Source organism: Henckelia pumila, chromosome 2 (genome assembly GCF_033568475.1).
Source record: "Henckelia pumila isolate YLH828 chromosome 2, ASM3356847v2, whole genome shotgun sequence".
NCBI lineage: Eukaryota > Viridiplantae > Streptophyta > Magnoliopsida > Lamiales > Gesneriaceae > Henckelia > Henckelia pumila.
The window spans coordinates 184,107,650-184,179,738 of NC_133121.1; the positions used below are offsets into that span (position 1 = coordinate 184,107,650).

A 72,089-nucleotide genomic window follows, 5' to 3' on the forward strand; every position below is an offset into this window, starting at 1 on the left:
ACAAACCTCACAGAAGCCACAGTTTTCCAAATATTTCCAATCTCTATATATGGATAGGCCAACGAGGTTTCCGCCATCGGCGATGAGCTGAAGGGGATGCTCATCAAATTTATGCCTGACTTCTCGAGGCAGTAGGGCGCAACGTAGGTGTATATTGAAAGCAGGACAAGTGGTGCATTTGTAATAGCGAATATATGTATCTTCAACATGACAACAGTTGTATGAAAGAGATTCTCCGCTCACATATGATGTCAGATGAAAATAGTGGTTCTTGTGTGACGCGTGTTGCATGATTCTTGGCGCCAAAGCACACTCAACATCAATATGCGGACTGCTCAAGCTTTCTCTGTATCAGAATCCGTTACATTCATATTTGCAAAACAAGCAGCAGAATACAGAAACGAATTCCTCGCATTTCGTAAATAGAAACCATGGGGAAGGGTTATGAAATTTGCCCTTGATTCTAGAGGGTAGCTTAGCACATAAGTCATGCAAAAGGAAATGGCATTGAGCTACACTACAAGGGTAATAGGGAGTGGTTGAGTTAATGGGATTAATGCATCCATTGCACAGTGTTTTCGATCCATCCTCCATATCATCGACGACGCTAGTAGAAGTACCACGAAGGATCAATTGATGCTCGTGGCATTTCTCTGGTCTTGATGCTGAGATGCTCGTGCTCGTACCATCAACTTCTTCTTCTTGCTCAATAATATTGGCAATACTACTAAAAAAAACCGTCCCCTTTTTAGGTGCTGGAAAATGTACTATCAATTTTCTCCACTCTGGAAAGGTGTATACATGCAAAAATATTTTCAGTTAAATGAAGAACATCATGTACTACACGTGTATATGGGGGGTGTATTCAATTCGGAGAATTAACGACTTTTATGGATTTTAAAAGTCTAGTGGTATTCAATCATGACTTTTATAAACTCTATAGAAGTTTTGTGGTATTCAAAATAAACTTTTTTAGAGTTTTAAAAGTCAAGTGGTATTCAACCTTAACTTTTAAAAACTCTATAAAAGTCTAGTGTTATTCAAAATGTCAATGAACTTTTAATAACTCCATGAAAATCATGGACATACAAACATTAATGCTTAAGGTACAACTATATTTTGTAAAAAAATGTCTTTGGTCTAACCCAAAGATTTGGATGGATTTCTAAACTTATAAAACCCATAATTTATATTTTTTTCTCACATTTTCTCACTCTTCACTATCTCACCCCTCTCTATCTCACTCTCTCCTATATATGTATTTTTTCGTTCTTCTCCAAAAATCAAAAGAAAAAAATATTATTTAAAAATTTGAAATTTTCCAAATATTTTGTGCTTTTTAATATATGATTTATATCAATAGTTATAATATTTAATGATAATAATATATGATTCAATAAATTATAATATGATTTAATTCAAATATTTGAATAGCGGATAACAGACATTATAAAAAAACAAATAAATTTTTATGATATAATTGATAAAATAATTTATAAGTTATCAGATGTTTTTTTAAAAAAATAATTTTACACAATCACAAAGTTTTTAGTTTATAATTTTGGTACAATAATATATATATATATACATTTAAAATAAATAAAATCCATTTTTATCAATAAATTAAAAAAATATTTCAAATAAATTTAGGAAAAATTATTTTTTTTGTCCTGTATGTTTATCATTTTGCGATTTCAGTCCTTTATATTTTCATATTTTAATTTTAGTCCGTTATCTTTATTTTTTTTTGACAATTTTAGTATTTTTTTACGTGGCATCAATTCAATGCTGATGTGAGCTGACGTGTACAGTGTCACATAAGCATTTTTGAATAAAAGGACCGAAATTGTCAAAAATAAAACATGCAGGACTAACTGAAATGTGAAAACATAGAGGACCAAAATCGCAAACCGCTATCTTAGTTTTTTCGGCAATTTTAATCCTTTTTCGACGTGGCGCTGACGTGACACAAATTCAGTGCTGATGTGGAGCTGACATGTACAGTGCCACGTAAGCATTTTTGAATAAAAAGGACCGAAATTGCCAAAAATAGAACATGAATGACTAAAACTGAAACGTGAAAATATAGAGAACTAAAATCGCAAAGTGTCAAACATACATGATTAAATTTGCAATTTTCCCATAAAGTTATTATATATGTCAAACAATTATTACTTCAAAGAAAAAAAATATATATTTAAGATACAAATTCATGTAATTGTATGAAAAGTTTACAAATCTCTATAAAAGTCCTGCAAAAGTCTACAAAGAATCCATGAAAATCTGTTTGTAAATCCGTGAGATTCTATAAAAGTCAATAAAAATCCATCAACTCCACAAAAGTCTATCATTTTAAAAAGTCACTAAAAGTCATTAAAACTCTGGATTGAATACACCCACATATATAGTACTTACCTTCTCCGGGTGTCATATTCCTTATTGACGATTTAATACATTTGAGATGAACACTGTATTGGCAGATTCCGCAACTATAAAAGCTTTTAACGCCTATACACTCTCGACATATTCTGCAAAAATCGAAATTAAAAAATAGTCGAGGATCTATATCCAAATTATTATAAAATAGAACTAGGGGATGAGAATGGGAGGCATGCATCGCGACTGGTTGAATTAGAGCGCAATCCTGAGAAATCCAGTAATCACATGTTTGGCACGACCAGAAGAATCCTCTTTCTTCTTCCCCACAAGCATTACAGAAAGCACAAATTTCCTTTCGCATGGCCGACAAGGGATGGTCGTGGCTTCTATGTTTGGTTACTATTTCCAAATGCAAAAGGCACAAAGGGTGGAAGTAATGGTTTGTTGGGATTGAGTAGGTGTAATTCTTGCATATTTGGCCACATTTTATGCATTTCTTATTCGCTATATCATTGTCATTAGGGCCACAGAGATACAAACTATATCTTTCATAATCAGAATATGGGCTATAATCATCTGGCCGGCGAGAATTAAACGCCGGCGTCACGCGTAACTGCTGGGGTAGTCGATGGGCACATATCTCGTGGACGAGAAAATGGCAACCCTGCTGGACGTGGCTGCAACTGTAGTATGAGTTGATAAAAATTATCAGCCCACATATGCTACAGAATTTTGGTTTCCCGTCGTCGTCGGCATCAAGACTCTCGTCGTCGTTAAAAGTCAACGGATGTTCGTGGCTGAAATGTTTTGTAATGTGTTTTTCTGTACTGTTCATCGTGTTTATATATACCACACTTGTGTGTGTGTGTGTGTATGATCAGAGTAATAAGACGAAATGAATTGATCAGTACGTAGGTTGTGAAAGACATATATAAATATATATATATATATATATATATATATATATATATATATATATATAGTGTGTTAAAAGACTTCTTGGTTAATTTGTGGGGAAATTGCATATATCATATGCACCCTAAATCCAAATTTTGTTGATTATCTCTTATAAAATTTGTTTGAGCTAATAATTCCCTCTTATTCTTCCAGAATTTTTTGCAGAGCCACTCTACTCAAACTCATAATTTAGTCAAATAGAAAACCAAATGACAAAATTGGGCATACTTCAAAAAATAATTAAATTAATTTTGTTTAATAATTCTATATTTAATTGAATAAAATTATCAACTTTTAATTAAATAACTATGAAAATTAAATATAATTATATTATTTTATATTCATATTACACAAAATATATTTTAATAATAAATTTTATTATTAAATTAAGTGATAAGATTAATTATTTTTTAAATAAAATTTAATATTTAAATTAATTGTATAAATAAACTTAATTAGAAATATAAGTTAACGCATTGATGTTTTAATTAAAATTTTCAACAAGGAGTGATAGAAGAATTCATAAAATATAGTCATTTAAGGATAATTTAGACATTTTTAACGAAAAAAAATTGGTTATTCACTATTAAAAGCGCGTGCAATACGAAATATAGCTGGAGTAATGTGTGCGCTACATATTTGGAAATAGGGTTATTGTCTCAAAAAACTTTTATAATTAGATGTTTCGCTAATCCAGGATTTCACAACAGTAATATATATAATTTTTCCTAAATTTGTCAATTCTTGTATATCATAAGTATTCTTCAATGGATTTTGTTTTTATTTATTTATTTATCTTTTGTCTTTATTCGTTTTGTCTTTATTTCGTTTGACAAGATCATTCAATTTAATAACATATTATAAGTTAGTTTTGATATGAAGGAAGATAGTATTCTTTTGAGAAGTAAATTTATTTTCAAAAGGGGTAATTAGTCAGACAAAACTTTTGTACAATTCACGCACCATACATGCATATGACATGTACGATGATATGCTTTATTTAATATTGAATCGATAATATTACTATTAAATTATCTTATTTAATTTCTTGAAAAAATAAAAATAATTATCCTTTTCTTATTATGCAATAAAGGAATTGATAACTTACTTGAATCTTTTTAAAATTTTATTATTTATAATTATTATTATCTTTTTTTTCTTTTTTTTTTTTACATTTAATCTACACTCCAACTTATTATTCTCTTTAGCAAAGAATGCTTTTGCATAAAATAGGTGCCATGAATGCATGTATTACGTACCTTACTCTTTTTATTTTGCTCTTTGTAAAATTATTAGAGCATCTGTGTCACCATTGGTTCTAACAAAATTTAAATATTGTAATTGTGATCAATTGAATTTATTCTAGGTTATTTTTAGGAAATATTAGTCTAGAGTTTTATTTCAGCTCGAGAGGGAATGATCCAGTGGAAATAATGAATTCAGTTGAGAACGTAATCCCCTGTAACATTTCTTGTGATATTTTCCGTAACATTACCACATGTATTGTTGCATGATTTTTGCTCGCAGACGCACGATGTCAAGTATTAATATACACACGATGTCAAGTTTTAATATATATATATATATATATATATATATGATGAGTAGAGTATCGTTTTCATAAGGATTTAAAATATATATTCACACAAAATATTGTAATTAATATAATATCAATTTATTTAGAGAATCAAGGTTTAAAACTAAACTAAAATAAATTAAACAAACAAAGATTTCAAGGACATCTTTGAATACACGATTTGAGACAGGTTCTAGATACAAGATTTCAATCAATTTTCATTCATGTAAATCATATCGATTGATAATATCATCTATTCCAATTTATAGGCTATAACCCTTAAGTGAATGTTGAGTAAACTTTATTATTCTAATGCAAATTTCAATACAGCTATTAGAAATCAAACGTCAAAATAATTTAATCAAGTTATGGTTCTCTTTCAATAACCTCAAAGGAAATAGTAGGCCTCCCGAACTCTACAAAAATTCTAGGTTGTGTTTTTCTACGATCATGTTCAAAATCACTTCTCACGATTGTCAAATTTCAAATAAATTTCACATTCAATCATTGAACAGTAAATTCAAATACAATTAAAACAGGAATACACAAATAAATTTTAAGTACAAATAATTCATAATTGTAGACAAAATAATTCAAAACATGAAACTCAAACCAAGATCCATCAATCACTAGAAATAACCAATAAGTTTATAATGAAATAAACTCAAGTCAAATAATAAAAATCATAGAGTAAGTAGATATTCCATTTCAGATACATTTTGTGATTCAACTGTTCCTTGTAGTTCGCTCACACGTCTCAAATTTGTGTGTCAAACCTCCTTGAATGCGTAGTGTGGTTGTGTTGTTTGGCAGTTCTAGGATAAAATAAGAATGAAAGTGTTTCATTTTCTGAAAATTCGATCGTCATATTTTGTTTATAAACTACATCATTAACGGGCCAAAAACAGCGTACAAAAGCTCAAAATAGATAGTTTTATGCGCGAAAGGCGTTGGGGCGTTGATCGCTCTTTTTATTTTTCAAAATTTTGTGTGGGCGCTGGGGCTCCCAGTGCAATTTTTTTCTCTCGGTTCTTGCTCAATTTCGGCCATCCTTTCATCTCTTCATTCTTTCTTTCTCATTTTTCATTCCTTTTCATATCTTTTTATTGACTAAAACTGGTCGTTACCTAAGATCTGTAAATGACACAAACAAGAACAAAGACGCGTTGTATCACTAGAGAAACATGAAAAAGCTGAGTTAAATCCTATAAAATAGAAGTGCGAAACGTGTCCTTATCAAATCCTCTCAAACTTAAAACTTCTACTAGTCCCGAGTAAAATAAAATGAAACAAATAACAAATAAGCAAAAACATGAAAAAATTATTCAAGTAATGAAATCGTGTAACAGTAATTGGGCTTAGAAATTCACTATGAAAATTTTTCAGTCCAAGTGTTCACAAAAAATTTCTCAAGGGTTCTCATGTGTCTGTGTGCTACGCCAATTTCATCTAACCAACCTAACACCTAGATAGAGTTATGCAACTAGTGAGCTTTAGAATTTCATGGCCTCCATCTTCTGCTCTCGGAGTAGTCAAAGGCGTGGAAACTACTTTCCATCCATTCTTAACTCATACGTCACGACCCATGCATTCATTAAGGCTACTCATCGATCGGAGGCTTGGCCAGCCCTGTAGGACTACCTAAGCCATGATGTTGTAAGAGATCAAGACGACAAAAATACAGTCCCGGGATACCTCACCACCTAGCGAATAGAGTGGGTTCGGGACTTCCCCATAAGACAAAATCTTAGAAACTTAATTCACTCCTAAGTACTCCATGTTAATCTCTACATTATTTCTCCTGGAGCAAAAAAAAAATCATAGTGACTATAAACAATTCAAAAAAGTCATGATGACTATAAAAATTCATAAAGTCATAGAGACTATAAAAAAAAATTCAGAATAAGTCTTAGTGACTATAAAATTTTTTTCAGGAAAATTCATAGAGACTATAAAATTTTTTTCAGAAGAAGTCATAGTGACTATAAATAATTCATCAAGTCATAGCGACTATAAAAAAATTTCAGAAGAAGTCATAGCGACTATAAATAATTTATCAAGTCATGATGACTATAAAAATTCATAAAGTCATAGAGACTATAAAAAAATTTTCAGAAGAAGTCATAGTGACTATAAAAAATTTTCAGGAAAATTCATAGCGACTATAAATAATTCAGAAAAAGTCATAGCGACTATAAACAATTCAAAAAATTCATAGCGACTATAAATAATCCAAAAAGTCATAGCGACTATAAATAATTTTTCAGCAGAAGTCATAGCGACTATAAAAAAATTTTCAGAATAAGTCATAATGACTATGAAAAATTTTTTCAGGAAAAGTCATAGAGACTATAAAATTTTTTTCAGAAAAAGTCATAACGACTATATATTTTTTCAGAAGAAGTCATATCGACTATAAAAAATTTATTAAGTCATAATGACTATAAAAAATTCACCAAGTCATAATATTTTTACAATATTAGAAAAAAGTTATAAAAGTGAGACAATCAAAATTCTCATGATTTTATGGTGAAGCAGACAATGCATTTTAAAAAAAATAAAATAATTATTATCAACAACAAACAACATGTGTGTATATGCATATGTGTGTATATACATGCATCTATCCATCCATCTCATGGCCCAAGGAATTCATAGCCGCTTCGTCGCCGCGCCATTGTCGTCGCACTATCATCGCCGCCGTACCACGGCTGTCGTTGCGTCCCAACCACCGCGCCCAGATCGAGCCTGGAAATGGAGCATCCACCGGCGGTGGACGTTCCATGCTGGAAGTCGACTCCGGACACTATTTTTTCTCCATCTCCTCGCGCATCCACGCTCTTCGCACAAAAACAACATAGCGATGTTGCCTCCGTCGAGCCAGATCAGGAAAGCTTGGAAGGTAATCCATGGCTGGAAATCGACATGAATCGTCACCGAGTCGCCGTTGCCGCAGAATCACAACCGCCACCGCCACGCCGCCGCCGCTCTTGGTCGTCGGCGATGATCCATGGTGATGGTGTAGAGATGAATAGATGAGGATTTACACATCATATATAGATACACCCAAATTCATGTTGGAAGAGAACACACAACAGATTGGGTGAGGAAGAGGAAAGAAGCAAAATTTTTCATATGAATATTTAAAATATATATATATATACACACACACACACTAAGAAATCACTAATAAACAATAGTCACAATAAATAAATCATAAAAATGTTAAACATGCAAAGTTGACTGTTTATATCTTTGTGAATGCGTTAATGCATATATATATGTATGTATGTATCTATCTCCATCACGGCCCAAGAATTTTGCCGCCATCATCGTCGGCCCCAACCCTTGCCGCCAACACCATGGACCCTGATGGTTGCCAACAGTCACCAACACCTCCGCGTCGCCCCCTTGCCGGCTGCTGCGTTCAGCTCAAGATCTGCTCGCCGCCCGTCCTCCTCCCTGGCTCACCATCAAGCGCCTCCCGTAGTCCTCCCTGATTCATGACAGAGCGCTGCCCGTCTCTCTGCCTGGATCACCACCACGCGCCACTCGTCGCCTTTCCAGCTTGCTGCCGCCGTAACCTCTTCTGTTCGTCGGAGAAGGGACGAAAGTTGGAGATGGTGGAAGAGATAGATACATATGGATACACAAAAAATATACATATTCTCATAGATACACACAGACAATAGTATGCTTCAATATTGGAGAAGATGGTATGAAAGGGGCCTGCACACATTACCATAAATACTTGTACATCTAAAAAGCAACGTAGAAGAGAAGGGTCCCAAGAAAGACAACACACATTGATTTTATTTCTCTTTTCTAATTTTATGGTTCGAAACATGCAAAAGGAAAAAAAAATATTACCTCAATATTGTGTCTTGCAAGTTGCAAACTGATGAGGTGAATTTATAATGGTGATTTCAGTCAAAATCCTACAACAATTCTACAATCATTATTCAGGACAGGACTGTGAATCCAACAAATTTCAATTCACTAGGACTCTTCTTACTACTATGATACTGTCTGCAATTCAATTGCAACACAATCCTATTACAGGTCGATCCCCGTAATTTTCGCAGTGGCAAACATTATTCGTCGTCGGGAAATAAATTTTTGAAAATATTAAATGAAGTTTTGACAATACTCACACATCTACTATCTGCAAATAATTACCCCGCACTCTTACTACAGTTATTCCATAACATTATATCTAGAGTTTCTCCTCTCGGTCATCTCGCAGAACGTGACCCGCCCAAGAGTAGGGGGCCTATGATGAGTTACGACCCAAGTTTATTATCTCCTGTAATCAAACTCTTACTATATGTCTACTGATAGACTACTACAAAAACTCTTACTCTCGACCATCTCTACTAAACAAGACGCTCGAGAGTGGGGGGATTATTATGGGTTATGACCCAATTTGATTTTCTCCTGGTCCAAGCCCAATGACTCAATTTATTTGGGTCTCATATTATTTATTTGGACACTTTATCAAGGTTCATAAATTTCTAAAAGACCATAAGAGGCTCAAGCCCATGACACTCTCCGACTATCTATAAATAGCTCAAGTTCTCTCATTCTTAAGGTACGCACTCTATAGTCACATGCTCTAGTTCTCTAGAACTTTTATTAATTGGACAAATACTGACTTGAGCGTCGGAGTATTTTCACCGGGCAACCTCCGGTGCCACTCACTTTGCTTTGTGATGCAGGTGAAAACCCACGAAGTTCGGTCTTTGGAACAGTTCGAGTATTAATCCGACTATCCAGATCTCCACAAGTTACCCAGATTTTCTCTAATCGGGCAATATCAATTTTTTGTTACATCAATGGTTATAACATTATGTTCCTCGAATTTCACAGTTAATGTCTGGGTAAGCAGACGGGCACACTGTTCGTGCACAATAAAATCGCAACCGTTCTCGATGCGGCTGCAATTATAGTATGAGTTGATAAAAAAATATCGACCAACATATATTGCATAATTTTGGTACTATATCGTCCGAATCAAAACCTGCCTCGTCATTGAAAATTAACAGATGTTCATGGCTGAAATGTTTTATAATGTGCTTTCTAGTACTGCTCATCGCGTATGTATATGTGGGAGTGGGACTGTGTATTGTCTTGATATGATATTGAGATCGAGTTGAGTGTTGATCGGATAGGAAGAGAAGAAATAGTGCTACTGATAAATACATTTAGAAAAACTAAATATATATGTTATAAAATGACTTGTTGGTTATTTGTAAATTGTAATTCTTACAAAGGGATAACCCCGAAGTGAACCCCATCACATATGAGTCAGAAACCCATTGACTCATTCGGGGGTTAAATCGAGGGATGTGCACGAGCGGCAGGGACCTAAGGGAAGAGCCGGCCCTGGGGGAGGGCTACCAGGGCTCTTGCCCAGGGCCCAAAAAAATTGTAAAAAATTAGGGGCCCAAAATTTCTTAACATATATATTCTAAAAAATAATAAGCAAAAAATATAAACCCATTATATTATATCTTAAGCCTTAATATCTTACCGAATCGGCGAATCCCGATCTTTCTTCTCATTCTCAACAATATGTGCGTGAAACTGAACCGTAGAGAAACCTTACGGCCTTTTCTCAACAATCTCAGTGCGTGAAGACTGAAGGGAATTGATTTAACCCTTTAACGTCTGGCGCTTATCGGCCTAAGTATGTACTAATTAATGCAGTTTTTGTCCCTTAATTTCTTTGATAAGTGATTATCTTTTTCAAAATAATACTTTGATCAAATTCTTAAAACTTACAGGCTACAGCCTTCAACTTCAAGAAGTTTGGGTTATTAGGTCTTAAAGAAGTGGATTTCAAATTCAGAATTATTCATCTAGCCATCCAGATTTTATCGTTCTTTTCTCATTGCTAAGTTGTATGTTTTTTGCTTTTACTGCTATTTTTTTCTTGATTGTCATTTTTTTATAAAGTAGATGAGCATAATTTATCACGATGAAACAATTATCTGGCTATCAAAAAAGACAAAAAAAGAAAAAATAAGAAAAGATAGCCCAAAGCCTGAGAAGTTCACTAAATAAATATTTTAGTAAGGAACAACCTGACACAACTAAAAGCTTGTTGAATATGTTAACTAATGAATCTGATGCAAATGAAGATTTTTTTGAAAAAAAGAATGATGAAAATGAAAAATTTGTGAGAAACGAAAGTGATGAGAATGAGACATTTGTAGAAAATGTGAACGACAATGCTAAAGATTTTAATGCTTTGGATGAAAGTGAAACTGAAATTGAAAAAACCAATCCTGATAGCTATTGTGATGATGAGCATGAAATTGCATATCAGTGCTCAACATTTAGATATGATTTGAACATATTTATCCAAGAATTTGGGATAATCTTAATACAAAAATGAGAGATTTCCTTGTAGAAAAAGGTCCTAAAAGAGAATATATTCTCAAGTTTTCTTTAGATAATGAATCAAGACACTTTTCTCATAGTTATACCACGTTCAAATGTTACCAAATGGTGAGACTCATGATCGAAAATGGTTAGTGTACTCGAAAGAGTTGGACTAAGTATTTTGTATATGTTGTAAGTTGTTTAAGGTAATGCACACAAAAAGTAATTTAGCAAGAGAAGGAATTAATGACTGGAAATATTTAAGTGACAAACTTAAACAACATGAAAAATAGTGTCGAACACCTCACTAATTTGAGAGCTTTTGTTGAATTACAGATGAGATTAAAAAAAACATTGACAATTCATAAGGAAATACAAGAACAAATTAAAAGGGACACTAAACATTGGAAATATGTTATGATAAGAATAGTTGTTGTTGTCAAATGTCTTGCCATACATAATTTGGCATTTCGTGGTGGGCATGAAAATTTTTTTATGAAGATGGTAATGGTAATTTTTTGGATCTATTTGAAATGATTGCATATTTTGATCCAATAATGCAAGAGCATTTTCGACTCATTCAAGATAAGAAGATTCATCATCACTATCTTAGTCATAAAATTCAGAACGAGATGATATCTATTCTAGCCTCCAAAGTCAAGAATGCAATTAAAAAAATAAAAGAGGCGAAGTATTTTTTCAGTAATTCTTGATTGTACACCAGATTCAAGTCACAAAGAACAAATGACTCTCATATTAAGATGCGTAGATGTTTCAGTCACTCCAATTAAAATAGAAGAGCACTTCTTAGAATTTTTAAATGTTGGAGATACATCTGGTTTAGGTCTTTTCAATGAATTGCAAGCTGTTTTACAATCTTTAGAACTTAATATTGATGATGTGAGAGGGCAGGGTTATGATAATGGATCTAATATGAAAGAAAAAAATCAAGGTGTGCAAAAGAGATTGCTTGACATTAATCCTAGGGCATTTTACATGCCATGCGGTTCTCATTCTATTAATTTAGTTGTTTATGACATGGCAAATTCTTGTGCTAAAGCTAAATCATTTTTTGGTGCTTGTCAATGTATATACACCGTGTTTTCTAATTCAACAAAGAGATGGAATATTTTTCTTGAATATATTAATGGATTAACTTTAAAATCATTGTCAACTACAAGATGAGAAAGCCATATTGGAACAGTCAAAGCAATACTATCTCAAGTTTCCCAAATCAGAGAAGCTTTGTTTAAATTAGCAGAAATAAGTGAAGACAACAAATTAAGTAGAGATGCTAAAACTTTAGCATCCGATGAACTTTCAAGTTTTGAATTCATATCAAGTCTTGTTATTTGGCATGATATTTTGCATAAAATTAACTTAGTTAGCAAAAAATTACAGTCAGAGGATATGCGTCTTGATGTTGCTATAAAACAATTGTCTGGTCTCGTTTCTTTTTTTGAAAAATATAGAGAAAATGGTTTTGCTTCTGCTATGGCTGATGCAAAAAAATAGCCTCTGATATGGAAATTGAGCCCGTATTTCCTACGAAACGCAGAATTTGTAGATAAAGACATTTTGATGAGATTCTTAACACTGAAAGGGAAAATCAATCACCCGAAGAATCTTTTCGAATTGATTATTTTATCTTATTAGTTGATATTGCTCTTGGGCAATTGAAGAGTAGGTTTGAACAGTTGCAGTATTTTGAATCTATATTTGGGTTCTTGTATGATGTTGCAAAATTGGTTTCATTGGATGACGATGATTTGATGAGTTATTGTGTGAATCTTGAAAATACTTTAAAAAATGGTGACTCTTCTGATATTGATGCAAAATATATGTTTCAGAACTACAAGTTTTGCAAGTAATGCTACCAAGTAAATCTTATGAAACAAATCAACAATGGTATTATATTCCATTCAAATATTAGAGTTTTTAAAAACAATGGATATGTTTCCAAATGTGATGATTGCTTATAGGATATTATTGACAATACCGGGAGTGTGATAGTGGCATCTGTCCGAAAGAAGTTTTTCATAACTAAAATTAATAAAATCTTACTTACGGACTACAATGACTCAAGATAGGCTAAATGGATTGACAATTTTATGCATTGAAAAGAATATTTTGGAATACATTGAATATGATGATATTATTGATAATTTTGCCTCAAAAAGTTCTTCAAGACAACACTTTAAATGAGTTACTTCGATGTTTTTTTTTTGTAGGTGCATGTATTATATAATGGATGGCGTAAAAATTTCTTTTTGAAGAAGTGGTGCTTGGGATAAAAGATAATATTGATCGGAAGATAAGAGCACAATTCATAGTTACGCCCAGGGCCTTTAGACAACAAGGACGGCTCTGCCTGAAGGAGGGAGCAACATAACCCATTGTAATTCTTGTATGACAAGTATTCTTCATTGGCTTTTGATTTTTTATTTATCTTCTCTCTTTATTACTTTTGTCTTTATTTCGCTCGACACGATCATTCAACACATTTAACAGCATACATACAATACGTAAGTTAGTTTTGTACAATTCACACATTATACATGCGTGACATGTATGGATAATATGCTTTATTAAATATTAAAATTGATAAATATTACTATTGACTACTCTTATTTTTCTACCAATTAAAAAAATATTCTTTTCTTGCAATGCACGAGAATAATTGATATTTTACTTGAATCTTTTTGAACTTTGATCCTTTATAATTATTATTACTAGTGTATTAATGCACGTGTTGCGTACTTGTATAATAATTTTTTAATTAATTTAATTTATATTCAAATAAGAGTAATATCAGAGTTTAAAAATTATCGAGAGACTAAACTGTAATGTGAAATGTCGAAATTTAAAAAAACAAAAGAAAACAAAAGAATAATATCTATATCAAATAAAGACAATTTCGATAATAAAAAAATGGTGTCTAAGAGGTAGATTTTTTATATATAGGAGAAGATATTATTATGATTAGAAAATAATGCTTTCTAGATGATATTTTTGGTTGAGTTTATTTTTATTATATAGTTGGTTTAAGAAAATTGAAAGATTTGATTATAAGATTTTTCGAAGAGTTTAAAAATATTTGTTGTGGTTGAGATCTTGAGGATAATTATTGATGGTTTTTTAAGATGTGGAAATATTTGAAGATGATATTTGATGGGATATTTGTTAAAGAAGATATGATGAATATTTTGAAGATACGGACATATATGAATTTGAATAGATTTATTCAATCGTGCGAGATATAGGGCAAGATTTAAAAAGATTATCTCATCATGGATAATTTCGACTACTCTATATGTTGGAGTTTTAATTAGTTATGAAGATTTTCGAGTGTGGCCATTAAGGTAAATGAGAGTCGATGAGCTTTGATGTCAAATATTTTATATTGGTTAATTTGATGGTTGTTTCTTGTTGCTTTTATGTACTGTATTCATGACACATTATTCGGGAGAAGAAGGTGAGTTCTCGGAAGAGAGCTATATTTCGTGCATAAGACATATATTATGTTGTAGATTTTTTTGGTTGGTTGTGTACATGAGACTTTGTGGAGAAAAACGTCTTCTGTTCATTTTATGTCGCGAAATCTATTGAGGAAAGGTTCTGATAGCACTACCATATTTGTTAATTTAAGTTTTGGTGTTTGACAAATCTATTTTGATATATCAATTGGACTGTTTGATCACGAGTTGAAAAAGAGAAGAAGCAGTCCAGTCGAGGCCCACTCACCTGCTGCCAACCAGTCAAGGGAAACCAACCAGCCAAAGCTGCTTCGCTTGGTCTTATTCCTGTCGAGGATCTAGTTCTAGCCCACACAACTAGTTCTGGTTTATCAGCTTAAGCTAAGTAACAAGTAGAAAAGTCTTCTCTAAACTGTCCTAAGTTTATACGGAATATGAGATAGAATTAGATAAGAAATATATCCTGTAATTAGTTGTACCAAACTATGCCTAGAAAATGACCACCATACGACGAAGACAAATATACACATATTCTTAACCCAAAAAAAAAAAACATAAGACACAAGGAGAATTTAGTAAATAAATAATAGAAAAATCACACTCTAATAATATATAGTGAATCAAAATGTCCCATTCAATTATAATACTGATGCTTCTAGGAAGAGCGGACTTCCGATTCTGATTCTGATTTTGATTCAGATTCAGATTCGAATTCAGATTTTGATTCCAATTCCGATTCCGGTTCCTATACCGACTCGGATTCCGGTTTCCATTTACCAAATTTCAATTCCAGTCCCGATTTTTCTCTTGAGAGAGTTGCCAATTTCAGTGCACAGGCATTGTGAATCCAAACATTGCAGGATTCGCAATGAAAGGCCCAATCATCCTGAAAACCTTGAATTATTTCCTCGCAATATGTGCAACTTTGATTTCCGACGGTGAGCATTCGAACACTTGTGACGGGGTGATCATGGCAGCCAACAAGATCAAGAGTCCCACCAAACTTCATCTTGGACAACTTCCCAACAGAGGGAATGCATTTCACATGAAAATAATGGTCGCATTCGGAGCAATAGTAGAACCAGATGCTTGGATCCATAGGCTTTTCGCAGAACTCACAGAAGCCACAGTTTTCCAAATATTCCATGGAGAGGCCCACGAGGTTTCCGCCGTCGGTGATGAGCCGAAGGAGATGCTTATCAAATTTATGTCCAACTTGTCGAGGCATTATGGCACAACGAAAGTGTATCTTGAAAGAAAGACAAGTGGTGCATCTGTAATAGAGATTACCGAACCTATTGTAATCATCAATACAACAGCTCAGTACATCGGAATCGTAATCTAATGCACTTGTTGTTAGATGAAGATAGTGGTTCTTGTGTGACTCGTGTTTGATGATTCTTGGCACCGAAGCGCACTCAACATCAACATGGAAGCCTTCCAAAGAATATCCAAATCCGTTACACTCATATGAGCAATGGTCACAATAGAATACAGAGAAGAATTCCTCAAACTTTGTAAATAGAAACGATGGGAAATAACTATTAATGCTTATAGAAGGTAGCTTTGCACAGTAGTCATGGACAAGGAAATGGCATTGAGCTACACTACAAGTGTAATAGGGAGAAGTACTTGAATCAATGGGATTGATGCATGCATTGCACAATAGCTTCGATTCCCATCTATGTCCCTCCTCTAGATTATCAGCAACTTCATGATTAAGGATCAATGGGTGCTCGTGGATTTCCTCCTTTCTTGACCGTATGATACTCGTGCCTGTACCGTCCTTGTACGGTTGTTCAAGATTGGGAAAAAAACGCGAAAATGCGCTCTCTTTATCTGGTGGCAATTCCGCTATCAATCTTGTCCAATCTGAGGAGGAGGTATATAATATACAGGGAAAATTGCTTTTTTGGTTCTGTATGTTTGTCACTTTGCGATTTCAGTTTTTTATATTTTAAGATTTTAGTTTTAGTGCGATATCTTTATTTTTTTGGCAATTTTAGTTCTTTTTCCGATGTGGCGCTGACGTGACACCAATTGAGTGCTGATGTGGAGCTGACGTGTACAGTGTCACGTAAGCATTTTCGAATAAAAAGGACCGAAATTGCCAAAATTCAGAACATGCAGGACTAAAACTGAAATATGAAAACATAGAGGACCAAAATCGCAAAGTGACAAACATACAGGACCAAATTTGCAGTTTTCCCTAATATATATTCCAAAACTTCAATTCATTGAGTCAGTTAAATGATAAACACTTGAACATATATAATTCATGTACATACTTACCGGCTTCGACTGTATTAATATTCTTCATCCACGATTTAATACATTTGAGATGAGCGAAGTATCCGCAGCCTTGGCAGCTATAAAAGCTTTTCAAACCTATATAACATTCACAGATTCCACAATCCAGAGTACCGAATTTCCTCTGTGGCATGCTGATGTAAAAGTCAGCATAAAATCGAACGAGCGGATGAGAATGAGAGGCGTGCTTCGCGACTGGTGGAAGTATAGCACAATCCTGAGAAATCCAGTAATCACAAGTTTGGCATGACAGGAAGAATCCTCTTTCTTCTTCCCCACAGGCATCACACACCCCGCAAATTTCCCTACGCGTGGGAACCAATGGATGCTCATGATGGCTTCTGTGCTTCGTTGCCATTTCGAACATTTTCAAACCGCACAAAGGGTGGATATGGCCAAGCCTACTCGAGTAGGTGTAATAATTCTTGAATGTTTGGCCACATTTTAAGCATTTCTCATTCATTGTAGCTGGGTCATTAGGACCACGGAGTTCAAATATGTCGGGATAAATATCCCCGCCAGTCACGATTACTGTCGGGGGTAGACGGGTACATTGTTGGTGCACGATGAATTCGCAACAGTGCTCGATGCAAATGTAGTATGAGCCCATAAAAATCATCATCCCGCATATAGTACAACATCTTGGTTTCACGTCGTCCGAATCAAGATTCTCCTCGTCGTGGAATATCAACGGATGTTCGTGGCTGAAACTTCCTAAAATATGCCCTCCCGTAGTACTGCTCATCGTTTAATTAATTGTATATACAATATGAAGTGAAAGGATAATTAAGAGAGAGCAGAAATACTTCCACTGATTCTTTTGCGAAGAAGAGAAAGGAATTATAGATGGGTGAGGTGGTATGAGTAATGGGTATTTATGAGTATATAAGATACGTTGATCTAATTTATATTTGTAATAAAAAATTATTTTTAATATAAAAAAATATATTTTTTCATAGATCGGATTGGGTAGAAATATTTTGTAAGAGTTTTTGTCTATATTTATTTATTAATCAATATGTTAATTTAATTTTTTATTTATTATTTTGCAGTTATTTCTTTTTTTAATATTATTTTGCCTTTATTTCGTTATTGACAAGAAGATTTGATATAGTAGCTAGCTAGGCAATAATTTTTTTTTTTTTACTCTCATTAAAATATTTTTATCATTCATGCATATTGTAAATTAGTTTTTTAAACTATTCACTATCAGGAATAACTTTTATTGCCAATGAGCCATTAGCCCAATAATTAAGGATGATATTCTGAAACCAATTTGTCTCAGGTTCGATTCTCGCTGAATGCAGGCAGCTCTCCTAATTTATTTAGATAGATTTAGTAGTTTTTTTGCTCGAGATAAGCAAGTTTCTAGTACATTCTCAAGTTCCGTCAGTTGTGCGGACAGTTTTATTACATTGTTGAAATTGCATGTGTACTTATAATATTGATATAATTTTGTATAATTGTATTTTTTTTTAAAAAAAATAACTTTAATAAAAAACAGTAGCACTACTATAAGACAAAACTTTTGCATATTTCACGCACCATAGTCCATACATGCCTGACATGTACGGTTAATATAATTTATTTTATGTACATATATTGAAATAAATACATATATATTGCCATACTCACTTATTTTTTGAAAAACTAAAAATAAATATTCTTTTCTTCAATGCACGTCTTTTACTTTTATTTTGATATAAACTTGTTGAACTGTTATTCTTTATGATTATTATTCACTTTGGAAAATATGCTTTTGTATAGTTTCCGTTCATAATGCATGTCTTTTACTTTTCTTTTCTTTTTTTGACCTAGACGAAATTACCTTGAGCATTTGTGTCCGTATCACTTATAATAAAAGTAGACTGTAAGTATCTAATTGAATTTATTCATGCATTAAAAAAGTATATTAGTGAATAAACTCAAATTGAATTAAATTATTTTCAATACGAAAGGAACTTGTAGAGACAATAAATTCAGTTGTGAAGGTCCAACAAAGACTCTTAACAATAATTACGATATATGTAGGAGAGTGACCTCCAATGGGATATATATAGAGCATAAATTAATACTTTTACTGAATCTTTTTTTTTTTTTTTTAGCATCACTTTTACTGACTCTTTTGATAAACAAGAAATGGAAAAGATAAGTGATGTAGTAGTGTTGAATTAAAGAATGTATTTTATATATAGCTAGTGAGTGATGACTATTTTCTGGGTCAAATTTGTAATAATTTGTGGTATCATATTTATGAGTAGTTCTTCTTTGAGATGGATTCGCACGTCTATATTCGTTGAAATGAGTCAATTCGGTAAACATTTGCAGTGAAAAGTGGTATTTTAACATGAAAAATAATATTTAATATAAGTCGAGGTAGACAGAGATCTGTCTCGCAAAATTGACTTATATTAGACCGTTGTATAGGAGTTTTTGTACATATTTATTTGTAGACTTTGACATTTTTTCATCTTTTTTATTTATTTCATTTGACAAGATGATTGATTTAGTAGGTAATAAATTTTTTCTCAGTTGTTGAATAGTTTTTATCGTGCACGCAAATATGATCAATGAGTTGTACGTAAAAACTATTCATTAACCAGAGTAATCTCATCTCATTCACTAGCTAGACAAAAAGTACAATTATTTTTTAAAAATAGTAGTTTAATTCACTACTGACACAAAACTTTTGTATAATTCACGCACCATACATGCATGCCATATACGATTAATATACCTTTATAAATATAATGAAATCAATACATATTACTATGAAATTCATGACAGCTTATTTTTTTGAAAAATTAAAATAATTATTCTTTTCTTGTTCGTGAAAGGAACTGATGATGATACTTTAATTTACTTAAATATTAATGTTGAACTTTGATCTTTAGTACATTTGAGACATTGAGTACTTAGTTGCACTTTATTTCCTCCAATATAATGTCATATTGAGAATTAATTTAGATATATTTGTTTTCTCCGAGGACTAGACGAGGTTGTTCCATTATTTTTATTCGTCATTGCGACTAAATAATTTATAAAATATATGATGGTAGAATATAAAATTCCTTGTCAAATAAATTCACTCAGCCAAATAGTTAAATTCAAACATAATTCTGTAATATTCATCAAATTATTTTTGACTAACATAAAATGATCATGGAATCTAAACAATTGTCATCGGGGGAGATATTAAATAAGAGTTATACTTTGATGGAGGTTTGAATGATATCTCATTTGCAAATCATAGTTATCCGTTGTGATCACTTCTCAAGTTTTTTAAAATATAATAATTGATTCCGTATGACGCTATTTCACAAAATAAAAAATTCATAAAACAAAATGATGAAAACTCGATAGAATAAAACCGTATTTTGTTTCAATGAATATCTATTACTACGTCCGCGAGACTATATGAAGGATATTGAAATTTATATTATCCCCATGGTTTGATGCACGTAATAACTGTTCCAAAGCTGCTACGAATTAATAAAACATTAATGAACATGGTGAGTTGTCTGAATTGCGTCAAATTAGATATGGACATAGTTCCAAAGCCATGTCATTTGAATAAATTTCCAATTATTTTTTTTCATGGTAACGGACAAATAACCATTAGAAATTTATTTAAACTTATAGAGATATGTTGACAATATTGATACAAGATATATAAAAATGATATCACAATTATGATCTATCTGTTAAAGGAAAAACTGAGAAGTGTTAATTTTTTCAATTATTGTGTATTATTCTTACAATTGATTTTTCATGTACCGAATAAAAATAATCATCCAAGATCAACATGAAACGGCCAAAGTTACAGTTTGAAGATGTTGCAGTTCATTTATTGGTTGTTCTATTGAAAAATACATCGATATGCATGCACACTTTTCTTGACATTCTTGCAATTGGCTCAAAAAATATTTATAATTAAAGGTTCAGCTAATCCAGAATTTTACAACAGTGATATATACAACTTTTCCTAAATTTGTGACATTCTTGTATCATAAGTATTCTTCAATGGCTTTTTTTTTTTCATTTATTTATCTTTTGTCTTTATTCTTTTGTCTTTATTTCGTTTTGACAAGATCATTCAATTTAATAGCATATTATAAGTTAGTTTAGATATGAAGGAAGATATAATCTTTTTAAAAGAGAAGTAAATTTATTTTCAAAAGGGGTAATTAGTCTGACACAAATTTTGTACAATTCACACAACATACATGCATGATACGTATGATTAATATGAGGGAGTGTTATTTATACTCCAAAAAGTGTTAATTACACTTCACTTCATCTATTTTTTTAGATTAACATTATTAGCCTTGCATATTCTTTTCAAATTTTGTGTTGACAATCTATCATTTTAAAATTTACATACTTTCCTATTTCGTTTCTTTTTTTTAATGATAAAAAGTTATATATATATAATATAAACTACAAATACGTACAATTTTCATATAAAATAAATTTTTTTAATGAAATTAATTTTTAAATTACAAAATATTTTATATCATCGATTATATTTAAATATCATCGTATTATTGCGAAAGATTTTATTTGAAAATATCTCAAATAATTTATGTCACTAATTTTTCTTTTTTTAAAAATATGTCACCAAAATGATTATACTCATGAATTAATATTATTATTTTTTATTATAATCACGAACTAATATTATTATTTTTGAATGATACTATATTCAAAGGTATAATAATAATAAATAATATTTTAATTAGCATGATAATATTTTTTTTTATTAAATATGTTAGATTTTGTGACATTTTTTTAAAAGATATTATATTATAACATTAATATAGCGATATATGTTAGCATGTTGCTTGATTTGATAACCAATTAAATCAAATGAGTTTATACTCCAAAAAGTGTTAATTACACTCCACTTCATCTATTTTTTTAGATTAACATTATTAGCCTTGCATATTCTTTTCAAATTTTGTGTTGACAATCTATCATTTTAAAATTTACATACTTTCCTATTTCGTTTCTTTTTTTTAATGATAAAAAGTTATATATATATAATATAAACTACAAATACGTACAATTTTCATATAAATTAAATTTTTTTAATGAAATTAATTTTTAAATTACAAAATATTTTATATCATCGATTATATTTAAATATCATCGTATTATTGCGAAAGATTTTATTTGGAAATATCTCAAATAATTTATGTCACTAATTTTTCTTTTTTTAAAAATATGTCACCAAAATGATTATACTCATGAATTAATATTATTATTTTTTATTATAATCACGAACTAATATTATTATTTTTGAATGATACTATATTCAAAGGTATAATAATAAATAACAATATTTTAATTAGCATGATAATATTTTTTTTATTAAATATGTTAGATTTTGTGACATTTTTTTAAAAGATATTATATTATAACATTAATATAGCGATATATGTTAGCATGTTGCTTGATTTGATAACCAATTAAATCAAATGAGTTTAATTAAATTTTTGAATAAAAAAATTATTTTCATTTAGAACTTTTATCAAAATTTTAATTTGATCGGTTTAGAAATTTTTTAATGAATTGAAAATAAATAAAAAAAATTAAATTTTAAAATAAAAATTAGATAATTGAGTTTGGCTATTTTTATTTAATTATTTAATTTATTCAAAGAAAGCATATTTTTATTTTGATGATCAATTTGATTAATTATATGAACTTGGGTAAAACTTGAGATATAAATATAAACAACTTAAAATTTTAAACTTATAGTGAAATCGTATAAAATATGATTACATGTACTACTAAATTAAAATTTTAAAAGAATTTTCTAAAATAATAAGACTAATAAGGAAAATATAAGTTTAGATTTTGAAGGATCAATCAAAGTTTTTATGTAAAAAAATATTTGTATATAAAGAAAGATACATGTGAGGGTATGTTTGTCAATTAATGGAATAAAAATGTGAAATAAAGTGTTATAATTAACACTTTTTGGAGTATAATAACACTCCCCTTAATATGCTTTATTGAATATTGAAATCGATAAAGTGTTATGATGCATGCAACATGAAATGACTGGAGGTTTAGGCCTCAAAGAACTAGCTGGTCAGGAGAGACCAATGGCGGAGCTAGGATCCGAAATCCACCCAGGCTAAAAATTTTAACGAGAAACAAAGAATAACGCATAAGAGTTAAAACGATGAGTAATACCTATTCATTGTAGCCTTAAAAAGCTTTTCATTAATAAGATTTTCAATAATTTTTTTGGAATCGTGTGTAAGATTTAAAAATATTTGTTTGATATCACATCCAAATTTGTTTTAAATATGACATCATATCATCAACATGAGATCAGTGCATAATCTAATATAAATAGAAATTTGAATGGAACACACAATTAAAATTTTTATGAAATCAAAAATTGCAATTCTAAAAAAATCATTTCATTGTAATGCAGTTACTTTTAAAATAAGCAATATCACAAAGTAGACAAAAAAATATGTTTTTTTAAAAAAATAAGAATGAGTGAAAATACTATTAAAAGATCGAAGATTGATAAAGATGAAAGTTAAATTAAATTAAATCTAATCAAGAAAACAAGGTACGAAAAAGACCAATTTTGAGACATATGGTCTACTTCATTTTTTAAAATGGGCTAAATGTGGGCTATTTAATTTTTTTAATTTGATTACCCGCGCTAATATAGCATTTGTCCAAACATAACATATAAAATTATTTATAAAAAATATATAACACATTTAAAAAAAATTAAAAAAATGGGCCACCAGGGCTAAAGCCCGGGTGGCACTATGTGTGCCTCCGCCCTTGGGAGAGATTGTTTTTTGCCTCTCGACATCGGTTCACCAACCCTTCGTACGATGTCGCTATGAGTATACAAATTTAATAACTCTCTTCTGTTATTCCAGATTTTTTGCACACGCACTCTAACTCATAATTTAGTCAAATAAAAAACAAAATGACAAAATTTGTCATATTTTTAAAAAAATTAAATTAATTTGGTTTAATAATTCTATATTTAATTGAATAAAAATACCAAATTTTAATTAAACAACTATGAAAATATATATAATTCTATTATTTTATCTTAATATTAGTTATACACAAAATACATTTTAATAGTAAATTTTATTATTAAATTAAGTAATAAGTTTAATTATTTTTTAAATAAAATTTAATATTTAAATTACTTGTATGAAGAAATTAATTAGAAACATAAGTTAACGTTGTTAGGATCGGCAAATGTGTAGAAAGGGGGGTTGAATACACAATTTAAAAATTTTAGCAACTTGATCTACTTGAAGCATACAGAAGTAACTAGGTTTCTTAAAAACTATAATTCTGTTCGAATCTCATCATGATATGCTATAGGTACTTATGTGCTATTCATTTAATCAGCTCGAAATAAATTTGATAAGTGTATTTTGTGCACTTAATTGGTATACGATTTTACTTGACTTTTGTGATGTATTTGGAGATATTGCGTGAGTTTGTTGTTGTTTTTGTGTTTGTAGGAAAAAATGAAATTTGATGAGTTCAAGTGAAAATAAGCCAAAAAGGATGAAAAAAGAGTGGAAATCAAGACTTGAAGAAGTGAAAAAAAATTCTGAAATGCGAACTAGAGGCGTGCCCGCACTGGTTGAGTTGCAGACGGAAAACTTCATGTTTTGTGATGAAGGAAGTCTGCTGACATGAGTGGCAGACGGAAAACTTCATGTTCTAGACCAGTAGACGGAATGAAAGATTTCCGCAGAATTTAAATATTGAGTTTTGTTGTAAACAGTATTTCAATTGTAATTAGATGTATTAATGATTTCAGTTATTTGATGTACTCAATTATTGTTGTATTGTACATCTTTCAGTGTAATCTTTTGATTAAATTATGTATTACATGAGATTGTTTAATTGAGAATTTGGAATGAACACACTATGTTTTTTCAATATTCAAGATTCAATAGACAATGAAATTTTTGTTTTTTCCAAATAAATATACATACATATATATTTAATTTTTATTAACTCATAAATTTCGACACGTGCAACACGGACATGTCGTATTATCGTAAAATACAATGCAACCTTTTTACAAAGCTGGGATTCAATGAAGATTTTCCAAGAACTATCACACCTTTCTCACTTATTTCCGTGCACATTTCTTATGAATCCAAACATTGCAGGATTCACAATGAAAAGCCCAGTAGTCATCCTGAAAACCTTGTATTATTTTGTTGCAGTATGTGCATTTTTGACTTCCTATAGTGAGCATTCGAACACTTGTGACGGGATGATCATGGCAGCCAACACGATCAAGAGTCCCACCAAACTTTATCTTTGACAACTTCCCAACCGATGGAATGCAATTCACGTGAAAATATTGATCGCATTCGGAGCAATAGTAGAACCAGATGCTTGGATCCATAGGGTTTTCACAGACATCACAGAAGCCACAGTTTTCCAAATATTCCATGGAGAGGCCAACGAGGTTTCCGCCATCGGCGATGAGCTGAAGGGGATGCTCATCAAATTTATGCCTCACTTCTGGAGGCAATAGTGCGCAACGTAGGTGTATCTTGAAAGCAGGACAAATGGTGCATTTGTAATAGCGATTATAGGGACCTTCAACATGACAACAGTTGGCTACATCAGATTCTCCCTCCACAGTTGATGTCAGATGAAAGTAGTGGTTCTTGTGTGACGCATGTTGGATGATTCTTGGCGCCAAAGCACACTCAACATCAACACACTCACTTCCCAAGCTTTGTCTGTATCCAAGTCCGTTACATTCATATTTGCAGAAGAAGCAATAGAATACAGAAACGAGTTCCTCGTATTTCCTACTTAGAACCAATGGGGAAGGCTGGTTACGAAATGTGTCCTTGATTATGAAGGGTAGCCTTACACATAATTCATGGACAAGGAAATGGCATTGAGCTACACTACAACTGTAATAAGAAGAAGCACTTGAATCAATGGGATTAATGCATGCATTGCACAATAGCTTCGATTCCCATGCTTCTCCCTCCTCTAGAATATTATCAACAACTTCATTAAAGATCAATGGATGGTTGTGGATTTCTTCCGGTCTTGCATGCATGAATCTCCTGAATGTAACCTCATGTTCCTCATCTTGTTCAAGATAGGCAATAAAACTCAAAAAAATTATCTTCTTTTTAGGTGCTGGAAAATGTACTATCAATTTTCTCCAATCTGGAAAGGCATATATACATGCACAAATTTGATCAGTTCATATATATGACACAGTTAAATTAAGGAAAAAGTGCTTTTTGGTCCTGTATGTTTGTAAATTTTGCGATTTCAATCATTTATATTTTCAGATTTCAGTTTTAGTCCGTTATTTTTATTTTTTTGGCAATTTAAGTCCTTTTTCCGACGTGGCGCTGATGTGGAGCTGACGTGTACAGTGCCACATAAGCATTTTTGAATAAAAAGGACCGAAATTGCCAAAAATCAAAACATGCAGGAGTAAAACTGAAATGTGAAAACATAGAGGACCAAAATCGCAAAGTGACGAACATATATGACTAAATTTGCAATTTTTCCTTAAATTAATGAAAAACCTGTGCTACGCGAGTATACTTACCTTGGTTATCCCGGTCGATTGACGATTTAATACATTTGAGATGAACATTGTATTGGCAGATTCCGCAACTATAAAAGCTTTTAACGCCTATATACTGTCGACATATTCTGCAGGAATTGAAACTAAACCATACTCCCGCATCTATATTGAAACTATTAGTATAAAATAGAACGAGTGGATGAGAATGAGAGGCGTGCATTGTGACTGGTGGAATTAGAGCACAATCCTGAGAAATCCAGTAATCACATGTTTGGCATGACCAGAAGAATCCACTTTCTTCTTCCCCACAAGAATTACAGACAGCACAAATTTCCTTTCGCATGATCGACAAGGGATGGTCGTGGCTTCTATGTTTGGTTGCTATTTCCAAAGGCACGAGGCACAAAGGGTGGAAGTACTGGCCACTTGGGTTTGAGTAGGTGTAATTATTGCATATTTGGCCACATTTTAAGCATTTATCATTCTCTATATGATATTTGTCAATAGGGCCACTGAGAGACATGACAGTATAGCTTGCATCTACACACGGGTGAGAATTAAACGGGCGAGAATCAAACGCCGGCGACAAACGGAACTGCTGGGTTAGTCGATGGGCACATATTTCGTGGACAAGAAAACGGCAACCGTGGCTGCAACTGTAGTATGAGTTGATAAAAATTATCAGCCCACATATGCTACAGAATCTTGGTTTCGCGTCGTCTGCGGCATCAAGACTCTCGCCGTCGTTAAAAATCAACGGATGTTCGTGGCTGAAATGTTTTTCTATACTGTCCATCAGTTTGTGTGTGTGTGTGTGTGTGGTTTTGATATGAAACTGAGACAAAGTGAGAATTGAAACGATGAGAGTAATAACACGAAATGAATTAAGTAGGTAGAATGTGAAAGACATATATAGAGTACGTACGTGTGTTAAAAGACTTCTTGGTTAAATTTGTGGAGAAATTGCATATATCATATGCACCCTTTGAAATCCAGATTAACCTCTTGTTTGAGCTAATAATCAACTCCTATTCCAGATTTGTTGCACAGGCACTCTAACTCATAATTTAGTCCAATAAAAAACAAAATGACAAAATTGTTAAATTATTTTTTTAATAATTCTTTATTTAATTGAATAAAATAACCAACTTTTAATTAAATAACTATGAAAGTTATATATAATTATATCATTTCATCTTAATATTACACAAAATATATTTTAATAGTAAATATTATTATTAAATTAAGTAATAAGTTTAATTATTTTTTTAAATAAAATTTAATATTTCTAATTAACTGTATATTTAAATTAATATAAAGAGACTTAATTAGAAATATAAGTTAAGGTGTTGATGTTTTAATTAAAATTTTCAATAAGAGGTAATAGAAAAGTTCATAATAGTCATTTAAGGATAATTTAGACATTTTTATCTAAAAAAAATTGGATATTCACAATTAAAAGCGCGTGCAATACAAAACATAGCCGGAATTGTGAGACCCTTATCCCATATGAATAAAATGAAAGCTTTAAAATGAGTTTAAAATGGGCTACAATGAACTTCTATAGCAACTTGGGTCAATCATTTTTGTAAAGCGATGACGAATACGAAGTCCTTGCTATAAGGACCCATTGTGCAGTCGCGAAGGCGCGGGCTCGAGGCCTGACAGAATTCTATCAGAGCCGGTCAGTGGCAGGAACCCTGGAAAATAAGTGCTAGCTATGCGGGACAAAGTGCTACGTGCGTGGGAGCCACCTCTTGAACTTGCGGGATAAAGTCCTACATGACAGGAGTTACCTCTTAAACCTGTAGGAGCAACCACTAGATTCCCGGTGCTGGTAGATCGAAGTCAGGTCGGGACGAGGACGTCGCGTTCTGAAGAAGGGTGATTGTGAGAACCCTGTCTCACTGCCACATGAGAAAATAAAAGTTTTAAAATGAGTTTAAAATGAGCTACAATAGACTTCTATAGCAACTTGGGTTAAACATTTTATTAAAGCGATGACGAATACGAAGTAGTTGCTATAGAAGTCCATTGTGCAGTCGCGTATGTGCAGGTCTGGACCCGAGATGTTATAGGAATGGTGTGTGTGCGCTACAGATCTGGAAAGGACCGGGGGTTATTGGCTCAAAAAATATTTATAATTAGAGGTTCAATAATCCAGAATTTTACAATAGTGATATATACAAACTTTTCCTAAATTTGTGACATTCTTGTATCATAAGTATTCTTCAATGGCTTTTGGTTTTTCATTTATTTATCTTTTGTCCTTATTCTTTTGTCTCTATTTCGTTTTGACAAGATCATTCAATTTAATAGCATGTTATAAGTTAGTTTAGATATGAAGGAAGATATATTCTTTTTAATAAATTTATTTTCAAAAGGGGCAATTAGTCTGACCCAACTTTTGTACAATTCACGCACCCTACTGTCCATACATGCATGACATGTACGATTAATATGCTTTATTGAATATTGAAATCGATAATATTACTATTAAATTCTCTTATTTCTTGACAAAATAAAAAAAAAATTATCCTTTTCTTATTAGCAATTGATAACTTGCTTGAATCTTTTTAAAATTTGATTATTTATAATTATTATTCTCTTTAGCAAAGAATGCTTTTGCATAAAATAGGTTCCATGAGTGCATGTATTACCTTACTCTTTTTATTTTGCTCTTTTTAAAATTATTATTACAACATCTGTGTCACCATTGGTTCAAACAAAAGTAGATTGTAATTGTGAATTGAATTTATTCTAGGTTATTTTTAAGAAATATTAGTTTAGAGTTTTTTCAGCTCGAGAAGGTATGATCCAGTAGAAATAATAACTTCAGTTGAGAAGGTAATCCCCTGTAACATTTCCTGTGATATTTTCAGTAACAATGCCACATGTATTGTTGCATGATTTTCGCTCTCACACGCATGATGTCAAGTTTAATATATGATGAGTAGAGTTTCGTTTCCACGAGGATTAAAAATATATATTCACATAAAATATTGTAATTAAAATAATATCAATTTATTTAGAGAATCAATTAAGGCTTAAAATTAAAACAAAATAAATTAAACAAATCAGGATTTCAAGGACATCTTTGGGTACACGATTTGAGATAGGTTATAGATACAAGATTTCACTCAATTTTCATTCATATAAATCATATCGATTGATAATATCATCTATTCCTATTTATAAGCTAATAACTCTTAAGCGAATGTTGAGTAAGTTTTATTATTCTAATGCAAATTAAATATCAAAACAATTTAATCAAGTTATATGATTCTCTTTCAACAACCTCAAAAAAACTATAGGCCTCCCGAACTATACAAAAATTATAAGTTGTGTTTTTATACGATCATGTTCAAAATCCCCTCCCACTATTGTCAAATTTCAAATAAATTTAGCATTTCAACCTATGACCAATAAATTCAAATACAATTAAAACAGGAATACACAAATAAATTGTAATAACATATAATAGTAGACAAAATAATTCAAAAAATAAAACTCAAACCAAGATCCATCAATCACTATAAATAACCAATAAGTTTATAATGAAATAATCAAACACATATACATATTCTAAAATCTCATCATAAATTCAAGTCAAATAATAAAAATCATATATTCCATCCCAAATGAATTCATCCATCTTGTGATTCAACTATTCCTTGTAGTTCGCTCATATGTCTCAAATTCGTGTTTCAAGTCTTTTTGAATGCGTAGTGTGATTGTGTTGTTTGGCTGTTCTAGGAGAAAAGAAGAATGAAAGTGTGTCATTTTCTCTAAAAATTCGGTCGTCGTATTTTTCTTATAAACTACATCATTAACGGGCCAAAAATAGCGTACAAAAGCCCAAAATAGATAGGTTTTTGCGCGAAAGGCGTTGATCACTATTTTTATTTTTCAGAAATTTTGTGTGGGCGTTGGGGCTCCCAGTGCTATTTTTTTTTCTCTTGGTTCTTGCTCAATTTCGGCCATCCTTTAATCTCTTAATTCTTTCTTTCTCATTTTTCATTCCTTTTCATCTCTTTTTATCTACTATAAATGGTCGTTACCTAAGATCCTATAAACGACACAAACAAGAACAAAGACGCATTGTATTTATCACTCGAGAAACAGCAAAATACTAAGTTAAATACTATAAAATAGAAGTGCAAAACTTGTCCTTATCAAATCCTTTTAAACTTAAAACTTCTACTAGTCCCGCGTAAAATAAAATAAAACAAAAATAACAAATAACCACAAACATGAAAAAATTACTCCAGTAATGAAATCATGTAACTATAATTGGGCTAAAAAATGTAATTTGAAAATTTTTCAGTCCAAGCGTTCACAAATATTTTCTCAATTGTTCTCATGTGTCTTTGTGCTACGCCAATTTAATCTAACCAACCTAACACCCAGGTAGAGTTATGCAACTAGTGAGCTTTAGAAAGTTCATGGCCTCCATGTTCTGCTCCTCAGAGCAGTCAAAGGCACGGAAACTACTCTCCATCCATCCCGACCAATCTTTCGCAGCTTCAGGGGTTTTGCCTCCCACCAATGGCTTTGTTCCATTTGTACGAACTTAAGCATAGCAAACTGACGTCGCCCCTCATGATGGTGATGGTGTTTGTGACGATGTCCTGGAGCACCCTCAGCTCCTACATGGCCTATATCTCTTTGACCCTCGTCACCTTGTCCGGTCATATCTCTTAAAATATTAATGCACATTAATCCCAAATATCATACTAAGTCTCAAATACTATGCATGTTCTAATACCATAAATGTAGTGAGCTAACTCAGATCACGTACTAACTAGCAGTCTTAAGCATACAGTTAGCTTAATAACCCAAGTAATTAAAATAATATAGTTTTTTCAAAAAATTAAAAACCTAGTACAAAAGAAATCGTAGGAATACAACCGGTACTAAAAACTCATTGTATTCACGCAATCATATTTAGAGAATTATCTGTACGCATATAATCATCCCAACATCCCCTAGACCTGCAACTAAACCTGCCTCGATCCTCCCGCTTCGTCAAAACTAAGACCTGTCCCATGGAATGGGGTCTCAAGGTAATACCAAGGACGTAAGTGGCAATCGCCCAATACGAAGTATGAGTAAACAAAACTAATATGATGCATGCAACATGAGATGACAGGAGGTTTATGCCCCAAAGAACTAGCTGGTCAGGAGAGACTGTTTTCTGCCTCTCGACATCGATTCACCAATCCCTCTTACGATGTCGGTATGAGTATACAAAATTAATAACTCTCTCCTGTTATTCCAGATTGTTTGCACACGCACTCTAACTCATAATTTAGTGAAATAAATAAGAAAATGACAAAATTTGTCATATTTTAAAAAATAATTAAATTAATTTGGTTTAATAGTTATATATTTAATTGAATAAAATAACCAACTTTTAATTAAACAACTATGAAAATATATATAATTGTATTATTTTATCTTAATATTAGTTATACACAAAATACATTTTAATAGTAAATTTTATTATTAAATTAAGTAATAAGTTTAATTATTTTTTAAATAAAATTTAATATTTAAATTACTTGTATAAAGAAACTTAATTAGAAACATAAGCTAACGCTATTAGGATCGACAAATGTGCAGAAGGGGGGGTTGAATACACAATTTAAAATTTCCAGCAACTTCGATCTGCTTGAAGCAGATATAAGTAACTAGGTTGCTTAAAAACTATAATTTTGTTCGAATCTCATCACGATCTTCTCTTGGTACTTATGTGCTATTCATTTCATCAGCTCGAAATAAATTCATACATGAGATTACTCAACACTGAACTTTATCTTTCGGGTTGGGGATGAACCCGTAATCGCATCTAAAACTTCTCAGAAAGTGCGTTGATCACTAGTACATCAACTAGATGAGAACACATCTTTAGCAAATTAAAAGCATGACTATAACGTCCCCTCTTTTCTCTGGAATTCACACATAAAAATACTGACATCATAGGATCTTAAATCAAGAATCCTTACCATTTCGTCTCAAACATCTGACGTAACTGGTCGAAATCTGTTAAATCTCTGCAAACAAACCACTACATCTCTGTACTTGGTCAAAATAACAATCCAATGCACAGTCAAAATCATTTAATCCAAAGTGCAATTCAGTCATTCATCTAGAAATTACTCTTACATTCAATAGCATTTTCTATCTCTTTCAAAGTCGGTGGCTTAAAAATTTGTAATCTTTTCAACGTACAACACCTCCATCGGTGTAAGAGCAACATCCATAGGATCATTGGCGATACTACTGCCTTGCTCAATCTGAGGGACTACATCTGTCAAAGGCCTATTTCTGGCTCTGCGATGAGGTATCTGATATATAGGTGATCAATACAAATAACATCAAGATATCATAATCATCATCTCAATTTCGGTCATCCTCTGCTCATCTATCTGAAGAGAACTCAAATTCTTATCAAGAATCTCATCTGATTTTCTTTGAAAGTATCACGTGGTTTACAAGTAATTCAGATAATCACGTAGGCATATAATTCTTAAAGTAGTAAAGCTTGCTCGCATGGAATTCATTTAATCAAGAAAAGAAATAAATCTCATGCAAAAAATAAAACATGCGTACTCGATCTACCCCGCTCGTCAAATTCTAACTCGATTTAAAACTCTTAATGCTTTGATACCACCTAATGTGGACTTCGAGTTCGAACTTCAAAACTCCAAGAAACAGCAGCAAGAATTTTTTTTAATTGAACAGTGCCGCACCGTGGTCGAGCGGGGAAAATGCATGCTCGAGCGCGGGAACCTGCTGGAGTTCTGTAGCACCAAAAACTAAAATTTCGGAACAGGCCTTGATGTGATGGAATTTTCCTATGTTTGATTGAGTTAATTTGTGATGATTAGGTGTATTTTGATTGGTTAAATTCATGTTATAGTTCCTAATCATTTTTTGTGATTTGATATAGGAAAAGAGAATAAATGAAGCTAAAAATGGAAGGAAAGAGCCGAGATAAGAGAGGAATTACGAAGCAGCAATAGTTAGAAAATCATTTTTAATTTTAGATAAATTCAAATCCGATCTTCACCGTTCAAAATAAATATCAAGATGTTTTGAAGAAACTTTCCAAATTTCAGCTCAATCCGACGGCTAGATCTCTTGATATGAATTTTTCAAAATCGCTGCTTGATGGATAAAAAAGCTGCGCGCTCGATCCGCAAAGTTTAACCAATCGAGCGCGAGCAGAAAGAAAAGCTGGACAGAAAGTTGGCATAATTTGGGGCACTCGATCCACAGACTTCGACCGATCGATCGCGATGGACTTTTCCGAGAAATCCTTTTAAATTAGGAAACTTATTTCTTTAGGACTCTAGTCTTTAAATACTCCTATAAACTCAAAAATTAGGGGATTATTATCATATTCTAGATGGCTTGGAACGTGAGAAACACATTCGAGGCTAAGTTTCTTCTCTCTTGTCTTAGATTTACTTTTCTTTCATGAATTTTTCTGTAGAATTCATGAATATTTGTGGCTAAGTTTTAGTACTTTGTTGAGGAAGACGAACCCTTGATTTTGTTTATTCATGAGATTTTCATTTTTCATTGTTTAATTTTAAATTGTGTATCAAAAGTTGTTTTGGAATGATTGCCATGGTTGTATGTGGGATTTTAGGAATGACCACCATAGGATTTTGCTATACAATCTATTGCTAAATTAGAATTCAAATCCGTAATTGTTTGAACCATCTAATTTATGAAGAAACTATGATTAATATTTTCTGCTGTTGAATTTGTTAAATCGTAGGAACAATAATTGACTAGATTAAATACAATCACTTGTATTTGTGTTGTCTAGATTCATCAGTTTTACTCATTTGAATGCTGCCGTTGATTTAAATCTAATCGTTGGTATTTGGTTAATTTATGGGGTAAGGGTTAACATAGAACGCTGGTGTCTAGTTAACTAAAATTAAGGTGAAACATGAATTAAGTTTCCAATGATGAATATTCAATGTGAATTAATTATTTTTTGGGAATCTATGATCGAATGAATAATTTCAAGGGTGTAGTCGACCGATACCAAGTCTCATTAGTTTATTGATCTTTCTTATTTTAATTCTTGCATAGTAGTTTATAAAATCCAAAAAACCTCTTTTATTATTTTCAGTATTTTAAGAACACTATTTAAATTTCACTTTCCTCGTGGGAACGATCCCTACTCACACTACTGCATATTTTGTTATCTGATTTGAGTTGGGTAACTTGGGCGTGACACGACTTAGTGTTACCAAATTTTGGAGCCGTTGCTGGGGAAGGCGTTTAGTTTATTTGTGTTCTTGTTTTTATTTTTATTTTTTTTCTTTCCCCCTGTGTTTCTCGGGTTTGTTCATTCTTTCAGGTGAATCTTCGGAAGAAGAAATTACATACGACCCGGAGATAGAAAGAACTTTCATAAATGAAGGAGAGAAGCTCGTAGGAGACAAGAAGAAGACAAGCCCGTGGTTAAGGATCTTAGAGAAGCAATGGCTGAAAACGCAAATCTGAGTCTGAGACAAATTGGAATCCCCGATCTGAACCATCTGCCCTTATGCATTACTTTTCCTACTTTAGAAGCTAATGCTACTTTTGAGTTAAAATCTGGGTTAATTCACTTATTACCTTCATTCCATGGTCTTGCAGGTGAGGATCCGCACAAGCACTTAATGGAATTCCATGTAGTGTGCACAAGCATGAAACCACATGGAGCAACAGGGGAGAAAATCCAGATGAGAGCCTTTCTTTTTTCTTTAAAGAATGCTGCTAAGGATTGGCTATACTACCTACCTCCTGGATCTATTACCACCTGGACAGAGATGAAGAGGATCTTTTTAGAGAAGTACTTTCCAGCTTCAAGAGCAGCAAACATCAGAAAATAGATCTATGGGATAAATCAATTTGCAGGAGAATCACTACATGAGTATTGGGAGATGTTCAAAAAGCTTTGTGCTAGCTGTCCGCAACATCAGATAAGTGAAAACCAATTAATTCAATTTTGCTATGAAGTTTTGTTGCCTCATGATAGGAGTATGTTAGATGCGGCCATTGGAGGAGTTTTTGTGGATAAAACTCTGGTACAAGCGATGAATTTAATTGAGAACATGACTTCCAATTCTCAGCAATTTGGCACCAACACGAGTGATCCAACACCCAAACGGGGCAACGAGGTAAATGTTTCTTCCCTTGAACAACAATTGATTGAATTGACGTCTCTTGTGCGTCAAATGGTTGTAGGTAATGGAAAGAATGTGAAAAAATGTGGAATTTGTGCTGCAATGGGACATGGAAGTGACATGTGTCCCATACTTCAAGAGGAATCTACTGAACAAGTCAATGCAGCAGGAGGATTTCCCTGGCCACCACAGCAGAAGTATGATCCTTACTCGAATACATTCAATCCAGGTTGGAAGGATCATCCCAACTTTAGATATGGAAAATCTCCGATGATTTAGCCTACACCTCATGTACAGCCGAATGCTCAAGCTTACAGGCCACCATATCATCCACAACAGCAGCGTCCGCAAATTCCTGCACCTGGTGAGTTTCTAGAAAACATTGTTAAGGATCTTGCTACTAATACCGTAACTTTTCAACAGAAAAAAGGAGCAAGTATTCAACAGTTGAACACTCAAATGGGGCAGTTGGCAACAACAGTTAACATGTTGGAGGCACTAAATTCTAGCAGTCTGCCTTCGCAGACAGTGGTGAATCCAAAGGAGAATGTGAGTGCATTCACTTTGATGAGTGGAAGAGAGTTGAAGGTCCATGAGGAGGAGGTACAAACACCGTTAAAGAAGGAAGAGGTGTAGGAGTCCAAACTAGAGAAGGATGAGACAAGTCAGAAAGAAGCACCAAGAGGTAAGTTTCCTCCTCTTTCTGAGTATAAACCTGTAGCCCTTTTTCCCTTAACATTGAAAGAGTCTAGGAAGGATAAAGGAATCAAGGGATTGTATGAAATTTTTCATAGATGCGAGGTAAATATTCCTTTGTTAGATGCTATCAAACAAGTACCTTGTTATGCAAAGTTTTTAAAAGAGTTGTGTACTATGAAGAGAAAACACAAACGGAAGGGATGTCAAAAAGTTGAATTGGGAGAACAGGTTTTTGTTGTCATTCAAAGAAAGGTACCCACAAAATGCAAGGATCCAGGTATGTTTTCGATTCCTTGTAAAATAGGAGATGTTCAGCTTGAGACGGCCATGTTAGATTTAGAAGCATCGATCAATGTCATGTCTTACTCTGTGTATGCTTCCTTAAAACTAGGGCTTTTGAATGAAACTGCAATTGTTATCCAGATGGCTGATAGATCTACTATTCATCCTAGGGGTGTGTTAGAGGACGTTTTTGTGCAAGTTGGTAACTTGGTTTTTCCTGCTTATTTCTATGTGCTTGATATGAAAAATAATGATTTGAATAGTCCAATTTTGCTAGGAATACCATTTTTTAAAACGTCGAAGTCCATTATAGATGTTAACAATGGCACTCTCACTTTGGAGTTTGATAGGGAGGTTGTTAAATTTCATATTTTTGATACCCTGCAAATTCTTGATTGTGAAAGTGTTAATAATATTGATGTCATTAATCACTTGTCGCAAGAACACAAGAAGGTTGTGAATGGGGATAAAGTTAAGGAGGTTATTGCAAGACCTATTGAGAATTTTACTGCTGAAAGTTTTTATTCTGATCTGCAGGTACCCAGGAAATAGAAGCAGAGGAAGTAAAGACAAAAAATTACTGCAAAACTGCGCAAGTGGGTGAAAGTGGTTAGAAAAACTAGATATGAACCACCATGAGCAAAAGAAGCATACAATTGGGCCGACGACTGTAAACAGAGGAGCTTCTTGGGAGGCAACCCAATGGGAGTATTTTCTTTCATTCTTAGTTTTTAATTATTTTTGTTTTGCATTTTTACTTACATTGGGGACAATGTAAGATTTTAAGTATGGGGGAGAGGACTTAGCCAGTCATTGAGAGAATTTATCCGTTTTAAAAAAAAAATTTAGAGCTCACAGTTTGTGATGAATTTGACTGTTGAAAATAACTAGTCCATGATGATATCTAATTGATGACGTGCATGATTTTGAAAATAGATGATTTGCTAACCGTGGAACACTTTGATATCATATTCAAATTAGACTTTGATGTGGTTCTTGAATATTCTTTATGTGAGGACCTTGGGTTGCTAATCTCTTCTTAGGGCAACTAATGATTAATTAAACAATTAATCAAACAATTAAAGAATAATAAATCAAGAGCAGATTTTTTTTTTTTAAATCCGGAGCCTCGCTCGATCGGGCAAAATCAGCCGATCGAGCGATCACCAAAGCCCTGCTCTCGGTTCCCTAAATATATTGGCCTCGCTCGATCGGATGAACTCGTCCGATCGAGCGAGCCCAATATGTCATTTCTCTGTTTTTGCAAATTGATGGCCGCGCTCGATCCTAGCTTTTCACAAGATCGAGCATGCCATCAATTCCAGAAAACCAGAATCATTTTTTTGCTGTCATTCCTCAACTTTCAATCTCAACAATCCAAAACTCAACCTGAATCATGGTTGATCAAGATAGGAACATGCATATAATCATATATAACGACGTGAGCATATAATCATGCGATTCTTACATCAAACGGATATCGTAAAAAGCATTAAATCACAAGCTACACTAAAATCATAAGTGCTTCCCGTATCAAGTCTTCTACTAAGTTTGATGTACTCTAATACATATTCGTTTAGCTATAACCCGAGTCCATACTTGCTAAATCTCGCTCCCGAGCTGTCCATGTCATCTCAGACTAGCTCCTGCCCCACCTGTTGTAATGCACACATACAAAACAAAGCAACAGCCGGATAAACTCCGGTGAGAAATATATTTCCCAGTAAAAGCAACTAAACATGCATAGCAAAGCATATATCAAATTCATGATATAAAAGTAACTACAATGCATGTTTTAAAACAAGGTTCTCTAACAAATTCTCTTATTTCATCGGTTGGGATCCCGAGAAGCAGATATCATAACTAACCACCGACTCTCCCGATCGAGGTGGGGTTACTTATCTTACTTCTCTAGACTTTGAAGCCACTATATATGTAAATCAGACGCTAGGTTAAGTCAATCACCCAGGCCATACATATATACTTCCTCAAATCATCTAATCGAACGTTTTCGTTCATTTCGAAATCAAAGAACAAGTCTTGCAAGATGAATGCAACATATATCATCATAATAGCATTCATTAACATCAAAGACTCATTCCATAATTCATAGAAGAGCATATAAAAGCAAGTAATCAAATAAGTATGTGATTTAGGGAACTCGATACAAACCATCTCGAGTTATAATCTCATTCAAGTAGTAGTCCACTTTTACCTTCGTATTTCTTCTGTTCTGAATTCTTCAAATCTGAACTGCAACCTCAAAACATTCACATCAAGCTTCGTTCAATTCATTCATTTTAGAATCGAGTCAAAATCATCAACACAGCTTCAATAAAATTCATTTCAAACCTCAAGCGAACTTCCTCGGTTCACAATCCGACCTCTTGAGTTGATTGAGCTTGTAGCATGTCTGAAATGTAAAGATTACCATCTAACAAAATCAGTATACAATCCCAAGATCATTGGCTCAATCTTAGACTATCAATATGGTTTCAAAACATAACCGAGCATCATAGCGATTGACAATCGGGAATCGTTACGATATCGAATTCATTTCTAATTTCAACTTCATTCATACGGCTCTTCATATCCGTTCATTATCATTCAACTCTTCATACCAACAGCTATAATCATCGACATATATGCTGGAAATTGTAACAAGTTCATTTCATAATCAATCTTCGAATCGGTTTTGATATCGGGATGCATACAAGATCAAGAATACATTCATAACTTCAACAGCAATCTCTGCCATATTTCTTTTTTAAACCATGTTAAGATAACAAAATACTTACTTCAAATCAAAGGTTTCATTGCAAGGATTCCAGAACATCTTTCGGAATCGAAATCGGACGATCGGATCAAAAGTTACGGCAATTTGAAAAATCGAAATCGAAAGAAAATGAAGAGGGCTTCGACCTCTGTTCCAAATTTCTGAATTCTTTCTCAACTAAACACGTTTCATTCTGATAATTATAAATAAAATCAGATATGTATTGCTTAATTGCAATTTAGTCCCTCAAATCTTCCTTAATTGCAATTCAGTCCTCGGCCTTCATTTTAATTCAATTTCAATCCAAAATAATTTAAGAATATTAGAATTTAAATCGAAACTCTAAATATTCCCAAATTAAATATATTCGGATTAATCAAATAATCCCGGCCTTTTGCATTTTAGCCCTTCAACTTCGATATTTGCAAATCAGCCCCTTATCGAGTTGTATCTTCAAAATTAATCTTCTTTAATTCCCGAAACATAGAATTTAATCTTGAATTCCATAAATATTCAAATCGAATATTTATTCTTTTAATTTAAGAATTCTCGGAATTTAATTCTCAAAATTCGTAAATTCTCAAATTAAATATTTTCGGCTCGGAAATTAAATCTATCATGTCCATAAATTCTCAAATCAATATTAGCCCATAATATGGAATTTAATTCTCAAATCCCATAATTAATAATTTAATATTTTCGGACCTTACAATTCCTCCCCTCTAAAAAATGATTTCGTCCTCGAAATCGTAGTCAAATCAAATATCAAGTCTGATAGACTGAATGATTATCTGAAGTTATTCTCACCTCAATCATATAACTCTGAACTTCGTATCTCATCACTTCATTTCTTATAAGATCCTTTCTTCGGATACGTTTCTATTCTCTTTGGTATCTATTCAGTTGTACTTTCAGTCATTGAAAAGAATTCGTTCTGAGCTGCTTCTTTCTTCAATTAAAGATTTGTCGACTAATCGACTTAACTCAGAATCTTTTCGATATCTATTTCATCTAATTAAAGTACATAGGAAAAATCAAACTGATACTTCCTAAACTTAAATATGTGGAACAAATCAGATCCATCATATCAAACTGAAAGGAATTAAGCTTTCAATCAAATCATTAATTCGGTATAACATCTCAGTCAATGAAATTCAGCTTCAGTGATGACTTGTTGTTTTCTCACAATCATTCTATGCTTTCTGCAAACATAGAACAAGTCTACACTGTCATTTCATTCATCGCTTCAAGATCAGTATTCAATTTCATATTCTGAATCTATAATTGAAACTCTGCTCTTTCTCTATTCTGAATGGAATAATATTTTACGAATAATTTTTTTTTTCGCTTAACTAATCAGTTTCAGCTTCAAAAGTTATATCTATCATTCAATTACTAATTATGGTTTTCTTCTCTGTTTTCATTTTGTACAGATTCATCTTCAAAATCTTTGTGTGTCTAAAATCAAATCTGATCTGATATCGACAAATCATGTCTGATCAGATGTTATATACTTCGGTAGTAGCATTTCAACACAGAGAATTCGGATTTCTTTCTCATCGTATCCTCATAGCATTATCTCAAACTCGGCTCAATAGCTGTTACAGGAATTATAATCATCAAGTGGCAACACATCAAGTCAAGTAATACCGAATCAGGTATTAAAGTTCTGAGAATAGTCTCAATATCTGGAAAATCAACTCAGATAATCCATCAATCAACAAATGGTATAATGCAATCACATATAACCAACTCTCAGAACATCAGTCAATCCATCGATGCCACATTCTATCGAAGAAATCTAAAGTCTTAATCCTGACAATAAATTTTCATCATTCCTGTAATTTCATCATATCTCTATCTTCTTCACAGATCTGAATAAATAACTGTTATTCACATCTCATATAGTGTATTCTAAAATTCTGATTAGTCTATTCGGACTATCTATTAATCAGAGTATAATATGCTGTAGTAACAGATTTCAAAGTATTCAGAGCTGTTGATAATTGGTATCACATCAAGTGAAGTTCATTCTCGACATTCGATTCATCTTCTCTGACTATTCTTCCAATTCAAGGATAATATATTGTACCTTTACCTCAAAAAGTACTCAAAGTCTTCGGATCATCTGTATTACAATTTAATAGTAAACTCAATGTTTCAATCTGAAACATTATTTCATGGCTTACTGTTCATCTTACAACGAATGTAATCACAATTCAGTGATTTGATCATAAAAACAGATCATCGTATACAGTAATTTCAATCAATCTGTTCATAACTACCACCTGTTTACCTCATATAAACTGCTTCATTTTGGTAGTTTCACAAAATGCTCTTTCAAATCATGATCTCATAACAAAATCCTGAAGTTTCTAAAGTGTCACTGAACTAATCTAGTCAATGATTCTCAACTTCATTAGAAACTCTCTGTACATTTAACTTCAAAAATGTACTAATTCTGTTACCTCTACTTGCTTTATCTTCTGATAAAACAATTATTGGATGAATCTTAAATTCATTGTTGTGCATTTTCTTCAAAATCTGATATTTCTTTTTCAAAAATATCAAGCACAATCAGATAATCAATCATAATAGAATTCATTCATTCTGATCTGAGGCTTCAATTCATATCTCATTCTGGCATTCGTTACTGCATTCTCATCGCTTCAGTTTACTTTCTGTGTTTCTTTCATCATCTGAACAGTTCTGGCTTATTTCAAATCAAAAATCATTCTGATTAGTGATATATTCGTCTGAATATTCAAACCAAAATACACAGAAATCTGGAATCAATTCATCGGATGACTATTTCATTACTCATTTCTATCTCTAAATATCGACAATACATATCATGTAACCCAAAAATCATGGATCATATTCAAATTCTTCTATCAGTTAAGAGCCAACAATCTTAAAATACGCTGAAATATCATCAAAGGATCAATAATTCTCAAAATCAAAAGAAATAAATCAAGATTGAGAAAATCCCTCAATCAAGGTCATCCAAAAACCAAAACTTCTGGATAACAAACTCTGCATAGTGAAAACAACTCACTTGCAACTCATAACTCAGAATGAGTAAATCACTCAGGCTCTATGAACAAAACAAGGAGAGCCACTCGAAATCAAACATTTCAAGAATTATATGTCCAATTGATGTAGTCGATTCAGCATAATCAAAGAAAAGACTAATCTGTAACTGATTTTCATATCATCATCTATCTTCTAAACCTCAAGATCAATATTCAGTTCATAATCTCATCAAGTCGGTAATTCATAAATTCATAAATTCATCAATTCACTATTGAATTCCAGCTCACAACTTAAACTAAAGTCAAAAATCTTACTGGAACATATCTGTAATCTCTATGCATTGGCATACCTATCAATGCTGATTTAGATCTTAAACATATCTAGTGCATAGAATAACTTATTTCGGAACATTTCCGTAATCGAACATCATATACACTAAACCGAAATCAAAGAATCTTAATTCGAGATTCCATCACTATCATCATATTCATATGCACATCATGTTCTTGTTGATCTAATTCAATCGTTTCTTCTATTCATCAATTCTATTTCAGTTCTCCTTTGATCAGACTATTCATACTTCTCCTCAATACTCGAGTTCTGATCAAGAACCAATTCTACTTCATTTTCACGGAATACATGCTTCCAATCAACTCAGATATTCAGGTACACATGTACTTCGTAAAGCATAAAACATACTGATTGGTTAAATCACAAAATCAAGTGATTCAATCATCTGAAATTATCACTAATCAGTATGCATCGTACCAAATATTTCACATATGAACAACATCATGTTCAATTTCATTTCATCGAAGCAATAGTTTCATTCTTCAACTCAATTAACAAATTCTCTTTTCTGATACAGAGGTTAAAATATAACACAGCTTTCATCTATCATATATCTCTTGAACCTACAACATAAACAGGTTAAAACAACATAAATATGTTACCTGTAAGTCTCATTCTCAGGTGCAATGTTATTCCGATCCTCTGTATACTTCTGCTATTTATTCTTCATTCGAATCTTCTTAGAATCTATGTTTATTCGAACATGTTCTATCACATCTACCTAAATTTTCTTTACACTGCTTGGTCGTATATCTTCCTCCACAATGAGTGTAATAATTTCTAATATACTCTGCATTTAGACCCAAACACTTCTGTCTTGGTCCGCTAGAGTTAAAGAATTACTTTCATATCATGCACTTCATATCTGTCCTCTTCCTTCTCATCATTTCTTCATCAAAATCCACCAGCTGGTTGCTAGGTTTTGAAGTTGGTATTCAATCAATCTGATCCGATATTCATCTGAATCTTTTCGATATTTAAACAACTGGTCAAGTTTTTCAAGCCAACTGTTACCTACAACATCCTATATTCATTTGCTGATATTCTGTTCTATTCAATCAGAGATACTTCATTCAGCTGAGAAATACCGTTCTGTTCTATTCAGTTTGACCATACCATTCTGTCCAATCTGGCCATACTATTCTGTTAGTCTGGGGTGCTTACATCACCCAAAGAACACTGTTCTCTTCGATTTTGGGTGCTTACATCACCCGGGGAAAATCTTATAACAAAACGGTAAAAATTTCAAAAATTTACAAATCAGTAAATTATGCAGTTGAATTTCAAATAAAGATCATGCTCACATGCAATTTATCAAATCATCGAATCATCAAATCGAATAAGGAATAATCATGCTATACTATAAATGCATGTGACGCAATCTACCCCGCTCAGCTTCTATCTCAGTCCAAGAACTTACGCTCTGATACCACCTGTTGTGAGGACCTCGGGTTGCTAATCTCTTCTTAGGGAAACTAATGATTAATTAAACAAGTAATCAAACAATTAAAGAATAATAAATCAAGAGCATAATTTTTTTTTTTTAAATTCGGAGCCTCGCTCGATCGGGCAAAATCAGCCGATCGAGCGAGCACCAAAGCCCTGCTCTCGGTTCCCTAAATATATTGGCCTCGCTCGATCGGATGAACTCGTCCGATCGAGCGAGCCCAATATGTCATTTCTCTGTTTTTGCAAATTGATGGCCGCGCTCGATCCTAGCTTTTCACAGGATCGAGCATGCCATCAATTCCAGAAAACCAGAATCATTTTTCTGCTGTCAATCCTCAACTTTCAATCTCAACAATCCAAAACTCAACCTGAATCATGGTTGATCAAGATAGGAACATGCATATAATCATATATAACGACGTGAGCATATAATCATGCGATTCTTACATCAAACGGATATCGTAAAAAGCATTAAATCACAAGCTACACTAAAATCATAAGTGCTTCCCGTATCAAGTCTTCTACTAAGTTTGATGTACTCTAATACATATTCGTTTAGCTATAACCCGAGTCCACACTTGCTAAATCTCGCTCCCGAGCTGTCCATGTCATCTCAGACTAGCTCCTGCCCCACCTGTTGCAATGCACACATACAAAACAAATCAACAGCCGGATAAACTCCGGTGAGAAATATATTTCCCAGTAAAAGCAACTAAACATGCATAGAAAAGCATATATCAAATTCATGATATAAAAGTAACTACAATGCATGTTTTAAAACAAGGTTCTCTAACAAATTCTCTCATTTCATCGGTTGGGATCCCGAGAAGCAGATATCATAACTAACCACCGACTCTCCCGATCGAGGTAGGGTTACTTATCTTACTTCTCTAGACTTTGAAGCCACTATATATGTAAATCAGATGCTAGGATAAGTCAACCACCCAGGCCATACATATATACTTCCTCAAATCGTCTAATCGAACGTTTTCGTTCATTTCGAAATCAAAGAACAAGTCTTGCAAGATGAATGCAACATATATCATCATAATAGCATTCATTAACATCAAAGACTCATTCCATAAATCATAGAAGAGCATATAAAAGCAAGTAATCAAATAAGTATGTGATTTAGGGAACTCGATACAAACCATCTCGAGTTATAATCCCATTCAAATAGTAGTCCACTTTTACCTTCGTATTTCTTCTGTTCTGAATTTTTCAAATCTGAACTGCAACCTCAAAACATTCACATCAAGCTTCGTTCAATTCATTCATTTCAGAATCGAGTCAAAATCATCAACACAACTTCAATCAAATTCATTTCAAACCTTAAGCGAACTTCCTTGGTTCACAATCCGACCTCTTGAGTTGATTGAGCTCGTAGCACGTCTGAAATGTAAAGATTACCATCTAACAAAATCAGTATACAATCCCAAGATCATTGGCTCAATCTTATACTATCAATATGGTTTCAAAACATAACCGAGCATCGTAGCGATTGACAATCGGAAATCGTTACGATATCGAATTCATTTCTAATTTCAACTTCATTCATAAGGCTCTTCATATCCGTTCATTATCATTCAACTCTTCATACCAAAAGATATAATCATCAACATATATGCTGGAAATTGTAACGAGTTCATTTCATAATCAATCTTCGATTCGGTTTTGATATCGGGATGCATACAAGATCAAGAATACATTCATAACTTCAACAGCAATCTCTGCCATATTTCGTTTTTCAAACCATGTTAAGATAACAAAATACTTACGTCAAATCGAAGGTCTCGTTGCAAGGATTCCAGAACATCTTTCGGAATCGAAATCGGACGATCGAATCAAAAGTTACGGCAATTTGAAAAATCAAAATCGAAAGAAAATGAAGAGGGCTTCGACCTCTGTTCCAAATTTCTGAATTCCTTCTCAACTAAACATGTTTCATTCTGATAATTATAAATAAAATCGGATATGTATTGCTTAATTGCAATTTAGCCCCTCAAATCTTCCTTAATTGCAATTCAGTCCTCGGCCTTCGTTTTAATTCAATTTCAATCCAAAATAATTTAAGAATATTAGAATTTAAATCGAAACTCTAAATATTCCCAAATTAAATATATTCGGATTAATCAAATAATCCCGGCCTTTTGCATTTTAGCCCTTCAACTTCGATATTTTCAAATCAGTCCCTTATCGAGTTGTATCTTCAAAATTAATCTTCTTTAATTCCCGAAACATAGAATTTAATCTTGAATTCCATAAATATTCAAATCAAATATTTATTCTTTTAATTTAAGAATTCTCGGAATTTAATTCTCAAAATCCGAAAATTCTCAAATTAAATATTTTTGGCTCGGAAATTAAATCTATCATGTTCATAACTTCTCAAATCAATATTAGCCCATAATATGGAATTTAATTCTCAAATCCCATAATTAATAATTTAATATTTTCGGGCCTTACAATTTAGCACGCATGAGTTATGTCTTGTGAATTGTATATGACATAGTGAAGGTCGTGTGAGCCTTGTGATAGTCTTAGGAAGTCGCTAGCCTATCAACCTCCCTTTTGAGATTAATAAAAAATAATAATAAAGAAAAAGAGTAAAAAATGGAGTTAGTAAGGTGAGGGGAAACATTGAAATGAGGATTGAAATTATAGTCCTATAAATTCCAAGAGCTAAATATGGAGGAGAATGTACGGAGTTGAGGATAACCGGGTGCAATTACTCGGACAAGCGAAAAGACTATAAAATTTCTCAATGGTTTAATTTGATTTGTTGGTGTGCAACTTGAGCTGTTGTGGGGATTTACATTGAATGGATCTGTGAAGTATGCATGACACTAGCTAATGACCAAACACACACACACATGTTTAGGGCTATATCTCTAGTTGAAATGTCTGGATATTGAAATTGTCCCGTTGTTAGAATTTTAACGCCTTTCTTGATCATGGATTGAGTTTATTCCCGAGGCACAAATGTGAAGATCAAGGTTATTTTTGTTATGGATTATGAGTTCGAGCTTATTTTTTGTTTTGTGTTGCTCGAGGGCGAGCAAGGATTAAGTAGGGGGAGTTTGATGTGATGGTATTTTCATATGTTTGATTGATTTATTTTGTGATGATTAGGTGTATTTTGATTGGTTAAATTCATGTTATAGTTCCTAATCATTGTTTGTGATTTGATATAGGAAAAGAGAATAAATGGAGCTAAAGGTGAAAGAAAAGAGCCGAGATAAGAGAAGAATTACAAAGCAGCAATGTTCAGAAAATCATTTTTAATTTTAGAAAAATCCAAATCCGATCTTCACTTTTCAGAATGAATTTCAAGATGTTTTGAAGCAGCTGTCCGAATTTCAGCTCATTTCGACGGCTAGATCTCCGGATATGAATTTTTCAAAATCGCTGCTCGCTGGAAAAAATAAGCTGTGCGCTCGATCCGCAAAGTTTAACCGATCGAGCGGGAGCAGAAATAAAAGCTGGACAGAAATTTGGCAAATTTGGGGCGCTCGATCCACAAACTTTGACCGATCGATCGTGACAACTTTTTCGAGAAATCCTTTTAAATTAGGAAACTTATTTCTTTAGGACTCTAGTCTTAAATACTCCTATAAACTCGAAAATTAGGGGATTATTATCAGATTCTAGACGGCTTGGAACGTGAGAAACACACTCTAGGCTAGATTTCTTCTCTCTTTTCTTAGATTTACTTTCCTTCATGAATTTTTCTGTAGAATTCATGATTATTTGTGGCTAATTTTTAGTACTTGGTTGATGAAGACGAACCCTTGATTTTGTTTATTCATGATATTTTCATTTTTCATTGTTTAATTCCAAATTGCGTATCAAGAGTTGTTTTGGATTGATTTTCATGGTTGTATGTGAGATTTTAGGATTGATCACCTTAGGATTTTGCTATACAATATATTGCAAAATTATAATTCAAATCCGTAATTGTTTGAACCATCTAATTTGTGAAGCAACTATGATTAATATTTTCTGCTATTGAATTTGTTAAATCGTAGGAACAACAATTGACTAAATTAAATACAGTTGCTGATATTTGTGTTGTCTAGATTCATCAGTTTTACTCATTTGAATGTTGCCGTGGATTTAAATCTAATCACTGGTATTGGGTTAATTTATGGGGTAAGGGTTAACTTAGAACGCTGATGTCTAGTTAACTAAAATTAAGGTAAAACATGAATTAAGTTTTCAATGATGAATAATCAATGTGAATTAATTATTTTTAGGGAATCGATGATCGAATGAATAATTTCAAGGGTGTAGTCGACCTTCTACTAACACTATAGTGGTCACAAGATCTCGGGCACTGGATTTGTTTGCCATTGGGACTCTTTCTCCATTTCATTTTAGCGAAATGGTTTTTGATACGGTTCTAGAATTTGTAGAAGGTGGATTTACAACATCCATGCTTCCTTTTCCTTCTATGATTTTTGGGAACCTTAAGTCTCAATGATTCAAAAATAAAGATGATGAAGAGATGATTGTTGTAGATGTATGATTAAGGTAGCTCCTGCACTGCTCAAATACAATCACAATATTGACCTTCCTTGGTCCGGTGTTGCACCAAGTGTTGCCTCCACGAAGCATGCCCCTGCGAGAAAAATTCACTCCACTACTATACTAATATCGAATTTCTCTGCCATCCAATCTCAAATGACGCATGTTGAGAAGATGATTCTTCAAGCCAAATAAAACATTAAGTGCTTTGAAGCCCTATTGGCTTAGTACATCGAAGTTAGGATTGGATGTCTATTCTTGACAAAAAAAAAAGGGAGATAATTCAAGTTCAGGAACCTCTTGAACTAAAGGAACAAAATATGAGAGTGAAGAAGAAGAAGAAGAAGAAGATTGTATTTAGCTTTTATGCTTTCTAGTTTTATTAATTTCATCCAATCTTAATACATCTACTTTTGATTCACCTTTGCTCTGATCCATATATACTAATGGAAGATGGTTGCAGAACGAGAAGAGAGAGAGAGAGAGAGAGGACATACATTTACCGTAGGAATTCAAGAGTTTGAAGATAAAAGATTATTAGAGAGTTCCTGATGTAACTCCTGTTGCATGAGTGTGAAAACTCTTGAAGACTACACAAATAAAATGTTGTTCAACAGGGTTCCTTGCTTACTTTACCACTCCTTAGGATCTCTTGGTTTATTGTTATTTTTTTTTTAGAGTGTTATTTATTTTTCATTTTTTTGAGAAAAAATGGTTTTTAATTAACAATCACTAGTATTACTTTTTCTAATCTAATACTTATTTTTCCGGTAATTATTTTTCTATGAGACATCGCACAAATATTGGTTACTTGAGCAAGCTGCATATTGTCTTAGGTGTTGACAATTCCAAGAGACAACACATACTCAAATTTTATGTTATCAGTTACTCCTGCCAAGAGATCAAATCATTTCAAAATTCATATGTTCTAACTCGTGTAATTTCATTTTTTTGATACAATAATTATCTATGATTGTTGAGATGCAATCCTTTCTAGATTATGAGATCGAACCATTGCGTGAGGGTTTATGTACAGTTTAAAAATTTTAAGTTGTACCATTATTATTAATTATAAATTTTAATTGGTACGATTTGATATCAGAGTCAAAATCATGAGTTCGATCTCACAACTTAACTATTATACTATTTATTAAATTATATTACTACCATTGACTTTAACTTCGGTCATACATTAAAAATAGGTATTAGAGTTGGGATCGGGCCGGGACCCGTCCCGTAACACCCTTATCTGATTTTTGATCCGATAAGAATTGAGATATATTTTTTTCCTCCCGATCTCGCACCCGAGAAGTGTTGGGACCCGAATGTTCGGTATCCCTTCTGGTTGGAAGAGGGTAATCCCGAACAATATTTTTTTAAAAAAATTCTATGAAATTATATTTTTTTAAAAAAAATATGAAGAAACTCAAACAATTTTTAGTACATTATAAATAATTTAAAATTTCTTTGTATATAACCATTAAAAATAAAAATATATTTTTAATACATTACAAATAAACTAAAACAACTACTTAAGCAATACAATAAAAACATATAATTATTCAAAATAATAAAAAAATAAATATTTATAACTTAATGTTAATATTAAAAAATATAAATATAAATATAAATATAAAAAATAACTATATTATAGATAATTATAAAATATTTAAAACATAAAATTATAAAAAAAAATCTATTTTTAATTTAAAAATATTATTAATATATTTGGGTCTGGTCGGAAATACCGTGAATAGATTTGTCGATCCCGATCCCGATCTTGATCCAGATCCCGAAATTGATCGTGTCGAGAAAATTTTGGAACAAAAAAAATTCGAGACGGAACAGATTGAAAATAAAGAGAGATCGATCACAATTTTTTTGGATTTTACCTAATCTAATAGGTATTGGCATTCAATAAAGAATTCCAAACTAGGCTGGCTTTGGAGTTAGAGCATCTCCAATGCAACACATTTTGGTGTATTACGCCAAAATGGTGTTGCATTCTTTTCTCCAACCCAGCGCTATTTTCAGCGCCAGGTTGGAGAAAAGCTACAGTGTTGCACCATATTTGGTGCAACACTGTAGCTTTGATGCTATCTTCTCACTTTTTTTTGGTTTTTTTGTTTTGTTTTGTTTTGTTTCTAATTTATTCTTTAATTATTTAAATACATAAAATTAAAATTCATAAATTAATTATTGAGTTTAAATATTTAAATAAATAAAATAAAATATTTAAAAAAAAGTTAAAATTATTCTGACAAATATGTGTACTTAAAATTTTTAATTCATTAATATTTCTACGTAGAAAATATTATTTTAGATATTATTGATATTTGAATTATTGTGTTTAAAAATATTTTGTGGAATAAATTAGATGTTGTGAATAAAATAATAGAGAATATTCCGAGAATATTTTTTTTAGTGTAAAATTTAGAGTTAATGGTTTGTAGATGAGTTTTGAATTTGGTGTAGTAATTACACTATTTTGAAGTTAGTATGACACCAAGATAGCGTAATGGGTTGGAGATGCCCTTAGCTCACCCGGAAAAATCCATCACTCTTCAATCATGATTGTTGTGACCTCAATATTTTAATGCATATGTAATTTCAGTTATTAATAAAAAAAAATTAATATAATATGATACATTAGGATAAGTTTCGATATATAACAGGAGTGCAAAACAATCAGGTCGGTTCATGGGTTTTTTTATTTTTAATTTTAAAAAATAAAACAATTTCAAATTTAATGTCTACCACAACGGATTGCAAGAATACTGCAATCCGCTGTGGTTAACTTATATATTTATTTTAATTCGTTTGGATTTGTGGAGGTCCCTCGGTTCTTTGGATAAACTTAGAGGAGTTAATTCAGATCTATTTGGGCTGAATTGATGCAAAAATGCTATTAAAAAATTTCTCAACCCGAACTCGAGACGAAACGAAATCATCTCGAAAATTTTCAACTCGAACTGACTCGAATATATCTGAATTAAACATCTAGGTCTATCCATAGAACTGAAGGGCTTGCAGAGATCCAAACGAATTAAAATAATTCAATAACTCTTTTCTTCCACATTAGAAAATATTTTTTGAGATTTTGTTAAGGCAATATTTTTGTATTCAAGATGACGGAAAAGTACGAGATAGAAAATTTAAATGAGAGCAATTTTTTGTTGTGGAAACTGAAGGTGTAAGCAATACTGACAAAAGAGGGTTGCTTGGTAGCTATTAGAGATAGGCCGGCGGAAATCACAGATGATCAAAAGTGGAATGAGATGAATCACAATGTTGTTGTCAATTTGCACTTTGCTATAGTGGATGAATTATTGTCAAGTATATCTTAAATAAAGAACGCAAAATTTATTTGTGATAATCTGACAAAACTGTATGAGGTCAAGTCACTACACAACAAGATTTTCCTAAAGAGAAAACTTTATACTCTTCGGATGGCGGAATCCTCATCAATGACTGACCATATCAATACACTGAACATTCTATTTTCCAAGCTCACCTCAATGGGGCATAAAATAGAGGAAAAAGAACGTGTGGAGCTTTTACTTCAAAGTCTACCAGATTCATATGATCAAATCATCATCAACATTACCAACAAATTCATATGATCAAATCGTCATCAACGTTACCAACAATTTTCTTTCGGACAATTTAAATTTTGAAAACGTTTTAACTGAGGTTCTTAATAATGAAAGTTATCTCAAGAACAAGGAAGATAGGTTGGCAACGTCGAAGCAAGCAAAGGCTTTATCGATGACCAGAGGAAGATTGACGGAGAGTCCAGTGGGAGCCACAAATATGGTAGATCAAAGTCAAGAAGTAAAAAAAAAAATTTATTGCTATAAATGTGAGGGTAAAGGGCACTTCAAGAGGGGGTGTACGAAAAACATCGAGAATGGATCTCAAGGAAATGTAGCCAGTACTTCAGGCAGTGGTGAAATATTATTTAGCAAAGCATCAATGGTGGCAGAAGGCAAACACAAATTTTTTTATGCATGGATTATGGATTCAAGAGCGACGTGGCACATAACATCACAGAGAGAATTGTTTGATCAATATGAACCAGTCTCAGGAGGATCTTTATTTATGAGAAATGATAATGTCTTGGAAATCGCTGGGATCAGTACCATCAAAATAAAAATGTTTTATGTCACAGTTCGCACCATACAGGAGGTACAATATGTGAAAAGCCTGAAAAATAATCTTTTGTCTTTAAGACAATTGGATTGGATTATATTATGTGCAAAAGTCGTGTCGAAAATGGGATCATGAAGGTTGTGAAAGGCGCGCTTGTGGTTATGAAGGCGGAAAAGGTTGCTGCAAATATGTATGTACTTTTGGGAGAAACACAGAAAGAGGCGGAACTAGTTGTTGCATCAATTGGTTCGGGAGAAGAATCAATAGTGTTGTGGCATAGAAAGCTCGGGCATATGCTAGAATGAAGAATGAAGATTCTCTTAGAACGGAAGCTATTGTCAGGGCTTACAAAAGTGACTTTACCCTTTTGTGAGCATTGTGTTATCAGTAAACAATATAGATTAAAGTTTGACACATCTACTGCCAAAAGAAAAAGGCATATTGGAGCTGATTTACTCTGATGTCTTGTAAGCACTTGTAGTATCCATAAGACGAGCGAGATATTTTGTCTCGTTTATTGATGATTTGTCTAGGAGATGTTGGGTGTATTCAATCAAGAAAAAATTGGATGTTTTTGAAGTTTTTAAAGTTTTCAAAGCGCGGGTTGAACTTGATTCTGACAAAAAAATCAAGTGTTTGAGGATAGACAATGGAGGAGAATATACCGGTACTGTTGAATTTGATGCATTTTGCCAGCACGAAGACATCAAAAGACAGTTCACGACAAATTACACGCCTCGGCAGAATGGAGTGGTAGAGCGGATGTGTAGTAGCAGGGTTCCATTTTTACAATATTAAGGGACTTAAATATGATTAAGAAATTGATTAAGGAACTTAATTAAAAAATGAAATCGGACAGGATCGGAGCATCCGATCCACCCATGTTAGGTGTCCAGTTGGAGTCAACACGTGGCAAAGATCAGATCGTCCGATTTAGAGATCGGACCGTCCGATGTGTTGGCAGGATATGTGTCAATGAGATCATGACACGTGGCCAGACTTACAGATCGGATCGTCCGATCGTACCCTATAAATAGGAGTTCGAGGCCTCACTTTTGAATTTCAATGAAACCTCTACTTGGCCCATGTTAGCTCAATTTTAAGAGCTTTTGGATACTCTTATTTTAAGAGTTGGAGTAGATAGTAATTTTTTCTATAACGGACAGTGTCCGTCATTGTGGCCAGGCAGTGGAGCTCTAGAGAGGCGTCCAGGGGTCATAGCTAGGCTATGCCCAAGCTCTGAGACATACGACATCAGCGGTATGACGACGGACAAAGGTATGACTCTGGTTCTCTAGAGTAAATAGGGAGTATACTATAGCTTAATTAAGACTTTTAGATCCTGATAGGTGATATTTGACATGCTAGGTATGCATGGTTATTTATGTTGTAGTGCCGAATGGTAGGCTTGGAACCTATATGGGAGCTTCAAGGATCTGCCTTAGTGAGATACAGAAGTATTATTCGAGATATCTATGCCTGCATTATGATTTTGCATTTTTTATATGTCTTTATATACAACATGTTATGACTGAATGTTGCGTACATGAGCATATTGAGCCTTTACCTTAGAGGTATCCTGTAGTAGGGCGCTCACCCTATGAGTTTGTGGATGGTTGGATACGTAAGTCTTGCGTCATGTCACCATGATGTTTGGACACTTGTACTAGTATCAGACTACCATTATCCATTGGGTATATGAGCCACCTCCTGAGGCGATAGCGCAGCGTGCTATATACCATGGGCTCGGTCTATGAGCAAGTTTCTTGACCTGAGTGTCTTGATACCTAGTTCATTTGCATACATGCACATATAATAGTGTATACTCATACTCTCGTACTGAGCTTGTTAGGCTCACTTCCGATTGTTTTCTATTGTCTGCATACCTCATTCAATGAGACAGATGTAGGTAGTTGCCCTGAGGACAAGGAGGTTAGGTGGTGACCAAGACTGGATGGCAGGGTTGACCACTAAGAATTTAGTTTCTCGTATATAATTTATTTTCAATTCTGAATTTACTCTGATTAAGATTATTTAATGTTTAATTTCATGCTTATGTTTATGATTAGTAGGTGATCACAGTGCGGGTCACTACATTTATGATATCAGAGCATGCAATAAGATTCTTTGGGACAGTGTTTGTAATGATCCAATGTATCAAGAAGAGTCTTTCCAGCGTGCTTATATGCTCACTCACATGCACCCTGAAAACTTCCCATGGGGTCACCCATTCTAAAATTTCCCCAAGTCAAGCACGCTTAACTTTGGAGTTCTAATATGATGAGCTCTCGAAAAAAAGATGCACCTTCTTGATATGAGTAGTACATATGAAATCTTTTAAGCCCTCTTGAACTATGCAGTCTCATACCTACACAGTCTCAGAATCTCTTTCATTCCGGCACGGAATCGGTTCATTCATGTCTCCCTCCTCCTAGAAGACTATCAGGAGTCGCTCATTGTCCATGCGACCTCTTGGAACTGACGATCACTCCCCGCATCCTCAGCTCCGGGCGTCACATGCTCATCGGCTTCCGCTTGGTTCATCCCCGAACCATACCGTACTAATAGAGGTTGGCTCTGATATCATTTGTAACAACCCACTGTATCAAGATGAGTCTTTCTAGCGTGCTTATGTCATCACTCACACGCACCCTAAAAACTTTCCAGGGGGTCACCCATTCTAAAATTTTCCCAAGTCAAACAAGCTTAATTTTGAAGTTCTTATATGATGAGCTCTCGAAGAGAAGATGAACCTTCTTGATATGAGTGGTACATATGAAATATTTTAAGCCCTCCTGAACTATGCAGTCCCATACCTACACAGTCTCAGAATCCCTCTCATTTTGGCACGGGATTCGTTCATTCATGTCTCCCTCTGCCTAGAAGCCTACCAGGAGCCACTCATTGTCCGTGCAACCTCTTGAAACTGACGATAACTCCCCGCCTCCTCAGCTCCGGGCGTCACAGTGTTGATATTCGGGTTATCCTTTGTAGGATTGCAAGTTGAATTGTATGATGATAGCAATATTAAAAATTGTAATAACAAGGTATTTATGGTTTCCAAGATCGTCATTGCTGAGATAGGCATATGGAACTCGTCCTATGTGGATTCCAGCAAGATTGTGCTGGACTAGATGGGTTGAAGCGCAAGGGATAAGTTCGTCCATCGGCTTTGACCTGGGAAGGTATCTCTGAAGATTATCCACAAATAGTTGGGGAGATTTTCAGAAGATCCTAGCAATAGGATGTCTCACGAAGCTTTGGGCATCTCTAGTAGGATGAATTCTTTTAGATCTTGAGAGGAAGAAGAGGTCTAATGACATGCATTGATGCAAGGTATAACAAGAGATTAGGCGGAAGTAATATCGTGGAGTATGCTAGCATTGATGCTCTTGTGTGTGGCAGACGGGAAACTTCAAGTTCAAGATCAGTAGACGGAATGAAAGAATTCCGCAATAGTTTAAATACTGAATTAAGTTTTAAACAATATTTCAGTTGTAATAAGTTGAATCAGATGTATTATAAGATTTCAGTTATTTGATGTACTAAGATTTTATTGTATTGTACATCTTTCAATGTAATCTTTTGATTAATTTATGTATTACAAGGGATTGTAATAAAGATTGTATTAGAACCTAGATTGGTTGTTCATGTATTTTAATATTTTGGATTATATTGATTATATTGAATAAAGGATCAGTTATATGTTTAAAAATGTGTATAATTAGGATTGATTTATGCATGTTTTCAGTTGGTTAAGTGCTATGTGTTTTTTCCTAGGATGACTTAGTTAATCGATTGACTATGGATAGTTCCATGGGTGATGGGATTCATCAGGGGGTATGAGTGTTTGTTCTAGACGGGTTTTCTTAGAAAAGTTGGTTGTTTTGACCTTTTTAAGTTGTTTCCTTGTGATGATGGATTTTAATGCGATAAGTTATCTTATTTTGATAATTACAAAACTAGGTTAATATTACGAATCGTTTAAAGTGAGACTTTGCAGATTAGATCCTTATTTACAATTAAATTTTTTAAAGATATTTTGAAGTTGTATATGTATTTATGAAGTCTCGTATTGCTCATTGAATGGACGCAATGTTCTGTAGAGGGTACGGAACATTCTGATGATGGATATGAGGAAAAGTAACAAGAAGAAGCAAAATTATGGAGCAGCAAATTCAGAAAATTATTGGGAATTTTTGATACATCCAAATCAAATCTCCACTTGTCATAAAAAATTTTAGGATGTTTTAAACCAGATGTCCATATTTCAGCCCAATCCGATGGTTAGATTGTGAGATATGATTTTTTCAAATATGTCGCGCAATACCTACTTCTACAGAACAAAGAGCGAAAAGATGAAGAAGCAACTTCAAAAAATTATTGGAAATGTTTGAGACATCCAAATCCAATCTGTACCATTCATAATACAGTTTAGGATATTTTAAAGCTGCTGTCCAAATTTCAGCTCAATCCGACGTTTAGATTGTGAGATATGATTTTTTAAAATTTGCCGCGCAGTACCAAAATCTGCAGATCGGAGGCATGGTTCGGAGGCCACGAAGAAACTGTTCAGACGATCCGAACAGCTTTGCGGCGAGTCGAAGATTTTGTCGGAGAAGTTTTCAAGACAGTGGAGCTTGGCGCCGATCGGAAAATCCGAAGCCATGTTCGGACCATCCGAACAGTACAACAGCCGCGCAATTTGAATTTGAATCAAAAGGGTTTGGACGATCCCAAAGCCAGTTCGGACTGTTCGAACGTGCCCGAATCAGCAACTATAAATAGATGCATTCTGAAGTCATTACCAACACAACTCAAGAAATCTTCTCTTCTATTCTTCAAGTATTCAATCAAGAGTTCATATATATATTTTTTCAATTAGAAAGTTGATTGTAAAATCGTTTGTGAGTTGTTGAGCCATCGTTGTATTCTCAAGTGTGAAGCCCGAGTTGCTATCGTTTGTATTGGCTATCCTTGGAGCCCTTAAGGCCAAGTGTGAGTTGTATTGGCTATCCTCGGAGCCATCCAAGCCAAGAGACGTGATGATCGTGTTGTTGTTCGAGCTTTCAAAGTGCTAGTAGATCCTTGGTTAATCGATCTTAACCAAGAAGTAGAGACGTAGACGATTTATCGTCAAAATTCCATAAACATATCTTATCTCCTTTATCGTTTTATTTACTTTACACATTTATTTATCGTAATTATTTTGATTGCTTTAAGTCTTCCTCTTGCGTACTTTTATAATCGCTTTAAATTGCTAAAGTTGTCAATAGAAATCCCCCCACCCCCACTCCAATTAGGTTCTAACACTCCACATAAAATTGAGAATATTTCTTCATTAAAACGACAATTAAAAAAATTTAATGTGTGCCAAAATTCTTGCTTCATGTGCGCTCCTCATTGAAGAACGGTTGATCAAACTTGGGAAATTTCTTTGGGTAGCATTCTTTCTTGAGGATGGACAACCCTAGTCCCAATATTATAGGAAATTATAAAGTTTGTTCCTAGATGATATGACATAGGTAACTAAATATAATAAATAAAGAGAGTGGAAGGAGTTCTCTAATTTGCTTGGGTCCGAAAATTAGTTGCATTTCAAATTTTTTAGGAATTATTTGAACCATTGGATCAATATGAAATTTGGTCAACATTTCAAGAGAGAATGATCTAAATTGTGAATGGCGAAGATCTAGTTTTGTAGTCGTTTGAAGCGGAGAACAATGACAAACAGAAGCTACTGGCTTTCTCACATGGAATCTGTACAATCATATTGTGAAGGTTATTTTGGGAATCTAACAGTTAGATTTCGCTGAAATTTGTACGAGTTGTTTAAAACATAATGTGAAATATTCTGAACGGTTTGAATTTTAGTATCAATAAAAGTGATAAACAAAAATTCTGGTTCTATGGTCTTTTAGGTGTGTTGCTTCTATAGCTTTTGAATGTAAATAAAAATATGAAGGGGAGATAAATCTACAAACCTATATCAACCTTGACTACGTTTAACAAGGAACAAAATAATGTAAAGGAATTAGCCTTGATTCTTTATGCTTTTAAGAGGATTTGGGCCCTTAATTTGGATCATCACAATCCTAAAGATCGGAAATAATGTGGATGCTTAATCATTATTGTTTTTTTTTCCAAAATCCTGATTTCCTTAGCATGCATGTTTTTGAAAGTAGGGCTAGCACATTTGGTCTTTATGGGTAGTCTATGTTCTAATACTTAGGCTGCATAATCTCAACTAGTATGGGATTTCTAAAAAAAAATCAGGTTCTCACAGTACACCTCTTGATCTTGCCAAATATATAATCATCGAGAGTGTTGAACAAAAAGTTCTTGGCGATATTGTCAAGATTGACCATAATCTTTTCTTCAATTGTCCATTGACATCTTAGCTTTGCAACTGTAATGGTTCCATCTTATTTATGAAAAATCACATATGATCATTATACGCAATATCTCCAAAAACTTTCTGTCCACAAGTGATTACAACTCAATCATGTCAAGTTCATCACACAAACGAATAAAAGTGTTTTCATCTAGTGGTTTTGTAAAAATGTCTGCAATTTGATTTTTCGTGTCAACATATTGAAGTTCAACATCATTTTGTTTGATGTGGTCACGAATAAAATGATGACAAATATCAATATGTTTAGTTTGATAGTGTTGAATCGGATTCTTTGTTAGACATATGACGCTAGTATTGTCACAGAAAATAGGGATTTTAGAAAAAGAGACGTCATAGTCGAGAAATTGATGCTTCATCCAAAGAATTTGCGCAAAGCAACTACCAGCAGCCATATATTAGGATTCGGTCGTTGACAACGCAACACAATTTTGTTCCTTTGAAAACCAAAAGTGTAATGGACTGGGCCTCTCTGCTGCCCAGCCATTTTGCTACTCATGGCCTTCTTTCACCTGGTGGAAAGTTTCATGCCCTCCCCAGGACTCGAACCTTGTACCTCCAGGATAAGTACAAAGTTCTCTCAATCCTGGTACTTATCCTGGAGGTACAAGGTTCGAGTCCTGGGGAGGGCATGAAACTTTCCACCAGGGAAAAGAAGGCCATGAGTAGCAAAATGGCTGGGCAGCAGAGAGGCCCAGTCCATTACAAAAAAGGCGCCCTTTTATGTAATGGACTGGGCCTCTGCACTCTGCTAACCCACTCTGGGCCGGCCCAGCCATACTCATGGCCTATTCCCCTCCTGGTGGGGAATTTCATGCCCTCCCCAAGACTTGAACCTTGCACTCCAGGATAAGTACAAAGTTCACTCAGTCTTGGTACCATTGAGCTAACTTAATTAAGCCCAATAAAATTTTAGACTGGCCCAAAAATCCACTGATTGGCCCAAAAATTCTCATGGGCTCCCAAGCCCATAAAATCATTGGGCTAACTTAAATAAATTATTTAGGCCCAATTAAGTTTAATTAAGTTATTTGGGCTAAGATATGATTATTGGGCTTTTATTTAAGTTTAATGGGCTTAGAGTGAGTGACCAGCAGTCTGGACCAACCCATGAAAAATAAATAAGTCCGGGATATATATTTAATTATTTTTATGCATAAAGTCTATTTTAAGTATAAGTATATTATATTATGAAAAATTAATTAAATATATATTACGAACATATTTTCAGTGCATGTATTCATGAAATAATTTTATGGCATGATTTAATGTTTAAGGTTGAGCTAGAAAATAATTTTATGTTGGAAGTTGAAGTAGTGTGACAATTTAAGGGGGACCAGTCCCCACATGTTAAGGGCAGTTTACTGTCAATTTAAGGGTAGTTTACTACCAGTAAGAGGTGATTCGTCACCGCCGCGTACGTTGGTTCTAAGAGACTGATCAGTCGAACTTTTAAGTTTAAGGTTACACTACGGATATGACCATGCGATGTTAGAAAATGTTATGCTCAACATTGTTTATGTATGTAATATATGATTATATATAAGATCAAGTTTAAGCAAGATCTTCAGTCATGATTCATGATTTTTAAGCATGCTTATTCATGTATATGTTATGTATTAGTATTCCAGTGATTTAAATTATTTTAAACCCTTGTTATGTTAGCATGTTGGGCCTCTAGGCTCACTACACTTATATGGTGCATGTGAGTACGTAGAGGAAGTTGTAGTTCCTATCGGTGGTGAGGACGTATGAGCGGACATGCAGTGATCCCCCGTGACCGCCGGCTGAGTCTTTATGGATATTTTTAAGAATTTTTAAAAAAAAACTCTGTTTCTTTTATGTTTGTCAGTGGTGAATTTTAGTACTATTTTTATTAAATAATTTTTATTGCATGCAAACTTTTAAGTGGATTGTTTGACAGTATTCTATTTAAGTTTGACTCAGTTATTTAAGTAAGAATGTTGCATTTTATTTATGTTATTTTTAAATCTGTTTATTTTGTGCATATATGTATGGGCATGTATGTACATCTATTTTACTTAGTATTATTTTAAAAAAAAATAAAAAAAATTCCGCATATATTATTTTAGTATGTTTGGGTTGTTTCAAAAAGACCAAATAGTTTCCCAAAAAGAAACAAATTTCACTGGTGCTTTTCTTGTCCACCTTATATCCACCTTAGTCGGCATCATATTAAGCTTTTAAATCAAAGAAAGAATTTTTGGAATACCACAAGCCGAGATTTGGAGTGTTTGAAAGATATTTAAAAATGCGTTTTAAGGCAAACAAATGTGATTCCTTTGGGCCTGATTGAAATTGTGCACATAAGCAAACCTTAAACATAACGTATGACCTACTGACAGTAGCATATAGTAAGGAGCCAATCATATTACGAAAGAAAGATTGATCTACAGATTTACCATTTTCATCTTTGTGGAGTCTGATTGATGTGCTCATCAGTGTGGATGATGATTTTGAGTTCCCCATCCCAAACTTCTATAGAATCTTCTTGATGTACTTGCTTTGGTTTACAAAGAAACTATCCTTGCACTGTTTGATTTGCAATCCGAGGAAATAGTTAAGTTCCCCCATCATGCTCATCTAAAGTGATCCTGCATAAGTTTGGAGAAATCTTAACAGAGAGTTTCGTCAGTAGAACCAAAAATTATATCATCAATATAAATTTGCACAATCAACAGATCATCTTTAACATTTTTTGTAAATAAAGTGATGTCAATCTTTCATCTTGAAAAACAATTTGAAAGGAAAGAATTAGAAAATGTTTCATACGAAGCTCTGGGAGCTTGTTTCAAACCATACAAAGCTTTTTTTAGTCTATATACATGATTAGTAAATAACGGATCAACGAAGCAATCAGATTTTTCAATATAAACTTCTTTTAAATCACAATTTAAAAATGCACTTTTAACATCCATTTGAAATAATTTAAAATTCCTAGAGCAGGCAAAAGCAAGCAACATGCGAATTGATTCAAGTCGGGTAACAGGAGCATATGTTTCATCGTAATCTATGTCTTACTCTTGACTATATCCTTTCGTTGCAAGCTTAGTTTTATTTCTAGTGATAGTACCATGCTCATCAATTTTATTTCTAAATACCCATTTAGTACCAATGATAGATCTATCATGCGACCTAGGAACAAGAAATCATACATCGTTACGTCTAAATTCATTTAATTCTTCATGCATAACAATAATTCATGCATCATCTAATAAGGCATCATCAATACACTTAGGTTCAATATGAGAAACAAAAGCAATATGATTGCAAACATTGTTAAGAGAAGATCGAGTGGTTACTCCCCTTGAAAGACTTCCAATAATAAGATCCATAGGATGATCTTTGTGAAGCGTCCATTCATTCGATAGTGGAGTTTCCTCAACTATATCATCTTTGTCATCTAAGCTTGAGTAATTCATCTCTTCTTCGAGTAAATATATATCATCATTGTTAGTTCGAGAAACTATAGACATAGATTCATCAAATATAACATGCATTGATTCTTCAACAAGTAAGGTACGTTTATTGAATACTCTATAAGCCTTACTTGTAGTAGAATACCCAAGGAAAATGCCCTTGTCGGACTTGGCATCAAACTTACGGAGATTATCCTTACCGTTATTATGGATGTAACATTTTGAACCGAAAGCTCAAAAGTATGAAATTTTAGGCTTTCTCCCTCTCCATAATTCATATGGAGTTTTCTTGAGAATGAGCCTTATTGATACACGATTAATGATATCGCAGGCAGTGTTCATTGTTTCAGCCCAAAAATATTTTGGTAGAGAATGCTCATATATCATGGTCCTCTCAATCTCTGTAAGTGTCTTATTTTTTCTCTCAACTACACCGTTTTGTTGAGGAGTTCTAGGGAAAGAAAAATTGTGATCGATGTCTTTCTCTTCAAAAAATTTGTAAATTTTTCATTTTGAAATTCAGTTCCGTGGTCACTACGAATCTGTTTTATTGAAAGATTTTTCACATTTTCAACATTTTTGACAAAAAGTTTTAAAATAATCTAAGGCATCATTGTTGTGGGCTAAAAACAATGTCCACGTGAAACGTGAAAAATCATCCACAATGACAAATGCATAAAACTTTCCTCCTAGGCTAGCGTTCCTAGATGGACCACATAGATCTAGGTAGAGAAGTTCAAGGGGCATAGAAGTTGATACAATTTTTTTAAAGTATTCTTTTGTGTGTTTTCTAAGCTGACACACATCACAAACAGAATCTAATTTCATTAAGTTTTGGCATACCGACAACTAAATCAAGTTTAAAAAGTTTTTCTATGGTACTAGGACCAACATGACCTAGTCTTCTATGCCAAAGAATGATGTCATCAACATTCAAGGATACAAGACTTTTAATATTTGATAAAGATAAATTATTTAAAGAAACATGGTATACATTTTCACTTTTATATCCTTTGAATTTATAGATTTGTCAGATGTAAGTGATATTGTGCAGTGTTGGGGAGTGAATTTGACTTCATAACCTCTATCGCATAATTGACTTATGATTAGTAGATTATGTTTAAGTTCTTTCACTAGGAGTACATCATCAATCAAGCAAGATTTGGATATATCTATTGAGCCGATTCTTTCAATTACTCCTTTGGTGTTGTCTCCAAAGGTGACAGTTCTTTTCTCATTTGGTTTGATGGATTGGAGTAGCACCCTGTTCCCCGTCATATTTCTATAACATCCATTGTCTAGATACCATATACTAGGGATAACAGTTTTTCTATTTCCCTGCAAAGATTTTTTTTGGTACCCTTTAGTTCTTTTGGGTCCTCAGTTGTTAGAAAAGAGAGATATAAGATAGATTTCTAAGAGTTCAGTCTCTCATAGCAACATCATCGACACTTTTGAAGAGTGCTCCCAGTAGTAGGTAGGGCTAAGGCCTTTTTAAAAACCTATTTCCATAGACAGAGCAGCATTCATCAGGGAGACCAGTCGCAAGTCAAGGCAGTTTAAACCGGTCAATGAAGAACTCCTTTGGATCATGTTCCCATAATGTCAACTCATGAGTTGTTAAGTACTCTTAGGCCTGCATTTAATATAGCTCTTTTTGTCATATTGATATTTTAATGATCTATATTTATGTCTTGCATGACCAATTTTACAGCAGTAAAAACATATAGGGGGTGATCTCATTTTTGCTTTAGCAATAAGACTAGTAAAATCTATAGATTTCTTACGATATACTATTCCACCATTATCAAAGCTACATTTTTGCATTCTTAGTAAATTATTTAATTTATTACTACTCACATTGAATTTTTCAAATGAATTTTCTCAGTGAGCTATATCATTTCTTAACCTTAAGTTTTCATGCTCCTTAGTTTCTAATTCAATTTTGAGTTTTCTATTTTCCTTTTTAAGGAATTTAGTCATATCAAACATGAGTTTATATGCATGCAATAGTTCATCGTAAGAAGGTACCTCATCATCGTCGTCGGAGACGATGTCATCATCCCTAGCCATGAAGCAAATGTTGGCTTCCTCCTCATCGTCATCACTATCGCTCCAAGTGGCTATGAGGTCTTTCTTCTTGCCTTTGTCATTTTTTCTCTTGAGAGGGCATTCATTTGCATAATGCCCTTGTTGTTGGCAGTTGTAGCATGTAACTTCCTTCTCCGGCTTCTTTTACTTCTTGAATTTGTCCTCGCATGAATCTTTTAAATTTTCTTGCGAAGAGCGTCATATCATCTTCGTCTTCTTCTTCAACTTGGCTAGATAAGGCAATCCCCTTTTCCTTGATCTTATCATCTTCTTTCTTTGCTTCCTTTCTTGTGGATACTTCTAACTCATGGGTTTTTAGGGTCCCATGGAGTTGATCAAGATCGTAGGATGCGGCGTCGCCTTTGTTAGATTCGATGATGGTCGTTCTTTTAGCATCCCACTCCTTGGGTAGGGCTCGAAGTTCTCTTCTCCAAACTTTCTTTGTTGGATATTGTTCTTCAAGTTGGGCAAGCTCGTTGATAATTTGAGTGAGCCTTCGGAACATCGTATCTACATCTTCATTTGCTTCCATCTCGAAGGTCTCATATTTGAGCTGTAGGAGGTCAATCTTTGTTTCCTTGACCTGGTTGGTCTCCTCATGGCATATCTCCAATTTATCCCATATTTCTTTTGCGGATGAGCACATTGAGATACGGTTATACTCGTTCATATCTAAAAAACAATGCAAAAAATTCATAGCTTTAACATTTTGAGATATTAATTTCATATCCTATTTTGAAAAGTCATTCATTCCCTTAGGAACTTCAACCCCATCAACCATTTTCATAGGTGTATAGTGATCTTTCACTGTCACTTTCCAAAAATCATAATCTACAGATTGGATATATAGGGACATTCGGTTTTTCCAATATCCTTAGTTTATGCCGTTGAAAATAGGAGGATGATTGGTTGATTTTCCTTGAGCATAATCACTCGCAAGATTTTCCATTTAGAACCTTTTGAAAATTTTCAAAAGTGTGGCTCTGATACCACTTGTTAGAACCTAATATTTGGGGGGGGGGGGGGGGGATTTAGATGTTATTGGAAACTTTATAAATTTAAAGCGATTATGCAAGTACGCAAGCGGAAGACTTAAAGCAATCAAAATAAATACGGTAAATTAATGCGTAAAGTAAATAAAGCGATAAAGGAGATAGGATATTTTTATGAAAGTTCGACTATAAATCTTCTACGTCTCCCATTCTTGGTTAAGATCAATTAACCAAGAATCCACTAGCACTTTAAAAGCTCGAACAACAACACGATCACCACGTCTCTTGGCCTTGATGGCTCCAAGGATAGCCAATACAACTCAACACACTTGGCCTTAAGGGCTCCAATGATAGCTGATACAAACGATAGCAACTCGGGCTTCACACTCGAGAATACAACGATGGCTTAACAACTCACAAACGATTTTACAATCAAATTTCTAATTGAATATATATATATATATATATATATATATATATATATATATATATATGAACTCTTGATTGAATAAATGAAGGATAGAAGAGAAGATTGCTTGAGTTGTGTTGAAAATTACCTCGGAATGCATCTATTTATAGTTGCTGATCCGGGAACGTTCGGACCGTCTAAACTGGCTTTCGGATTGTTTGAACCCTTTTGATTCAAATTCAAATTGAGCGGCTGTTGTACTGTTCAGATGGTCCGAACATAGCTTTGGATCGTCCGATCGGCGACAAGCTCCATTGTCTTGAAAACTTCTCCGACAAAATCTTTGACTCGCCGCAAAGCTGTTCGAATCGTACGAACCTGGCTTCGGAGCGTCCGAACAGTGTCTTCGTGGCCTCCGAACCATGTCTCCGATCTGCAGATTTTAGTACTGCGCGACAAATTTGAAAAATCATATCTCACAGTCTAACCGTCAGATCAAGCTGAAATGTGGATAACAGCTTTAAAACATACTAAATTTTATTATGAACGATGAAGATTTGATTTGGTTGTTTCAAACATTTTCAGTAATTTTATGAAGTTGCTTCTTCATCTTTTCTCTCCTTGTTCTGCAGAATTAGGTACTGCGCGACGTATTTGAAAAAAACATATCGCACAATCTAACTGTCGGATTGGGCTAAAATTTGAACAGCAGGTTTGAACATCTTAAATATAATATGACTGGTGGAGATTGGATTTGGATCTATCAAACATTCCCCGTAAGTTTCTAAAGTTGCTGCTCCATAATTTTGCTTCTTCTTGTTACTTTTCCTCATATCCATCGTCAGAATGTTCTGTAACATCTACAGAACATTGCGTCCATTCTATGAGCAATACGAGACTTCATAAATACATTTACAACTTCAAAATAGCTTCCAAGAATTTAATTGTCAATAAGGATCTAATATGAAAAGTCTCACTTTAAACGATTAGTAATAATAACCTAGTTTTGTAATTATCAAAACAAGATAAGTTATCGCATTAAAAGCATTAATCTCATTACACAATATTTGCATGAGTTTAAGGCGTAACATGAAGTAAAAAACATAACGAAAGAATTAATTACATATAGATCCAAGAACTAAACAACATGAGCTCCCTTTCCTTTCGAAGACGTAAAACAAATTGTGCAAATCAAATACCAAGTGCATTTGCAGACACAATAGGGATAGCTAAATCATATATAAATGATGCAAATTCTCCTGCTCGAACTGAAATTATAAAGAAATAAATTGAAAACAAGTAACTCATGATGTCATAAAACAATTGAAGTGCGGAGACCAAACTATTCCAAGGATAAAAATCATCGGAAAATAAAATGCATAAAGAAACATGATGATCACAAAATAGAGAATGATGAATACTCTGTTAGAATAAAAAAACTGAATAAAATCGTGAAATTTCTATCAATTTTATTAATACTCGAAAAATATAAAACTCAAAATTTGAATAAGAAATTTATAAGATATTTTCTTACAGTGTGACATTTGAAAGCACAAATGTGAATGAATATCATGAACCTAGATCTTTTGGTGAACGTGAAAAACGACAAGATTGGAGACGTCATCCATGTTGAGTTGGATTAGCTAAATAAACCTAGCATTTTTTAACCTACAATCCTTACACCAGAAGGTGTAAAACCTGTTAGGTACAAATGAGTTTTTATTTTAAAGAGAAATGAGAAAAATAAATAGTAAGATATAAATCTCGACTTCTTGCACAAATTTTCTCATAGTTCTGGAATTGATTATAAATAAAAACGTATTCTTCCATTATTGATGCAATTACATTTCGGTATTTGATTAGTTTAGTGTTGTTTGAAATAGAAATGCTTCTTATGGATATTTTTACGGCTTATTTATACGGATCACTCGATAGTAATATATATATATCCCTGAAAGATTTAAGATGCCTGAAACAAAAGGTCAATATCCAAAGAACATTATTCTATAAAATTGCAAAGATCATTATATGGGTTAAAGTATCCGGTCGAGTGTTATAATCGGCTAAGTAAAGGCTTGATGAAAAAGGGATATGTAAAAAATCCAATATACCCTTGCATTTTTATCAAGAAAACAACATCCAGATACATGATTATTGTTGTATATGTTGACAATTTAACATTATTTGAATGATAAAGGAAATTCAAGAAAGCTGTGTGTACTTGAAGCAAGGATTTGAACTGAAGGACATTGGAAAAACCAAGTATTGTATGAGTTTGTAAATTGAACAAAAAAATTTGGAATTTGTTCACAAGTCAAATTATACTGAAAAAAGTCCTTAAATATTTTAATATGGATAAATCAAAATTTTTAAGTACTCCAATAGTTGTTAGATAATTGAATATTGAAAAAATATCATTCTGTCTTTATGTAGATAATGAAGTTATTCTTGGTCCAAAACTACTATATCTAAGTGTTATTAGTGCCCTTATGTATCTTTTAAATTATACTAGACTTGATATATCTTTTACTGTAAATTTATTGACAAGATTTAGCTCATATCCAACAAAAATGCACTGGAACAGAATTAATTAAACATGTATTTCTTTATACACGATGAACGACAGATTTGCGAATTTTGTATTCAAAAGAAACTAATCAAAATATAAATGGTTATGTTGATGTTTCATACTTAACTTATCAAACAAGACACGTTTTCAAACATGATATGTATTTACTCATTGAGGCACTGCATTTTTTTTTTTGCATATATTCAAAAAAACAAATACTCGTAACAACTTCATCAAATAACGCTGAGATTATTGCAATAAATGAAGCAAGTCGTGAATGTGTGTGGCTAAAATAAATAACCCAACATATCCAAATCATGTGTGAATTATCATTCAACAACTTGTGTGACAATAAACGAAGACATGCTGCATGTGCCCCTAAGGGGGTGTCCAAGTTGGTGGAGTAGGTGAACTCTTTGCCAAAGGTCAGGAGTTCGATTCCCCCTACCAACATCTTCTTGGACTAGTTTGTCACACAATACTTGCCTAGTATGGTTTACCTAACTAACGTAGTTTGCAGGCTATTGTGTTAGTTCGGGTGTTTACCCAGTGCACACCGATGGTAGCGGCTGTGGGTTCCCACGTCACAAAAAAAAATGATGCATGTGTTACTCAAATGAAATAAGGATATATCAGCAACAAAAGTAAACATATTCTCCCTAATATTGATATTCGTTACATTCAGTCAAGTGAAAACTCATCAGATCTCTTCACAAATACAATTCAAATGACAATATTTAGAAATCACACACACACACACACACACACACACATGCACACACACACACACACACACACACACACACGCACACACACATATATATATATATATATAACATTGAGATGGACAATTTACGGAATATTTGAAGAATAGTTCATGTTAGCATGAGAGGGAGTTTACATGACTACACGTTTTTTGCTTTACTATGGTTTTTATCCCGATAAGTTTTTCATATTAATATTTTTGATATGGCAGCACAAAAACATGTAGTGAAGACAATCACTGTATGACTGATCATCATCACAAAGCAGAGTGATGAAAATAATAGTTGAAAATATTGAAAATAAGTATGTGATGATGTGTAAAATAGTAAAATTATTAAATGTGTATTTTTGGACTATTTTCAATTGATATTTATAAATAGGTCTTTCTCTTTGCGAAGAAATATACAATTGAGTAAAGAAAAAATTATGAAGTGCGAAATTTTGATATATTTTAAAATTTGAAAAAATTATTTTTTACTGTAAATTTTTACTTTATACAATAGAAACAACATTTTTGCATTGAAATAGACATATTATTTTAATTTTAATATCTTATTAAAAAAGACCACCACTTAGTAACCGAATTAAAATTAATTTGGTGAAGTCAAAGACGAAATATCTAAAATACCCTTTAAAAAACAAAAAAAAAGAACAAAATCTTTATGTTTATTTTAAACTTCATCTGTTAATTATAATCCCCATTTTTGTGCTTTCATTTTATTTTCAAATTTAAATCTCTATCTCTATTTAGAACTTCATTTATCCATTATGATGTTCATTTTTGTGCTTTCATTTTATTTTCAAATTTAAATTGATTTGAAACAAAAACTAATACATATATATATATAATAAATAATATTCGTATTTTAATCACATGCAACTCATTTTATTTTTAAAATTAAAATGATTTGAAACAAACATATAATAATTGTATACAATAAATAATATTCATATTTTAATCACACACGCATTGCGTGTGCATGCGCGACTAGCATTTATTATTTTGCATAGTTTGAGTAAAATAAACTACTAGTTGTGAAGACTCAAAATTTCAACAGCACCTCCTCAACCGATGGAATTCAAAAATACAAGCAGCTGATTTGGGAGAGGATGTAACAGCCATAGTAATATCCATATATAATAATGGGAAATGATGGAGAATTGTAACAGCCATGGTAATGGAGATTAATGGTTATTATGGAAGATAAATGACTATTAATAGTAAGCCTTCGGCAGCTATGTGAAGCCTATAAATTGGGGATTAAGCTGATGGAAAAGAACACACAAATTCGAGCCGCACACCTCCATCTTGAACAGAATTTCTGTCCATTTTCAAGCAGAATTCCTGCTCATTTTCGAGCAGATTGCAGTCCAGGTTCGAAGGAGTATTCAGATAAAAAAAATCGAAGCCAAACAGCAGCAGTTGAAGCCTTGATTTCTGCTCATCTTCGAGTGCAAATTCTGCCCAGAAACATCGAGGTTCGGCATCGGTTCGAAACAAAATTTTGTCCATAGTTCGAGAAGAATTTCTGTCAACATTCGAGCAGAATTTCTTTCCAAGTACGAGCATACTTTCTGTTCCAAATTCGAGTAATCACCTCCAACAATCTAAGCAAGAAAGTAGGCCGAATTCGATCCAAGAAGCAGCGCCGAAACGTGATCAAGGAATTTCAGTTTCTGTTCGATTTCGAAGGAGTTTCTGTCCAAGATTGAGCAGACTTACTGTCCACCATCGAGAAGAATTTCTGTTCGATTTCGAAGGAGCAATCTACCCAAACTTCAAGAAATTATCTACAGCAAACAAAGCTAAGAAAATCTGTCCGAAGTTGATCCAAGAAGGAGGATCAAAGTCGATCAAGAAGCTTCAATATTTTTCTTTCCAAATTTCAAACAATACCTTCGGTCCTTCACTTGGTTTTGAGGTTGCTTAACTACGAGGTCATCTAACAACGTCTACTCCTACACGATTTTCTTAGAAATCGAATACTGTAAGTGGGATTCTACCTTTCTTTTGTGTGATATAGTTTCTACACTTGTATTCATTTTTGTGTGTGAGTTAAGCTTTATAAAATAAATTACTTATACTTTTTAAAATTCGATCGGCATGATACGTATATTCGTTTCACTTGATATGATATTTGTTGGTTATAAGTGATATTATTTGAAGCATGTTAGAGTTATTTGGAAATATTTGAGATACACTGTTGAGAGTCGAGTTAGAATTGTTAAGGAATTTCCGATTATTTGATTTGATATGGCCCTGAT

The 72,089-nt window shown here is 33.2% G+C and overlaps 4 protein-coding genes across 4 annotated transcripts in view; 1 reads left to right on the plus strand and 3 right to left on the minus strand.

Annotated features, from left to right (window-relative positions):
- LOC140879144 (uncharacterized) overlaps positions 1-3,214 on the minus strand; it is a 3,562-nt gene extending 348 nt beyond the window's left edge. The window contains exons 1-3 of the mRNA XM_073282805.1: positions 2,416-3,214; positions 366-785; positions 1-200 (exon numbers count right to left, since the gene is read on the minus strand). The exon at positions 1-200 is cut by the window's left edge and continues 348 nt beyond it. Coding sequence (XP_073138906.1) covers positions 1-200; positions 366-785; positions 2,416-3,214 — 1,419 coding nt within the window. The remainder of the gene's footprint in view (positions 201-365; positions 786-2,415) is intronic.
- Positions 3,215-15,520: 12,306 nt separating this feature from the next.
- LOC140879145 (uncharacterized) lies at positions 15,521-17,830 on the minus strand. The gene is made up of 2 exons (XM_073282806.1): positions 17,068-17,830; positions 15,521-16,647 (listed from the first exon to the last, which is right to left on the minus strand). Exons 1-2 carry the CDS (start codon positions 17,828-17,830, stop codon positions 15,521-15,523), a joined length of 1,890 nt encoding a protein of 629 aa, XP_073138907.1.
- Positions 17,831-25,234: 7,404 nt separating this feature from the next.
- LOC140879146 (uncharacterized) lies at positions 25,235-27,473 on the minus strand. Its single transcript, XM_073282807.1, has 2 exons — positions 26,699-27,473; positions 25,235-26,304 (listed from the first exon to the last, which is right to left on the minus strand). The coding sequence occupies exons 1-2, from the start codon at positions 27,471-27,473 to the stop codon at positions 25,235-25,237; spliced, it is 1,845 nt and encodes a 614-aa protein (XP_073138908.1).
- Positions 27,474-31,822: 4,349 nt separating this feature from the next.
- Positions 31,823-36,510, plus strand: LOC140879147 (uncharacterized). The gene is made up of 5 exons (XM_073282809.1): positions 31,823-31,916; positions 35,345-35,540; positions 35,727-35,839; positions 35,936-36,103; positions 36,185-36,510. The coding sequence occupies exons 1-5, from the start codon at positions 31,823-31,825 to the stop codon at positions 36,508-36,510; spliced, it is 897 nt and encodes a 298-aa protein (XP_073138910.1).
- The last annotated feature ends 35,579 nt before the right edge of the window (positions 36,511-72,089 follow it).

Bases quoted from the DNA above. Each gene is read 5' to 3' on its own strand.
- LOC140879145 (XM_073282806.1), bottom strand. From the start codon at position 17,830: ATGAGCAGTACTACGGGAGGGCATATTTTAGGAAGTTTCAGCCACGAA. The intron at 16,648-17,067 runs GTAAGTATGTAC...CCTCCTCCTCAG, and splicing joins TATTAATACAGTCGAAGCCG to ATTGGACAAGATTGATAGCG.
- LOC140879146 (XM_073282807.1), bottom strand. From the start codon at position 27,473: ATGGACAGTATAGAAAAACATTTCAGCCACGAACATCCGTTGATTTTT. The intron at 26,305-26,698 runs GTAAGTATACTC...ATGCCTTTCCAG, and splicing joins AATCGACCGGGATAACCAAG to ATTGGAGAAAATTGATAGTA.
- LOC140879147 (XM_073282809.1), top strand. From the start codon at position 31,823: ATGACAGGAGGTTTATGCCCCAAAGAACTAGCTGGTCAGGAGAGACTG. The intron at 31,917-35,344 runs GTATGAGTATAC...ATGGTCTTGCAG, and splicing joins CAATCCCTCTTACGATGTCG to GTGAGGATCCGCACAAGCAC. The intron at 36,104-36,184 runs GTTGGAAGGATC...CGAATGCTCAAG, and splicing joins CTCGAATACATTCAATCCAG to CTTACAGGCCACCATATCAT.